The sequence below is a fragment of the Phacochoerus africanus genome, chromosome 8 (genome assembly GCF_016906955.1).
Source record: "Phacochoerus africanus isolate WHEZ1 chromosome 8, ROS_Pafr_v1, whole genome shotgun sequence".
NCBI lineage: Eukaryota > Metazoa > Chordata > Mammalia > Artiodactyla > Suidae > Phacochoerus > Phacochoerus africanus.
Window position 1 is genome coordinate 34,626,766 of NC_062551.1, and position 71,689 is coordinate 34,698,454.

The following is a 71,689-nucleotide window of genomic DNA, read 5'->3' on the forward strand; positions in this document are numbered from 1 at the left end:
AGTGGGTCAATGATTCATGCTGACTTATTCTTTTTTAGGCCTTCCTTTTAGTTTCCACCTAAGAACGTCTGATTCCACACCTAGGACCTATGCCTTGGGGCGGCCAAAAAAAGAAAAGGAAAAAAAAAAAGAGCTCAAAACCTGTATTAAGCATGAATAAGCCTTGATGGCTGCCAACGACATGAATGCATCTAATGTTAAGGAAAAGAGAGGTGGTTACAGAAAGAGATGAGACGGTCTCGACGGAACCCGATTGCCTTGAATCAGCAAGGAGGGGCGGCAGTCGGGTTTGAGGCCAGATGGTTGCGCCAGGGTCTTGGGGCTTCCAGAATATATAGGGGTTGTTTAGAAGGCCTGTTTTTTGTCAAGGTTGTTTTTATCAGTTACCGTTTAGGGAGGATGGTCAGTTGACCTGGGAGGGATTGTGTGTCCGGCGCCGTCAGGAACTGTTCGAGCCTGGAGTCAGCAGAAGTTAGTTTTGGTATTTCTTCCTGGGCAACCCGGGCTTCCCTTCACCTAATGCCACTGAATTATGCCCTTAAAAACAGCAAATATGGTAAAATTTGGAGTTCCTGTTGTGGCGCAGCGGAAAGGAATCCAACTAGTATCCGTGAATGATAAAGACCTTCCCGGAATCCCGGTTCTTGTTCAGGGAGCCTTAGAAGGAACAGGGAGAATTATAGGGGAAGAGAAAAATTAGAACAATGAGATGGTTGGGGTAGGAGTCTGAAGAGCAGAGAAGTGCAGCAACAGGAATTCCTGTAGTTAATCTTTATACGTGGGTTTTTTTTTTCTTTTTTCTTTTTAGGGCTGCTGTGCCACAGCAGGAACTCCAAGAACTCTTTTTCTTTCTCTCTCTCTCTCTCTCTCTTTTTTTTTTTTTTGGTCTTTTTGGGGCTGAACTCGCAACATATGGAGGTTTCCAGGCTAGGGGTTGAATCAGAGCTATAGTTGCTGGCCCACACCACAGCCACAGCAACAGCAAATCCGAGGTGTGTCTGGAACCTACACTACAACCCACCACAATGCTGTGATCCTTAATCCACTGATCAAGGCCAGGGATCGAACCCACAACTTCATGGTTACTAGTAGGATTTGTTTCCTCTGCACCACGAAGGGGAACTCCATATAGGCGGTTAATCTTCACAGGCAGTTGTTTTTGGTGGACCCATTGTCTCTTGCTGTCCAGCTTGGAAGGGCCACTTTCCTAGGGCACGGGGCTTCTTTCATTCTCCTGGGAACCTATCAGTGTTATGTTTATTTTACAATAAATAATGAATACTGATGCATTTTTTGATAATGCGTATTTGATGCATCATCAAATATTGCATATTTGATAACTTTCCTAGCTACAACAACAACAAAAAAACCAAAGACAATTGTAAAGTGAGTGCGGAGAAAAAGAGAACAAGCCTGGTGGTCAGGCAAAGAGAAGGAAATTTATTAAAGGGAGACTAGAGGGAGACTGACCCTTGAGAAGAGCCAGCCCCCTGCCCTTCTGGCGGGCTTTTTACACCCCTTAGCCAGAAAATAGGATACCCTGGGTCGGGGGGTGGGGTGGAGGTGGGGGTGGGGGGGTTAGTTTATCTTTAGCCTGCAGCTGGACTCTGGTGCTCACATCCTCTTGGGAAAGCCGGAGGTGTCCCACTGCAGGGTGGTCTTGGGAGAGGAGGCGCCAGGATGTCGCTTGAGCAATGCGGTCCGTCTCATGGGTCACCGTGACCTCATATTTTGTTTGCCAGGTCAGCACAATGAGCCATTTAAACAATGAGCCCCCACGGAGGCCCCAACACTGCTAAGTCCGGGCATTCCAGGAGGGGTCATCCCCTCCGAGAGGGGGAGGTGGGGCTGGCAGCTTTCTGGGACTCTTTTACATAACACTCCGCCTTTTCACTGCCTCTTATTGGCCTGCAACCACTCTGGGGGAGGGGAGCTGGGGAGGGGGCTGGGAGTCTCCGGGGACCCGCCGCAGGGGCCGAAAACCTTCGAGAAGAATTTTGCATCTTTCACGTAGCGCTTAAGGAGCGTCCGCCGCCGACCGAGCTCCACACACTGGTTTTTGTCACCCGTCCATGGACAGTGTCTGCAGCTGATGCATCTTCGGTAAGTTACCTGCCCTGCCTGTGCTTCCCTGTAAATGGGACCAGGAAGAGAAGGTCTCGTTCAGTGTGAGGACTCTGCTTACAAAGGTACCCCTCCCCGCCGCATAGTAAGTGCTATCTACCTGCTAGCTTTGGCGTTCTCGTTGGGGCTCTGCGGTTAACGAACCCGATTAGCATCCATGAGGACGCGGGTTCGCTCCCTGGCCTCGCTCAGTGGGTTAAGGATCTGGCATTGCCGTGAACTGTGGTGTAGCTTGCAGACACGACTCGGATCGTGGGTTGCTGTGGCTGTGGTGTAGGCCGGCAGCTGCAGCTCCGCTTGGACTCCTGGCCGGGGAACCTCCATATGCGGCGGGTGCGGCCCTAAAGAGACAAAAAGACCAAAAAAAGTTAGTTTTTATTATTGATGTTTTTATTATCCATCCAGTTATTTCAGCTAAAAATTGAGGAGTTCTGAATGCCCTTCCTCCCCTTCCTTCCCATTTTCATTCTCCAAAATGTATCTTTTTTTTGGGGGGGGGCTATTTCTTGGTCCGCTCCCGCGGCATATGGAGGTTCCCAGGCTAGGGGTTGAATCGGAGCTGCAGCCACCAGCCGACGCCAGAACCACAGCAACGCGGGATCCGAGCCGGGTCTGCAACCTACATCACAGCTTACGGCAACGCCGGATCGTTAACCCACTGAGCAAGGGCAGGGACCGAACCCACAACCTCATGGTTCCTAGTCGGATTCGTTAACCACTGCGCCACGACGGGAACTCCAGGAGTTGACATCTTTATGATATCATCTATCCCATCAGTAGCATTGTGTAGCTCTCCTTTAAAAATAATTGAGACATAACTGAATATAACATTGTCTTAATGTTTGATGCTAACAATTTGATATATGTAATACTGTGAAATGATTAACACAATAAGTTCTGTTAACAGCCATCACCCAGTATAGTTACCAAACTTCTTGTGATGAGAGCTTGTTAAGATTTACTCTCTTAGTAACTTTCAAATATATTGTCGACTGTAAAATTGCACAACTCCAAAGTTGAGAATTATGTTTTTATTCAGCAGATTTTTTCAGCGCTCTTAAGCCCAGAAAACAGCCCCTCAGAGGGACTGCTAGCACATATAGGAGTTTTTGCCACAAAAACCAGGTAGTTGGGGGAGTTCCCATTGGGGCTCAATGGTTAACGAACCTGACTAGTATCCGTGAGGACTTGTGTTAGACCCCTGGTCTTGCTCAGTGGGTTAAGGATTCAGGGTTGCTGTGAGGTGTGGTGTAGGTGGATTATGTGGCTGGGCTCCCGTTTAATAGGCAGCCAGTTTGTATTCATCCTGAGTTCCTTCAGGACAGCTGGGGTGGGTCCTGGCTGCAACATCTTTTGTTTACTTGTGTGGCAGGTGACAATTTTCATCCACAGCAATATAATATTCCTTTTTTTTTTTTTTTAAATAAATGGCTGCACCCAAGGCATAGGGAAGTTCCCAGGCTAGGGGTCACATTGGAGCTGCAGCTGCTGGCTTACGCCACAGCACCGCTCTGAGCCGCATCTGTGTCGTACACTGCAGCTTGTGGCAATGCAGGATCCTGAACCCACTGAGCAAGACCAGGGATTGAACCCAAATCCTCACTGTTATTACGTTGGGTTCTTAACCTGCTGAGCCACAGTGGGAACTCTTTCTTCCCATTTTTCAAATCAGATTTGTGGTGGTGGTTGTTATCGACTTGTATGAGTTCTTTATATATTTTAGATGTTAGTCCCTTATCAGATATGATTTGCAAAAGTTTCCTCCCATTCCTTAAGGTGCCTTTTCATTTTGCTAATGGTTTCCTTTGCTGTGCACAAGACTTTAAGTTTGACATCTTCCACTTGCTTATTTATATGTTTGTTCCCTTTGCTTTTGGTGGCAAATCCAAAAAAATCATTGGCCAACTGATGTCAAGGAGCTTATTACCGTTTATTTTTCTTTGTTTTTAGGGCCGCACCTGTGGCTCAGATTCCGTGTTCCTGTGGCTGTGGTGTAGGCCAGCCTCCATATGCCATGGGTGTGGCCCTAAAAAGACAAAAAAAAAAAAATCATGAATAGAATCAAGTGAAATGCTTTCTACATTTGTTTTTCTATTGCTATTTTTTTCTTTTTTGTCTTTTGAGGGCCACAGTGGTATATGGAGTTTCCCAGGCTCTAGGGGTCTAACTGGAGCTGTAGCCACTGGCCTACGCCAGAGCCACAGCAACACCGGATCCGAGCCGCATCTTCGACCTACACTATAGCTCATGGCAACGCCGGCTCCTTAACCCAATGAGTGAGGCCCGGGATCAAACCCGAAACCTCATGGTTCCTAGTTGGATTCGTTTCTGCTGCGTCATGGTGGGAACTCCCAGACTCTTTTAAAGAGTGTCTGGGAGTGAGATAGGGCCTGGTTGAGCCTGGCCTAAGGGCAAGTCACTTTGAATATAAGTTTCTCCAAACCTCTGATTTTTCTTGCCTCAGGGTCTTTGCAACTGCCACATAGGAACCTGGAATTCACACTTCTCCCCAGAAGACTCTGCTTAGTTACTCTTCTACCCCCTTTCACCTTCCTCCCTTCCTCCCTCTCCCACCATCAACTTTTCCTCTTTATACTCTTAAAATATCCTGCTCTCCTTCATAGTCAGTTATTTCTGTGTGAAGTTGTAGGTTCCCCTCTGGCCCCTGGGGCACTGGGCCTGCAGTTACTTCCTGGCACATAGTAACCCTGTCCAGCCTCAGAGCCTTTGTACTTACCATTCTCTTTGCCTGGCAACCTCTCATCCAAAACTTAGCTTAGGAGTTTCCTGGTGGCTCAGCGGGTTAAGGATCTGGCGTTGTCACTGCTGTGCTACAGGTTCTGTCCTTGGGCCAGGAATTTCCACATGCCATAGGAGCAGCCAAAAATTAAAAACATGGCGCAGCGGAAATGAATCCAACTAAACCATGAGGTTGCGGGTTCGACCCCTGACCTCTCTCAGTGGGTTAAGGAGCCGGCATTGCTGTGAGCTATGGTGTAGGTCGCAGACAGGACTCGAATCTAGTGTTGCTATGGGTGTGGTGTAGGCTGGCAGCGGTAGCGCCCATTAGACTCCTAGCCTGGGAACCTCCATATGTTTCGGGTGCGGCCCTAAAAGGACAGAAGACAAAAACAAAAACAAAAAAACAACTAAGCTTGAATGTTACCTCCTCGGAAAGGTCTTCCTGGCCATCTATCTAAAATAGTTCCACCTTCCAATCCCTTTCTTGTATTCATTTCCTAGATCTGCTGGAACAAATTGTCACAGACTTGAGGGACTTAAAACAACCACAATTCATTCTTTCCTGGTTCTGGAGCCAGAAGAATGAGATCATGGTGTCAGCAGGGTTGGCTCCTGCAGGAGATTCTGAGGGATTGTCTGTCCCCAGCTGCTCCTGGCTTCTGGTGGCTGTTGCTATGCTTGGCTTAAGGATACAAGTTCCAGCAGTCACCTCTGTCTCATTTCACCTTCTCTATGTCTTCTCCTCAATGTGTTAAGGATATTTGTCATTGGGTTTAGGCCTCACCCGGGTAATCTAGGATGATCTTATCTTGAGATCCTTAACTTTTTAAAAAATTCTTTTATTTGCTTTTGAGGGCCACACCCACAGGACATATAAGTTTCCAGGTGAGAGGTCCAACAGGAGCTACAGCTGTTGGCCTACACCACAGGCACAGTAACTCAGGATCTCAGCTGTGTCTGCGACCTACACCACAGCTCAGAGCAACGCCAGATCCTTAACCCACTGAGCGAGGCCAGGGATTGAACCCACAGCCTCATGGATACTAGTCAGTCTCGCTACCACTAAGCCACAAAGGGAACTTCCTCAAGTCTTTTTTCACAGCTGCACCTGTGGCATATGGATGTTCTCAGCTAAGAGTCGAATTGGAATTGCCACAGTCCCGGCAACACTGGATCCCATTGGCATCTGTGACCTACACTGAAGCATGCGACAATACCAGATCCTTAACCCACTGAGCAAGTCCAGGGATTGAACTCACATTCTCACAGAGATTACATTGGGTCTTTAACCTACTAGGGGTCAAATTGGAGCTGCAGCCGCTTGGCCTACGCCACAGCCACAGCAACTCAGGATCTGAGCCGTGTCTTCGACCTACACCACAGCTCACGGCAACGCCGGATCCTTAACCCATGGAGCGAGGCCAGGGATCGAACCTGCAACCTCATGGTTGGTTCCTAGTCGGATTCCTTAACCACTGAGCCACGACGGGAGCACCCAGAAATGATCTAGTTTATTAATGTTTTTTAACAGCCGCTTATGACCCATTGGAAGGCTTGGACTAGCCCTCAAAAATTTGAAGAGGGAGTTCCCGTCATGGCGCAGTGGTTAACGAATCCGACTAGGAACCATGAGGTTGCGGGTTCGGTCCCTGCCCTTGCTCAGTGGGTTAACGATCCGGCGTTGCCGTGAGCTGTGGTGTAGGTTGCAGACGCGGCTCGGATCCCACGTTGCTGAGGCTCTGGCGTAGGCTGGTGGCTACAGCTCTGATTCGACCTGTAGCCTGGGAACCTTCATATGCTGTGGGAGCGGCCCAAGAAATAGCAAAAAGACAAAAAAAAAATTTTTTTTGAAGAGAAAATTTTCAGTGTTGCTATATAAACAACACACACACAAGATAGATAATATCGGAGTCTATCACCTAGAATAAGGATGAGAGCTGAGACCAGCTATATCCATATGGGTTGGATATCGAGATTGAGAACAGAGGCCACATGCCTCATTTGTTCCAGAGTAATCTTGTCTGGGAAGATAAGACTGTAACCCAATAAACGACTTGGCTGTTTGCTTGAAGAAATTCCATAAACCCATTGGTCCGTCCAGACAGTTTGTTCATAGAGCTGCTCATCTACCAATGTTGAAACATGGCTTCCTTCAAAATCCTCACCCTGTGTGGTGACCGATTCTAAACCTTAATGTTTTGATGTTTGTCTAGTCCTAACCAGCGAACTCCCCTTGAAAGTCTCACCTTGGAGTCACCTTTGTGGCTCAGCGGTTAACAATCCCCATTAGGATCCATGAGGATGTGAGTTCAATCTCCGGCCTCCCTCAGTGGGTGAAGGATTCGGTGTTGCTGTGAGCTGTGGTGTAGGTCACAGACCAGGATCACACCCTGCATTGCTGTGGCTCTGGCATAGGCTGGCAGATGCAGCTCCAATTCGACCCCTAGCCTGGCAATTTCCATATGCTGTAGGTATGGCCCTAAAAGGCAAAAGAAAAAAAAAGTCTCACCTTGAACCCATTGATGTCTCATCTCAATGCCTATACATTTCTTTTTTTCTTTTTTTTTTTTGTCTCTTCTAGGGCCACCTGCAGCACTTGGAAATTCCCAGGCTAGGGATCTAATCGGAGCCGTAGCTACCAGCCTACGCCAGAGCCACAGCAACACGGGATCCGAGGTGCGTCTGCAACCCACACCACAGCTCACGGCAACACCAGATCCTTAACCCACTGAGCAAGGCCAGGGATCGAACCCACAGCCTCATGGTTCCTAGTTGGATTCGTTAACCACTGAGCCATGACAGGAACTCTATACCTACACATTTCTCCTGCCCTCTCCCTTCGGAGGCAGCACGGAGAGTGTGAAGGTGGTTTCACTGCTCACTGGGGCAGTTATAATACATTCAGTTGTGTGTGGTTACAGGGTTTCTGCTGTTTTTTTCAGGAGTTGACATTCCACCAGGATCCATTTGAGACTCCCCTCGCTGATAATCTTAGATTCTCAACAGGTAAGTCCTCTGGAACCTCCTGCCCAGGAGTTTCTGCAACCTTGACAGTCTGTGTGTCTCACAATGGAGCTGATCTCTTATTGTTGAGCCCCTAAATGTTTTTGTCTTTTTGCTATTTCTTTGGGCCGCTCCCTCGGCATATGGAGGTTCCCAGGCTAGGGGTCGAATCGGAGCTGTAGCTACCAGCCTACACCAGAGCCACAGCAACGCGGGATCTGAGCCGCGTCTGCAACCTACACCACAGCTCACGGCAACGCCGGATCGTTAACCCACTGAGCAAGGGCAGGGACCGAACCCACAACCTCATGGTTCCTAGTTGGGTTTGTTAACCACTGCGCCACGACGGGAACTCCGAGCCCCTAAATGTTGAGCTTTCTTTGACTCCTAGGAATAATGTTTTAGGCATCTTTGATGATCTGATCAGATTTGAAACCTTCTGTCCTTTGCAGAATACTTCCTGTTATTAACGTGTTACTGTGTTGGCGTTCCTGTTGTGGCTCAGTGGTTAACTACCCTGACTAGCATCCATGAGGACACAGGTTTGATCCCTGCCTTGCTCAGTGGGTTAAGCATCTGGTATTGATGTGAGCTGTGGTGTAGGTAGTGGCTCAGATCCTGGGTTGATGTGGCTGTGGTGGAAGCTGGCAGCTGAAGTTCCAATTTGACCCCTAGCCCGGGAACCTCCATATGCCGTAGGTGCGGCCCTAAAAAGCAAAAACAAGACAAAACAAAACAAAAAACTAACTAAACAAAAGAAAAAGGGAGGAAATTCTGACACGTACTACAACCTGGATGAATCTTGAGGACATACTAAATGAAAGAAGACGGTCACCAAAGGGTAAACATATGATTTCACGTCTATGAAGTACCTGGAGTAGTTAAAATCATAGAGACAGAAAGTAGAAAGAATTGGAGTTCCTGTTGTGGCCAAGTGGTTAATGAACCTGACTAGCATCCATGAGGACGCGGGTTCGATCCCTGGCCTCGCTCAGTTAAGGATCCAGCATTGCTGTGAGCTGTGGTGTAGGTCGCAGAAGTGGCTTGGGTCGTATGTTATGGTGGCTGTGGTGTAGACCGGTGGCTACAGCTCTGATTGGACCCCTAGCCTGGGAACCTCCATATGCCAAGGGGTAGGCCTGAAAAAAAAACAACAAAAAAAAAGAAAGAAAGTAGAAAGAATTATGGAGGTGGATGCATAACAATATGAATATATTTCGTACCACAAAACTGTGTACTTTAAAAATATTTAAGGTAAATTTTATGCATGCGTGTTTTACCAGAATTTAATGCATGCGTGTTTTGAATTAAAATTTAAAAGCCCTTATTGAAAGCATGTAGACTCTCTTGTATTCAGAGTGCTGAAGAAATACAAAGTTAAAATTATAAAAAGAAAAAATATCTTTCGGATGAATATAGGAGTTCCCTTGTGGTGGAGGAGGAGCCGGCGTTGTCACTGCTGCAGCTTGGGTTGCTGCTGTGGCATGTGTTTGATCCCTGGCCCGGGAACTTCCACATGCTGTAGGCGTGGCCAAAAGTAAAAAATTTAAATAAAAAAAAATCTTATAGATAAATGTAATTTTTTTTGGGGGGGGGGTGTCTTTTTGCCTTTAGGGACGTTCCTGAGGCATATGGAGGTTCCCAGGCTAGGAGTTGAATCAGCTATAGCCGCCGGCCTACGCCTGAGCCACAGCAATGCGGGATCCCAACCCCATCAGTGACCTACACTACAGCTCACGGCAACGCTGGATCCTTAATCCTCTGAGCGAGGCCAGGGAATGAACCTGCAACCTCATGGTTCCTAGTTGGATTTGTTTCTGCTGCCCCATGATGGGAACTCTTTTTTTCTTTAAGTAAACCTCCAGGAGTTCCCGTCATGGCCCAGTGGTTAACAAATCCGACTAAGAACCATGAGGTTGTGGATTCGATCCCTGGCCTCGCTCAGTGGTTTAAGGATCAGGCTTGCTGTGAGGTGTGGTGTAGGTTGCAGATGCGGCTCGGATCCCGAGTTGCTGTGGCTGTGGCATAGGCTTGGCAGCTACAGCTCTGATTAGACCCCTAGCCTGGGAACCTCTATATGCCGAGGCTGTGGCCCTAGAAAAAGCAAAAAGACAAAAAAAAAAGCAAACCTCCATAAACCAGTACTAGAGTCATTTTTGTGACACTGAAAAGATGTCCTTTGCCTATTTTCAGTCATTAATTATTCCATCCCGGGCAACCAATGATCTGGTTTCAGTTTCTATGAAGTTATGATTTCTCGGTAGTTCATATAAATGAAATCATCATATAAAATGTAGTCCTTTGTGACTGGCTTTCATTTTAGCATAAACTTTTGAAGTTTATGCTACATGATAGTATGTATCAGTAATTCCTTTTTATTCCTGAGTAGCATTTCATTGTATGGCCTTACTGCACGTTTGTCTTTTTATCCATTTACCAATTGATAGACATTTGAATTGTTTCCGTATTTTGGCTATTGTGAATTATGCGCCTATGAACATTCACGTGTGAGTTTTGATATGGACATAGATTTCATTTCTCTCTGGTTGATGGGTTGAATTGCTGGATCATGTGATGAATTTATGTTTTTCAACTGCCATGCTGCTTTCCGCAGTGTCTGCACCATTTTAAACTCCCACCAGCTTTATGGGAAGGTTCCAGTTTCTTTAAGTCTTAACCAACACTTCTCCTTTGATTTATGTCCCTCAAGTAGGTGTGAAGCAGTAACGCATGATGGTTTTTAAGAAACTATAGTTAAGGGACTTCCCATTGTGCACTGGAAACAAGTCCAGCTAACATCCATGAGGATGCTGGTTCCATCCCTGGCCTTGCTCAGCGGGTTAAGGACCTGGCATTGCTGTGAGCTGTGAGCTGTGGTGTAGGCTTCATTCTGGCTAGGGGTCGAATCACAGCTATTGCTGTCGGCCTACCCCAGAGCCCCAGCAACACAGGATCCGAGCCGTGTCTGCGACCTACACCACAGCTCACGGCAACACCAGATCCTTAACCCACTGAGCGAGGCCAGGGATCGAACCTGCATCTTCATGGTTCCTAGTCGGATTCGTTAACCACTGCGCCATGATGGGAACTCAACGTTGGATCCTTAATCCACTGAGTGAGGCCAGGGATCAAACCTGTGTTCTCATGGATACTAGTCATTCATTTCTGCCGAGCCTCACTGGGATGACTTTATTTTTAATCCAACGAAATTGGTAGCATCTGTCCCCATGAAGAAGTTTCCATCACTGTGTTCTTCTAAGGTGGGTGACACTTGGAGCCATGCTGGGAATTGGGTGGAATAAGATTCTGTTTCCTCAGTATCTCTTGCTGGAAGTCTTTGCTTTGTTGTGCCGTCCCCACTTTGTTCATCTTGCTCTGGAGGATTTTTCACATGGAGTAAAGATTGGAGTAACGTTCAGTCTTCGGGGTGTTGCAAGGTGGGTCTTCCTTTTGTACAGTGGGATGGGGCAATTTTGCAGGAAGGAGTGCGTGAAGGCAATCACAGGCCTTTTCTCAGTCTGGTAGATCAGGTCCTTTGGGAAAGCGCACATATGGAATTGGAGGGCCTGAATTTGATTGTTTTCAAAGTATTCATGCTCATGAACTCCACAGAAGGGCTTTCTGGATCAGATTCACGGGCCCAATTTGAAGACTGCTCTTTATGGGTCAACTCAAAGTGTCATATTTTCCAGGAAGCACGCTTTTTTTTTTTTTTTTTGGTCTTTTTGACTTTTCTAGGGCTGCTTCCCTCGGCATATGGAGGTTCCCAGGCTAGGGGTCTAATCAGAGTTGTTGCTGCCAGCTTACGCCACAACCACAGCAACATCAGATCTGAGCCTCGTCTGTGACCTATATACACTACAGCTCATGGCAATGCCGGATCGTTAACCCACTGATCAAGGCCAGGGATCGAACCCGCAACCTCATGGTTCCTGGTCGGATTTGTTAACCACTGCGCCACGACAAGAACTCCATCCAGGAAGCATCCTAATTTCCCTCAGTTATGTTGTGTTCCTTCTTTTCTCCTGAAAAGATCCTTGCATGCACATGACCCTTTGTTTTCCTTCCTTAAAGTATATTTGTTTCAACAAATATTATATTACGTACCTGCTGTGTGCCAGGTGCTGTGTTTGGCTCTAAAGTTAATATGGTGAATAAAGAAATAGGCATGTCCTTCCCACCATGGAACATTCAGTCCAGTGGGAGAGACGATGCCAGTGAAATAGCCACACAAATAAATGCTAAATGACAAGTGTGGTAAGTACAGGGGGAGAGACACGTGACACTTGGTATGGTTCCAGGGGAGGACTTGTTAGGGAGGCCAAGAAAGCTGCTCCGAGGAGAAGAGAAGTAGTTGAGGAGTTCCCATCGTGGCGCAGTGGAAATGAATCTGACCAGCATCTATGAGGATGCAGGTTCGACCCCTGGTCTTGCTCATTGGGTTAAGGATCTGGTGTTGCTGTGAGTTGTGGTGTAGGTCGCAGACTTGGTTCAGATCCAGAGTTGCTGTGGCTGTGATGTAGACCAGCAGCTCCAGGTCCCTAAAAAGCAAAAAAAAAAAACACCAAACTTTTTTTTTAAGGCCTGCACCTGGGAATATGCAGGTTCCCAGGCTAGGGGTCAAATCAGAGCTGCAGCTGCCAGCCTACACCACAGCCACAGGAACGCAGGATCCGAGCTGCGTCTGCAACCTACACCACAGCTCACGACAATGACGGGTTCTTAACCCACTGAGGGAGGCCAGGGATCGAACCTGTGTCTTCATTCAGGCACTGCTGAGCCATGATGGGAATTCCCCCCCCAAAAAAAGAATTCTATCAACAAAGTGCAAAGCAACCGCAGAATGGAAAACGTATTTGCAAGTCATACATCTGCAATGGGTCTAATATCCAGAATATGTAGAGAACTCTCAACACACAACCACAAAAAGACAAATAATATAATTGAACAATGGACAACGCATTACAATGACTTTTCTTCAAAAAAAAAAAAATTGCAGATGGCCAATAAGCACATGACATGAAAAGATACTCAACATCATTAGGCAGACAGTAGGGAAAAAATAGATATCAAGACCACACTGAGAGGAGTTCCTGTCGTGGTGCAGTGGTTAACGAATCTGACTAGGAACCATGAAGTTGTGGATTTGATCCCCACCTTGCTTAGTGGGTTAAGGATCTGGCATTGCCGTGAGCTGTGGTGTAGGTTGCAGACGCAGCTCGGATCCTCTGTTGCTGTGCCTCTGGCATAGGCTTGGCAGCTACAGCACCAATTAGACCCCTAGCCTGGGAACCTTCAAATGCCGAGGGAGCCGCCCTAGAAAAGGCAAAACGAAAAAAAAAAAAAAAAAGCAAAGACTGCCCTGAGATACCTCTTCACACCTCCTAGGATGGTGGTGATGATGATCCAACTTATAATAACAGGTATTGGCACGGACGTGGATAAATTGAAACCCTTAAATGTTGCTGACTGAAATGGAAAATAACACAGCAGATGTGGCAACCTGGCAGTGCCTCAGCAAGTTAAACATGCAGTTAGCAGGTAGATCCAGCCATTCCAGAGCACATTCGCAAGAGAATTGAAAACATTTTCACGTAAAAATGTGTACACAGCTGTTCATAGCAGCATTATTCCTACTAGCCAAAAAGTGGAACCAACCCAGATGATCATCAGGTGGTGAACAGATGGAAAAAAATGTGTTGTGTCCAAGCAATGGAATATTATTCAGTCATGAAGAGGAGTGAAGTCCTGATACATCCCACCGTATGATTGGCTGTTGAAAACATGCTAAGTGGAAATGTCACAGAGAAAGGAGGACATTCCATTTATATGAAATGACAGAATACACAAATGTGTAGATTGAACGTACCTTAGTGGTTGCCCGGAGCTGGGAGGAGGGCAGAATTAAGAGCGATTATTACTGGATTTTTTTTGGAGTTGGTGCAAATGTTCAGGAATTACGGAAGTGGTAATGTTTGAACGACGTTGTGAATGTACTAAAAAACACATACCATAAAATTTACCTTAAAAAGGGTGATTTTTATGGTGTGTGAATTACACTGGTGAAAAGATGGAGTGGTTTCTTAAATTGGGTGTTTCTTTTAGCTCATTTTGACACTTTATTGCTTCTGCCTCTTAGTCTTAGATATCTCAGCATCTTTTAGGAGATGGGGAATACAGAAAGCAATTCATCAAAGAAAAAAAAGATCCTGCTGGCCCCACATCTGGCCCCGGACAGTGAATTTTGTGGTGGTTTGGCTTAGCCATGGTGCCTTATCAAGCTGAATATGATTTTGAAGGAAGACATAGGACACCAAGCTGGAACTGATATCAGTGAAATAAAATTCATGTTTATTTCCTTTTTTAAGCCCATGCCTGTGGCATCTGGAGGTTCCCAGGCGAAGGGTTGAATCAGAGCTGCAGCTGTGGGCCTGTGCCACAGCCAGAGCAACACTGGATCTGAGCCGCATCAGTAGTCTAGGCCGAAGCTTGTGGCAAAGCTGGATTCTTAACCCACTGAGCAAGGCCAGGGATCGAACCTGAGCCACAGTGGGAAGTGACATTAATTATGCATTTCCAGTGTGGTCCTTAGTTCCTCTTTTCCCTTTCTCCAAAATCTGGGACTTTCTGCCACTGCTCCCTGCATCTTCCCTAGATGTTTTATTGACATAAACTTTTTTGCTTTTAGGGCCACACCCAGGGCATATGCAAGTTCCCAGACTAGGGGTCCAATCAGAGGTACAGCTGCTGGCCATAGCCACAGCCACAGGGACACAGGATCCAAGCCACGTCTGCCACTTAAACCACAGCTCGTGGCAACTCTGGATCCTTAACCCACTGAGCGAAGCCAGGAATCGAATCCGCAACCTCATGGTTCCTAGTTGAGTTGGTTTCCGCTGCAACACAACGGGAACTCCGATAAACTCTTTCTTGAGTAGAGAAATAGAATTAGGAGAGTATTTGTGGGTAGTGATTAGCTGGCCCTCACAGTGGTGTTTATTTGAATATTAGTATAATGGGGTTTGGGGGGGGCAAGCCTTTCTACTTAAGTTTCTTGGTGCTATCGATAGTGTGAAAATGAGTTTCTAATTTCATCCTAAAAAGAAAGCAATTTATTTTTCTAGGATTTAAGATGTCTTCGTTGGTCAAACTTCATAGAAGACGAAAAAGAAAACCTTCAGTAGCTATAAGGTAAAGTGAGATATTCTTTAAATTTGTGTCTTGGGTTTTTGTTGACACCAGGGTAAAATAGCAGAAAACGAGGACATAAATACAGATATCAAGATTTAATTTTTTTGCTGATTTCCCTTCAGTTTTAGTTTATATTTAAAAACTGTGTCTTTTGGAATTCCCATCATGGCTCAGCAGTTAATGCATCTGACTACCATCCATGGGGACGCAGGTTCAATCCCTGGCCTTGCTTATGCTGTTTCTGAGGTCTAGGTTCCAGGGAGCTCGTTGAAATAAGCAGCTCAGCCAACTCTGCACTCGGTGTTGGAACCACTTTAGGAATCCTGACCCCGGTGGAAGCGAGTCCAACTAGTATTCATGAGGATGTGGGTTTGATCCCTGCCCTTGCTCAGTGGGTCAGGGATCCGGCATTGCCATGAACTGTGGTGTAGGTCGAAGTTAAAGTTTGTTGCTGTGGCTGTCACGGTGGCCGGCAGCTGTAGCTCTGATTTGACCCCTAGCCTGGGAACGTCTGTAGATCACAGGTGCAGCTCAAAAAGCAAAAAAAAAAAAAAAAATGAATCTTGCCCCCCAGTAAATTGCTGGTACCACTCATTTAGGAAACTCTGCTAAACAGCTACTCCTAGCATGTGACGCATGGCCAATTGCTAATGTTGGAGTGGAGGTGCTTGCATTTTTTTGTTTGTCTTTTTTTAGGTCCCAACCTGTGGCTTGTGGAGTTTCCCAGGCTAGGGGTCTAATTGGAGCTGTAGCTGCCGGCCTACATCAAAGCCACAGCAATGAAGGACCTGAGCCGTGTCTACCCCCTGCACCACAGCTCATGGCAACACCGGGTCCTCAACCCACTGAGGGATCGAACCTGCATCCTCATGGATGCTAATGGGGCTCATTAACCGCCGAGCCATGACGAGAATTCCAAGGTGCTTGTAAATAAAGCCAGCGTGGGAACTGCTATAGATCTGAGTGTTAGCCTGCATCACAGCACCTCGGCCTGCCGTCCTGCCTGCCTGGTACGGAGTAGGCACTCCTTGGATATATGCTAGTTGGCATTGAGTGAATGAATGAATGTTTATTTGCTTTCTCCTCCCATAGCCCATTTGAAATGTTAAATAAGCAGCAGTTGTATAGCAAAGGAAAGTAGGGAAAAATTGTAAAAGGCAGACAGAAACATTCAAAATTTCAGCTGTTTTGAATCATAGTTTTCCATATCAAATTATCCCATATTTAGCCGTTTAAAAGAACACGCATTTATTATAATTACAGCTTTGTGGGTCAGAAGTGCAATGTGGGTCTCACCGGGCTAAAAAATCAGGGTGCCAGCAGGCTGTGTTCCTTTCTCAAGAGGCTGTAAGCTTCCTTATTCATTGAGAATATTGGTAGAGGTGTTCCTGTTGTGGCTCAAGGGTTTGAGAACCTGATACAGTGTCCATGGGGATGCGGGTTTGATCCCTGGGCTTCCTCCGTGGGTTAAGGATCAAGCGTTGCCGCAAGCTGTAGCGTATGTCACAGATGCAGCTCTGTAAATTCAACCCCTAGTCCAGGAAACTTTTGCATATGTTGCAGGTTCATCCGTTAAAACAAAAACATACACACAGGCAAACCAGAATATTGGTAGAATTCAGTTTCTTGTTATAGGACTGAAGTCGACATTTCTGGCCATCAGCTGAGGGCCATTTGCATCTTCTAGAGGCCCATTCCTTGGCCCGAGACCCCCTTCCTCCGTCTTAAAAGCCTGCAACATCATGTTTCAAATCTTTCCTCCTTCTCCAACACCCCTCTCTGGTTCCAGCCTGGAAAGGATCTCTACTCATGTGATTAGATTTTGAACCAGGTAAAGTACAGTGCACCCATCTCAAGGTCTGTATCCTTAATCGCATCTCTGAAGCCCCTCTTGCCCTGTAACGGAGCACAGCCACAGGCTTCAGTAATTTTGCCGTGAATGTCTTTGTAGGCCATTCTTCTGCTTGCCTTTAGGGCTCATGGCCTCAGTGGCCCTTGAGAGCATTGCTCCACGAGGGGCCAGCACAGCTCTTCTCTTTGATTCTAAGATACCATTAATTTATTGCAGATTTTTTTAGGATCCCACCAGTGGCATAGGGACGTTCCCAGGCTAGGGGTTGAATCAGAGCTGCAGCTGCCGGTCTACACCACAGCCACAGCAATGCAGGATCGGAGCCATATCTTCGACCCACACCACAGCTCACGGCAACACCAGATCCCCACCCTACTGAGCGAGGCCAGGGATCAAAACCTCATCCTCATAGATACTAGTCGAATTCGTTTCTGCGGCGCCACAATGGGAACTTATTAGAGAAATTTTTCAGATAAAAACTGAAGTAGAGAAACAATGTGGTATACCGCTGTGTATCCATCCTTTTATTCTAGTAAATACTGACTTGGCAAATTGCATGTCATCTATCCCCGTCCCACCCCAGTTTGAAATTATTTCCAGTCAATCTCAGAACATATTTTTACCTGTGTATTTATTTTAATATGTATTTCTGGAAGATGTCAGAGTTTACTAATGCAACTCTCCTAAATCGATGGGTTTTTTTTTTGTCTTTTTGCCTTTTCTAGGGCCGCTTCCCACAGCATATGGAGGTTCCCAGGGTAGGGGTCTAATCGGAGCTGTAGCCACCGGCCTACGCCAGAGCCACAGCAACGCCAGATCCCAGCTGCATTTCCGACCTATACCACAGCTCATGGCAACGCCAGATCCTAAACCCACTGAGCGAGGCCAGGGATCGAACCTGCAGCCTCATGGCTCCTAGTCGTATTCTTTAACCACTGTGCCGTAACGGGAACTCCCCTAAATCACTGGTTTAATATCACCAAATATCTAGAAACTGTTTATATTTCTTGATTGTCTTATAGAAGTACTTACAGTTTACATATTTTATATTTTTTTTTCCAAGGCTGCAGGTGTGGCACATGAAAGTTCCCAGGCTAGGGGTTGAATCAGAACTACCGCTGATAGTTGTAGCAATACCAGTTCCGAGTTGTGTCTTCAAACTACATCACAGCTTGAGGTAATGTTGGGTCCTTAACCCACTGAGCATAACCAGGGATCAAACCAGCGTCCTCATGGATACTGGTTAGGTTGGTTTCGTCTGAGCCTCAACAGGAACCTGCTTTCAGTTTGTTTTAATTGAGATCTAACATGTGCATATTACACTAGGTTGATGTCTGTCTTTCTTTTTTTGCGTAAGATGGACATAACACAAAATTACCATTTTGACGGTACATTTTTTCCTTTTGGTTGTGCCTGTGTCATGTAGAAGTTTGCCAGCTAGAATCGAACCTGAGCTACAGAGGAAACCTGAGCCACAGTAGTGACAATCTTCTCGGTCACCAGGCAACTCCCTTGACTGTACATTTAACTGTGTGGTTTCGTGGCGTTAAGTACCTTCAGCCTTGTGTAACCTTCGTCATCATTCATCTCCAGAACGTCATCATTGTTCCATGCTGAATCTTTTTGCCTGTTAAATAACTCCCCATTCCCCTCTCCCATATCAGAATTTCCGTCTTGGAGTTCCCGTCGTGGCGCAGTGGTTAATGAATCTGATTAGGAACCATGAGGTTGCGGGTTTGATCCCTGGCCTTGCTCGGTGGGTTGGGGGTCTGATGTTGCCATGAGCTGTGGTGTAGGTTGAAGAAGTGGCTCCGATTCTGAGTTGCTGTGGTTGTGTCATAGGCCTGCAGCTTTGCCTCTAATTAGACCCCTAGCCTGGGAACCTCCAAATGCCATGGGTGCGGCCCTAAAAAATCAAAAAGACCAAAAAAAAAACCTTACACTATATTTAAGTTTTCTTCTATATGTGGTTTCACACAAGTCCTTTTTTTTTCGTCTTTTTGCCTTTTCTAGGGCCAATCCCTCGGCATATGGAGGATCCATAGGCCAGGGGTCCAATCGGAGCTGCAGCCGCCGGCCCACGCCAGAGCCACAGCAACGCCAGATCTGAGCTGTGTCTGCGACCTACACCACAGCTCACGGCAACAGCAGATCCCTAACCCACTGAGCAAGGCCAGGGATCGAACCCACAACCTCATGGTTCCTAGTCGGATTTGTTAACCACTGCGCCACAACGGGAATTCCATACTTTAGTCCTTTTGTGCCTGGTTTATTTCATTTAACATAATGTCCTCAAGATTCATCCACGTCGTGGCCTGTGGCAGGATTTCCTTCCTTTGCAGATTTCCTTCCGTTGGATGTGTGATATGGCAGCTTGACTGGACGATGCTGTGCCCAGGTATTTGATCAAAAAAAAATTTTTTTTTTTTGGTCTTTTTGCCTTTTCTGGGGTCGCACTCACATCATATGGAGGTTCCCAAGGTAGGGGTCTAATCGGAGCTGTTGCTGCCGGCCTACGCCACAGCCACAGCAACTCCAGATCCGAGCCATGTCTGCGACCTACACCACAGCTCACGGCAACGCTGGATCCTTAACCCACTGAGCAAGGCTAGGGATCGAACCCGCAACCTCATGGTTCCTAGTCGGATTCGTTAACCACTGTGCCAGAACGGGAACTCCTGGTCAAACATTTTTATGGGTGTATCTGTGAGGGTGTTTTTTTGTTTGTTTTTTTTGGCTGTGCCCACTGCACATAAAAGCTCCTACACTAGGGATCAAACCCTTGCCACTCCAGCAACCCAAGCACGGCAGTGACAGTGCGGATCCTTCACCCACTGCGTCAGAAGGGAACTCCTCTGCGAGGGTGATGAACAATTAAGGGAGTTCCCATTGTGGCTCAGCAGATAAGAATCTGACTGGCGTCCATGAAGATGAAGGTTCGATCCCTGGCCTTGCTCAGTGGATTAAGGATTCAGTGTTGCCGTGAGCTGTGGTGTAGGTTGCAGATGAGACTTGGATCCCATGTTGCCCTGGCTGTGGCTGTGTCAAGGCCGGTGGCTACAGCTCCAGTTTGACCCCTAGCCTGGGAATTTCCATATGCTGCAGGTGCGGCCCTAAAAAAGACAAGGAAAAAAAAAAAAGATTGACTTGTTTTGTGGTGTAATATAGTCTAACCTTGAGTCTCTTCAATATGTACTTGAAAAACGTGTATTCTGCTGCTGTTGGGTGGAATATTTCATAGTGATTGATATTTCTTAAGCCTTTTTTTTTTTGGTCCCACATCCATGGCATGCAGAAGTGCTCGAGCCAGGGATTGAACCCTTGCCACAATCATAACCCAAGTCGCTTCAGTGACAACACTGGATCCTTAACCTTCTGAACCACAAGAGAACTCTTTATCTCCTAAACCTTTTTAATTCCATAGATTCCTCATCTTTTTAAAAAAAAAAGTCTTTTGTTACTTTTGAAGCAGATTTTCTAGAGTTTCCTGCAGGCTAGATTGTGTCAATTTGCATCCTCTGGTTTTTCTTTTCTTTTGCTTTTTAGGGCTGCACCTGTGGCATATGGAGGTTCCCAGGCTAGGGGTCTAATTGGAGCAACAGCTGCCAGCCTACCTAGTATCTTCAACCTACATCCCAGCTCACAGCAACGCCGGATCCTTAACCCACTGAGTGAGGCCAGGCATCGAACCCACAACCTCATGGTTCCTAATTGGACTCCTTTCCGCTGTGCCATGACGGGAACTCCTATTTGTATCCTTTGATGTCGTTTAGCCTATTCTTCTGCCTCTTGTATTTCCTGTATGTTCTACGCAGGTTTTGACGTGTTTGTGATTCAGGTGGTTTTTGGTAGTATAATTCCATAGGCGATGTTCACTTTTGTTGACAAGTACCTAATGCCTAATTATCTTTCTGTTTATATTGTTAACAACTATTGATCTTTGTCTAGGTCCATTAATTCGCTGGGGGTTGTGAACTGTTGATAACCAATTATTCTATTATTCTCTCATTATTTATTGACTGTTCTCTTTCTGTGATACCACCTTTCTTAGGTGGAACCCTTCACCCTTTGGAACAAGATAGCGTCAAAAGACATAAATAAGAATTGCATAAATCTATCTGTTGGACATGCTTGAGGTTTATAAATTATCTCAGAATACAGGTTGGGCAGAGAACACTTCTGTGTATCTCAAGAGTGTTGGCTTTTCAGTATCTGGTGTTTTGTTCTTGCTTTTGGTCATATTCTTTCTTTGGTCATTTCACTAGAATGCATTAATTTCCTAGCCCTTGGGGAGGTTAAAGGTATAAATTGTTTCTTGCTGTGGGATTGATTGGTGATCATTAAGCCCCAGCATCTCTGTGGAATTGCTTGACCGTGTTTTTCTTCTTGCTGACGGTATTGTTAGATTTCCCTGGGATCATAGGCGGATACCCAGGCAGTAACTGAGGGAATGGGCCATGTTATGGTTTTATGTGGCGTAGGCTGCATATCAATTCGTAATCCCCAATAACGGAGGGTTTTCATGTACTTGTATTGACCGGTGTGATCCCACATGGCAGAAATGGCAGCAAAACAACGGACAGTTACTTTCCTGTGAAGTAAGGGGGCAGCAGAGTCCTAACAGGCTGTACTGGAGTGTGAAGCTAAGGAGATAACCTGACATGCTGACAGTATGGCATGCAAAGTTTGGAATGTGTTGCTGTTGAAACCCACTATCCAGAGAGCGGTACAGCATCTTCCAAGGGTAAGGTCAGCTATATGTTTGGGTTATTGGTAATAACAGCAGTGTATTGGGGTTTTCATGAAATAGAAAAATGGAAGCACTAGGTGTTGAAGTTATCCTTTATATAGCAATTTTTTTTTCTTTCTGCTTTGTAGGGCTGTACCCGAGGCATATGGAAGATCCTAGGCCTATGGCACAGCCGCAGCACCACCAGATCCAAGCCACATCTGTGACCTACACCACAGCTCATGGCAACACGGGATCCTTAACCCCCTGTGCAAGGCCGGGGATTGAACCTGTGTCCTCGTGGTTATTAATTAGATTCATTTCAGCATTGGTATTTTCTTTCTTCTGTTTTTTCACTTATGTTTATAAAATATTAAGGGCAAATACAATAAAATACTCAACTTTTTACCCCAAATAAATACCACTACACAGCAAAAGCTGTTGAAGTTGCTAAGAAGGAGTATCAGCTCCCCAGTTCCCCTTTTGGGGAAACCTGAGGTGTTGGCAGTGGTGGTTTGGGGGTCCTGGTATATGGCAGTGTGTGAGTTTTTTGAATGAGGTAGTTGAAAAAGGTCAAGAAGTTTCTAGTTCTGGTTCCAGTAATTGTTTTCATGTGCTAAATGGGCTCCAGAAAACCTAAAGTTTTATTGAGTTAAAAAAAAATTCACAGAGTTCCCTTGTGGTGTGGCGGGTTAAGGATCTGGCTTTGTCACTGCAGTGGCTCTGGCTGCTGCTGTGTTAAGAGTTCTCCCCTTGGCTGGGAAACTTCTGCATGCCAAGGGTGTGGCCAAAAGTAATGTTAAAAATGTAAAAAATGTTAAAAAACCGTAGATATTAGCCATTGTGGCTCAGTGGTTAATGAATCCAACTAGGAACCATGAGGTTTCGGGTTCGATCCCTGGCCTTGCTCAGTGGGTTAAGGCATTGCCATGAGCTGTGGTGTGGGTCACATACACAGTTCGGATCTGGCGTTGCTGTGGCTATGGTGTGGGCTGGCAGCCACAGCTCTGATTGGACCCCTAGCCTGGGAACCTCCATATGCCGTGGGAGTGGCCCAAGAAATGGCAAAAAGACAAAAAACCCAAAAAACAAAAAACCTTAGATAACTTCTAAATTGTCATTTTAACTTTTTTTTTTTCTTTTTCTTTTTGCTTTTGAGTGCTTCACCCACGGCATGTGGAAGTTCCCATGCTACGGGTTGAATCAGAGCTATAGCTGCCAGCCTATGTCACAGCCATAGCAACTTGGGGTCCGAGCCACAGCTGTTTGGATCCTACAATGCTGGATCCTCTACCCACCGAGCGCGGCCAGAGATCAAACCCTCAACCTTGTGGTTACTAGTTGGATTTGTTTCCACTACACCACAACGGGAACTCATAAACTGTTATTTTCGTAGAAATCATATAGGGAGTTCCTATTGTGACTCAGCAAGTTAGGGACCGATGCAGGTGAGGATGTGAGTTCGATTCTTGGCCTCCCTGTTCAGTGGGTTAAGGATCTTGCATTGTCGCTGCAGTGGCTTGGGTCGCTGCTGTGATATGGGTTCAACCCCTGGCCTGGGAACGTCTACATGCCGTTTGGCCCAAAACAAAAAGCGTTCACTTTAGTACATTCGTTCCTTCTTTGTTTACGCATCGAACACCTGTCATGTGGCAAGCACTCTTCCAAGTGCTGGAGTTGAAACAGTGCATGGGACAGACCAAAACTCCCTGCCTTCTGGGAGCTTCCCTTCCTTCTCGGGATTAGATCACACATGTGCATTAGTAAAAATCCGTAGTATGTGGCTGGTGCTCCTCAACACTGTCAGCAAAGCCAAGAAAAGTTTGAGAAACTGCTGCAGCCAAGACATGTGGACTGTATGTAAGGTGGTATCTGGAATGGAATCCTAGACCAGAAAAACATGCATTAAGTAGAAATTGAACAAATCAGAACAAAGTATGGGCTTTACTTAACCATAGCCGTTCGTCTTATTGTGACTTATGTGCCATGCTAGTGGGAGATGCTAATAATAGGAGAGATTAGGTATGGGTTCTCTTGGAGCCCCCCCTTTTTTTTGCGTTTTAGGGCTGCACCTGCGGCATATGGAGATTCCCAGTCTAGGGGTTGAATCGGATCTGCAGCTGCTGGCCTACACCACAGCCACAGCAACACCGGATCCTTAACCCACTGAGTGAGGCCAGGGATGGAACCCAAAACCTCATGATTACTAGTCGGATTCGTTTCTGTTGTGCCATAATGGGGACTCTGGATCTATGTTATATACGTACCATCTTTTTACAGTTTTTCTAAAAATCTAAAACAATTTCTTTTTTTTTTTTTTTGGTCTTTTTAGGGCCACACCCACGGCATATGGAAGTTCCCAGGCTAGGGGTCAAATCAGAGCTACAGCTGCCAGCCTACACCACAGCCACAGCAACATGAGATCCAAGCTGCATCTGCAACCTACACCACAGCTCACGGGAACACTGGATCCTCAACCCACTGAGCAAGGCCAGGGATTGAACCTACAACCTCATGGCTCCTCGTCGGATTCGTTTCCACTGTACCATGAAGGGAACTCCCTGAAACTATTCTTAAAAATTAAGTGTGTTGTAAAAAACATGTGTGTGAGAGAGAGAGAGATCGAGAGAAGAAGAGAGCAGATCACATGAAGAAAAATGAGCCAGGTTGGAGGGGGAGGGGGCACAGGTTGGGGGGAAGGCGAGGGAGGGCCCTACAGAGAGAAGATGACAGTTGGGCAGAGCCCCGGCTGGGAAGCGAGGGAGCTGCCCACCTGGGTACCTGGGTGTGGGGCGAGGGGGAGAAGTGTGTGTTCAAGACAGGGAACGGCAAGGGGCAGGGCGCTGCGGGGGCGAACAACCCGGAGGCCCGCTGGTTGCCTTGGGGGAGCTGTGGGAGGTGAGGAGGGAATGAGGTCTGCCAGGTGGGGAGGGGGCTGGGCATCGGGAACCTTTTAAGCCCTGGTCAAGATTTTGGCATTGACTCTGGGCCAGATGCAGATGAAGCCGTGGCTCTGGCCTCCTTCCCTGTGGCACGGATCCCACCTCCCCATGGCCCACCTTTCATAGGCTTTGAACAATCCCGTTGGAGGGCAGCATTAGGCTTTAGAGCAGGGGTCGGACCACGCCAGCCTCGGGGTCACATCCTGTCCCACCTGTTTTTGTACAGAGCCATGTGCAAAGTTGAGCCTTGCCTTTTCCCTTCCTGCCTGCAGCGAGGTTGTTTCATACATTCAGAGTCTGTTTTGTAATGGATTTTCACATTCTGTATTCCATCCCGGGGTCCTCTTGACTTCCTAAATTAGTGTTAAGATTTATATACGTTAAGGTTCATTTTATGCTGTATTTAGTGGGTTTTGACGACTGCCTGTGTGTTGTGTCTCCACCATTACTGCATCATCCAGAATAATGCCCCTGCTTGGAAAAAAAAAAACCCTGTGCTTCACCTCTGCAACTCCTTCCTGGCAGACCCTTGCCCACCACCAGTCCTTTCCTCATCTCGTTAGTTTTGCCTTTCCCAGAATGTCGTATAATTGGAAGCACACACGATGTAGCCTATCGAGACTGGCTTCTTTGACTTAGCAATATGCATTCAAAGATTTATCCACGTCTTTTTTGGGAGGGCGAGCTGCAGGTGGGTCACATCGGAGCTGCAGTTGCTGTACCACAGTCCTAGCGACGCAAGATCTGAGCCTCGTCTGTGACCTGCACTGCAGCCCGTGGCATTGCCAGATCCCCAACCCACTGAGCGAGACCAGGGTTTGAACCCTCATTCCTCACGGTTGCTAGTGGGATACCAACCTGCTCAGACACAATGGGAACACCACTTATTTCTTTGAATTGCTCAAAAATATTTCTACGGATGTACTGTAATTTGTTTATTCGCCTATGGAAGGGTATCTTGGTTGCATACAGTTTTTGGCAGTTGTGAATAAAGCTGCGTAGGCTTTTGTGTGGATGCTTTTGTGTGGACACACATTTTCTGATCAGGTGTGATTGCTGACTGACCTGATAACACTGTATTCAGCTGTGTACTGACCCCTGCTCTTTAAAGTACTGTGGAAGGAACCCGTGTCTTTTTTGTTGTGTCCTTTTAACAGTGCCATGTCACTACTCTTTTCCTACTTCTGGAGACTTGACTGAAATTTCTCTAGAGGAGTGTTAAAATTCAAATTGTTTTCAGTGAAATTCGAAATGATGATGGAACTTCTAAGAGTAGATTCTTAAAAATCTTTTTAATTTTAAAATTTATTCCCGGTGGGTCCTATCCTGAGAACTTAATAGATCAGCGGTCTAATAAGTTGAGTAATTGAGATACACCAGTAAAAAGTTAAAAATAGTTGTACTAGCATTCCTCGAGGCGTTGGAGTGACATGTACATTTAATTTGAAATTGGAAGGAATGTGTTTCGACGGACTTTCTCCATAGGTACATAAGGTTCTCTCCCGATAAAGACATCAGACCGAAATAAAAGGAGTTCCCGTTGTGGCTCAGCGGTAATGAATCCGACTAGTATCCAGCAGGACACGGCCCTGCTCAGTGGGTTAAGGATCTGCCGTTGCCTTGAGCTGTGCTGTAGGTCGCAGACGTGGCTTGGATCTGGTTCGGCTGTGGCTGTGGCGGAGGTTGGCAGCTACAGTTCCAATTTGACCCCAGCCAGGGAACTTCTAAGTGCGACGGGTGCAGCCATTAAAAATACAGGTCACATTCACAGAGTTTTTATTACAGTATATTCTAATTATTTTATTATTATTGTTCATATCTTCTGTATCTAATTTATAAATTACACATAGATTGGTATGTGAATGAAAAACTTGATATAAATAGGGTTTGGTGCTGTCTGAGGTTTCAGGTATCCACTGAGGGTTTTGGAATGTGTCCCCTTTAGATAAAGGGGACTACTCTGTATATTTTTGTGGAGGGGAAGTTTCTGGTTTCATTTGGCATAATTCTCTTTTTTTTTAATGATTTTTATTTTTTTCCATTACAGTTGATTTACAGTGTTCTGTCAATTTCTACTGACATATATATACTGATATACATATTCTTTTTATATTCCTTTTTTTTTTTTGAGGGCCCCACCTTAGGCATGTGGAAGTTCCCAGGCTAGGGGTCAAGTTGAAGCTATAGATGCCAGCCTACAGCACAGCCTACACAATGCCAGATCCGAGCTGCATCTGTGACCTACACCACAGCTCATGGCATTGCCAAAACCTTAACCCCCTGAGTGAGGCGAGGGATTGAACCTGCGTTCTCATGGACACTAGTCAGATTCATTTCTGCTGAGCCATGATGGGAACTCCTATATATTCATTTTTCACATTCTCCTCCATCATGTTCCATCACTAGTGACTAGATACAGTTCCCTGTTTTGTTTTTTTAGTGGCTGCACCTGTGGCGTATGGAAGTTCCCAGGCTCTAGGGGTCAAATCAGAGCTCTAGCTGCCGGCCTACACCAGAGCCAGATCCGAGCTGCATCTTTGACCTACACCACAGCTCAAGGCAATGCCGGGTCCTTAACCCAACAAGTGGGACCAGGGGTCGAACCCGTGTCTTCAGGTTTACTAGTTGGATTTGTTGCTGATGAGCCAAGATGCGAACTCCCCAGCATAATTATTTTGAGATTCATCTGTGTTGGGTGGATTAAGTACATCATGTCTTAATTTTTTTAATTTTTTTGCTATTTCTTGAGCTGCTTCTACGGCATATGGAGATTCCCAGGCTAGGGGTCTAATCGGAGCCGTAGCCACCAGCCTACGCCAGAGCCACAGCAACGCGGGATCCGAGCTGCATCTGCAACCTACACCACAGCTCACGGCAACGCCGGATCCTTAACCCACTGAGCAAGGGCAGGGACCGAACCCACAGCCTCATGGTTCCTAGTCGGATTCGTTAACCACCGCGCCACGACGCCACGACGGGAACTCCCATCGTGTCTTTATTGCAGAGCAGTTTTGCATTTTACGGGGCTATGGCCTGTGTCCCACTGTAGTTTATGTGTTGAAGCCTTTATTTGGAGACAGGGCTTTTAGTAGGCGAATAATATAAAATGAGGTTGAAAGGGTGGGGTCCTAAGCCAATAGGATTGGTGGCCTTATAATAAGAGGAAGAGAGATCTCTTTCCATGTGGATGCACAAAGGCCATGCGATGACACAGCAAGAAGGTGGCCGTCTGCAAGCCAGGAAGCGAGCTCTCATCACAGCTCAACCATGCTGACAGTCCTGATCCAGGACTTCCGCTTCCGGAACTCTTACACATTTCTGTCATTTTGGCTGTCCAGTCAGTGGTATTTTGGTGTGCACCGAGCAGGCTTAGATGTATGGATGTACTTACAGTTTATATTTTTCATTCACACCGATATTTGAAGGATATTTGCAGTTGGGGCTATTGGCAAATAAAGCTACTGCATACATTCGTGTACAAGTCTTTGTGGCGGCATATGCTTTCATTTTTATTGGGCAGATGTCTGGATGTGGAATGGCCTAGTGATGTGTTTTCCTTTTCCAAAGCTGCCAAATAGGGAGTTCCCATTGTGACGCAGTGGTTAACGAATCCGACTAGGAACCATGAGGTTGTGGGTTCCATCCCTGGCCTTGCTCAGTGGGTTAACGATCCGGCGTTGCCGTGAGCTGTGGTGTAGGTCGCAGACGCGGCTCGGATCCCACGTTGCTGTGGCTCTGGCGTAGGCCGGCGGCTACAGCTCCGATTCGACCCCTGGCCTGGGAACCTCCATGTGCCGTGGGAGCGGCCCTAGAAAAGGCAAAAAGACAAAAAAAAAAAAAGCTGCCAAATAATTTTCTCAGGAGATGGTAACATTTTCCATTCCCACCAGCAGCCGATGAGGCTTCTGGTTCCTCTGCCTCCATCTTGACGTTTGAATTTTGAATCGCTTTTAGATGGTCCACCCAGAAGTGTGGGGAAAGACACTTCCCCTGATGCGGCATGGCCAGGAGAGGCTTCCCAGGTAGTGTGGATCTCTCCCTCATGCTCCCTATGTTCTCAAATGACCTTTTTTTTTTCTTTTGCCTATATGAATTTACTTTCCACAAAAATATAGCTTGACCAATTTTTTTTTTGCTTTTTTTTAGGGCCGCACCCATGGCATATGGAGATTCCCAGGGTAGGGGTCCAATTGGAGCTACAGCTGCTGGCCTACAGCACAGGCTCAGCAACATCAGATCTGAGCTGCATCTGTGACCTACACCACAGCTCACGGCAATGCCGGATCATTAACCCCCTGAGCAAGGCCAGGGATCGAACCCGCAACCTCGTGGTTCCTAGTCGGATTCGTGCGTAGCCACGACAGGCACTCCAGCAACTCTGGATCCTTAATCCACTGAGTGAGGCCAGCAATTGAACCCACATCCTCACGGAGACTATGTCCGATTCTTAACCCACAGAGCCACAATAGGACCTCCACCTCATGTTAAAAAGTGTGTGTGGGGAGGTTGACGTGACCCAGCTCGCATGGTTTTTCCAAGGCTTAAATATAATGCATTGAAAACATCTTCAGTGAACATCTGGGAAACTGGTCATTTCCTGGGATGTATTTGTAATTATAAGTTCCATTTTTCTACTTGACAGTGAGTGGTTCACCTGCTATTCCCGAAGTGAGTAGGAGAGGAACTGAAGTTGAATGGGTGCCTCTGGTTAGAGGGAGGTCGCAAAGCATGTGGCAAAATACCGTGGCCTCCCCAGGGCTCCTGGTGACCTTGCAACATTTAATAATGTCCAAGCTTTCCTCTGGACGTTTGTGTTGTAATGGGCATGTCCTTCCCGTGCATATTTGCAGACACCCACAAAGGTAATTCCTCATGGAAGAAGCATCTTCTGTGCTTGAAGAAGGATGTTGCTCAGGCCTCTGGGCTCCTAGCTGGTGTGGGTGCCAGCCTACCTCAGTATTTGGGCTGCCGTGCCCGAGCACGGGTCTTTTGGCCTGTGAAATCCTTTGTCCAGCTGGCCGAGGTGCATTCTGAGTGCACGGGGCCTTGCCTCCTGTGGAGGAGTGGAAGTTATTCTTTGATGGCTGGGCCAGACTTCTCATCCGATGTTACTGGCGTTGGAAAGGCGGTTCAGAAAGGAGATTCAAGGAGTCGTGTAATTGACATTAGCCTGGCCAGGTAGGCTGCAGCGGGAACATACATCCAGGGAAGTGGGAGGATCCTGTGAGGGGGGGAGGTCCCGGTTCTGGATTTATTTTGCCAGGTGGGGGTGTCTGGAGGCCTTCTCTCCCCTGCCTGACCGCTGGGTTCCAAGAATCCTGCAGCGTTTCTCCTTAGAGCCGGCTGGCTTTCTTGGCATCGTTCAGCCTAGTTGCTAGGAAGCCGAATAAAGCCAATGCAACTTCCTTTTGACTTACTCACATTGAACCATCTGCTTATTCCTTCTCATGGCCTTCAAACTTGGCGAGAATCATCGAGAAGAGGGTCGAGCAGAGCATCTGTGCTCCTTATCCTTCTTGGGGATGGAAATCTTTCTAATAACTCTTTAACCCTCGCACTCCAAATGTATAAATAGTTCGTCTTGTTCAGCCCCCTTGTTTCTTCCAGCTAACCATTCGGAGCAGGCCTTTTCTTCGTAGGTTGTGCCCTTTTCTTGGTTTTAGATCAGCTCTATGTTATTTGTCATCCACAGACCTTTTGAATGAGAAGGAAGGCCTCACTGTATGTCAGAATGCATTTGGTGTGTGTGTGTTGTTTTTAACAGTGGTCTTTTTTTTTTATTTGTCTTTTTGCCTGTTCTTGAGCCACTCCTGCGGCATATGGAGGTTCCCAGGCTAGGGGTCCAATCGGAGCTGTAGCTGCCGGCCTACGCCAGAGCCACAGCAACACGGGATCCGAGCCGTGTCTGCGACCCACACCACAGCTCATGGCAACGCCGGATCGTTAACCCACTGAGCAAGGGCAGGGATCGAACCCGCAACCTCATGGTTCAGATTCGTTAACCACTGCGCCATGGTGGGAACTCCTTTAACAGTGGTCTTAATCGAGGATTAATACTTGCAATTGATGCGAATCATTTAGGAATTTTTCTCTCATAAGCTCCATTGTGGAGTCATGGTCAGATACATGGAAGGTGGCAGATCATCCACAAAAATTTATGGTGATACTGATGGAGCATCTATCTGGCAAAGGGAAGCTTTAAAATACAATAGTGATTTATTGGTATTATCATTTTTCCTAATTCCCAAACACCACCAGCATTGCATCCTTCACTTTCAGGTTTAGTTCAGCTAAGGTGGGAAGTCAGCTTCATGCAGTTGAAGTTCCTTGAGTCTGTAGTCAATGAGTTTATAGTGGTCCTTTCTTGGTGACACAGCTGTGCCTTCTGTTGTCAACTCTCCCAAAGCAGTGAGCAAACCAACCAGACAAAAATAGAAGTAGGCATTACAAACTCAAATAAGGGTTCTTGGAGAGAACGTCTGGAGAAGAGCCATTGTTCGAGTTTTTAAAACCCAGTTGAACAGAAGACTCAGTCCCCTTTGAGTGTATCAGACCCGTGGAAAGCGATGGCAGGACTGTGGGAAATAATTTCTTCTTAAGTGTAATTTGCTCTTTGTTGGTTTTTTTTAGCAGTAACCCACATAAACCTTTTACACCGACTTCTTATTCTCCCCAAGAGGGCCATTTAAAGGAGAGCGAAGATAGGCTAAGGTAAAATTTTATTGTTGTGGCTCCATTTGCTAAAAGCTTTGGTAATAATTTAGATGTGGTCTTATGGTGCAGACGTATGTGTTTGTTAAAAATGATGTTATTAATATTTGCTTTCTGGAAAGTCCCTCAGGTCAACTTGATCATATTTTGCCATTCTGCTTCAACCTCCACCTTTTGGGAGGCCTTTAGACCCTAGGAAGTAAAATAGACCTGCAGCCCGAAGGGACTCAACCCCCTTTGTGGGTTTCTCCGTCAGCTCCGCCTGGGTGACTCACCTGGTGGGTTATCTGTAGCAGGCCCTCGATGTCTTTCTTTTTTTCTTTTTTTGGCCACACCTGCAGTATATGGAAGTTCCTGGGCCACATATTGAGCCCACGCCACAGCAGTGACCTGAGCCAGATCCTTAACCATTAAGCCACTGGGGAATCACCTAGACTTCCTTGTTTTAGAATCTTTTCAGGGCTGCACCCACAAGATATGGAGGTTCCCAGGCTAGGGGCTGAATCAGAGCTGCAGCTGCCAGCCTACACCACAGCCACAGCAATGCCAGATCCAAACCACATCTGCGACCTACACCACCGCTCACGGCAATGCCGGATCCTTAACCCGCTGAGCGAGGCCAGGGATCGAACCTGCATCCTCATGGATACGAGTCAGGTTCATAACCTACTGTCACAGCAGGAACTCCTACCCTTCATTTTTCAGCTCCCTTCTTGCATGCCTCCATACCTTTTCTCTGCTACCATCTAACCATTGGTATGTGCTCAAAAAATGCAAATTTGGAGTTCCCGTCGTGGTGCAATGGTTAACGAATCCGACTAGGAACCATGAGGTTTCAGGTTCGATCCCTGGCCTTGCTCAGTGGGTTAAGGATCTGGCGTTGCCATGAGCTGTGGTGCAGGTCGCAGATGTGGCTCAGATCCCACGTTGCTGTGGCTCTGGCGTAGGCCGGTGGCTACAGCTCTGATTCGACCCCTAGCCTCGGAACCTCCATATGCTGCGGGAGCGGCTCAAGCAAACGCAAAAAGACAAAAAAAATAAAAGCAAATTTATTTTATTATGAAATGGACCAATACTCCAGAGCACTTAAATATAAAAAAGGTCACTTAGGAGTTCCCATCGTGGCGCAGTGGTTCATGAATCCAACTAGGAACCATGAGGTTGCGGGTTCTATCCCTGGCCTCCCTCAGTGGGTTAAGGATCTGGTGTTGCCATGGGCTGCGGTGTTGGTCGCAGACGTGGCTTGGATCCTGAGTTGCTGTGGCTTTGGCGTAGGCTGGTGGCTGTAGCTCCAATTAGACCCCTAGCCTGGGAACCTCCATGTGCGGTGGGAAGCAGCCCTAGAAAAGGCAAAAAGACAAAACAAAACAAATAAAAAAAAAGTCACTTAAATATTTTTTGAACCCAAGAAATGGATAAATAGATGTAAAAGTGTCTGGTCAGAAAAAGTGAAAATCCCTCTTCGGAGCTCTCCGCATTTTTCCCCCTCCCTGCTAATAACGGAAACGGCTCCCGCTGGTGTACAGTTCTGGAACTCACGTCTTTCACTAATGTTATGTCCCGAGGGTTATTCCTCATTGTTTTTGAGCATTGGGCAGTGTGCTAAAGGCAGCCAACTGGTTTTGAAGGTTATCTTGTGTAGTTTCCTCTGCCGTCTACCTTCGGCAGCGGGGTTCTGAGACCCCAAAGAGGTAAATCACCGTGGCAGTTCAAGCTTCTTGCCTCGGATCTACCTCTGTCGTTTGGGTAAAAGCAGCTTTCCTTGAACTGTATTTGAATTGATTTTTGTATGTATGAACCTTGACAGGGCCTCTCTCTTGCCTGCATGAATGTTGAGCTTTGTGTCAGATTAGATTAATAATTCAGCATTGAAAAATGCTTTCTTCAACTGCGGAAGCACTTAAAAGGAGAGAATTCAGGAGTGACTATTAATGGGGGTTAGCGTCTCGCAGGTAGCATTTCCTGAAAAAGAGACTTAGCTCCTTGCACTGTTTGGTGATTTTCCTGAACTCGGGATTCGCTTAGCCTTGGGCCTGAAGCTTTTTAAAGTGAAGGAGGATGATAGAGCTTTCATCCGTTGGTACCTGTATCAGGCACTCGTTTACGGGATTTACCTGACGAGCTCCTCGAATCCTCATAGCACCTCTTAGAGGCAGGGTCTCCCAATAGCCCCACTTTACAGGTGAGAAAACTGAGGCATAAGGAGGTTCCGGCTTACCTGGTTAGTAAGTGGCGGAGCGGAGATGCACATCCAGGCAGTGGCAATTTTAACATTATACAGCCTCTCCTGGACGAACTGGTCCTTGCTTCTGCCCCACCCCCGACCCCCTCTAATTTCTTAGGCTGGTGGTGGGGCGTTTCCATACCACTTTATGAGAAGAAAGCAAGTGTGTGAAGTTGGCGGTTTGTGCCTGCCAGGGCCCAGTGTGTAGCAGAAGCTGAAGCAGGCAGGTAGCCTGAACAATGCATGGCCTCTGGAGTGCATGACGGAGAGAAAGCCTGCCTGGGGGAGGGAGGCGTTCTTGGGTAGCTCAGGATTCTCAGGGCAGTAGGGCGGCATGGACTCAGGCAGAAGCTCAACATCTGGAAGTCTGGAGCTGCAAGTCTGCTCTGCTGGGAGGGTGAATGTGGACACGATCCTGAGTGAAAATTGTACAGGGGGAGTTCCTGATGTGGCACAATGGAAACGAATCTGACTAGGAATCATGAGGTTGTGGGTTCAATCCCTGGCCTTGCTCAGTGGCTGAGGGATCTGGCATTGCTGTGAGCTGTGGTGTAGGTCGCAGACATGCCTCAGATCTGGCGTTGCTGTGGCTGCGGCGTAGACCGGTGGTTACAGCTTGGATTAGACCCCTAGTCTGGGAACCTCCATATGCTGTGGGTGCATGCGGCCCTAAAAAAAAAGACAAAAAGAAAAATTATATAGGGGAAGAGCAAAGGGAGCTAAGCTTGCACACAGCTTGTTGAGTAGTTATGAGGTGTTTATTTGTTTTGCCTTTTTAGGGCCGCACCCGTGGCACATGGAGGTTTTCAGGCTAGGAGTCCAATCGGATCTGCAGCCACTGGCCTATACCACAGCTGATAGCAACGCCAGATCCTTTACCCACTGAGCGAGGCCAGGGATCAAACCCACATCCTCATGGATGCTAGTTGGGTTCGTTAACTGCTGAGTCACGATGGGAACTCGAGTCATGGTTTGACTAAGGTGTTCTGTGGCCGCTTTGCCATGCAGTGTGATGCCTCTAGTGAGAAAAGAGCTAATTGCTGTCTGCCCAGGTGGTTCTCTCCCTGGCAGGACATTCCTTGTGCCAGAAAGCATTGGTGTCTGGATGCTGGGGGCCCGAAGTAAAAACACCTGATTTAGGGTACATGGTGCATCAAATGCCCCCCTTTCTTTTTAAATCACAGCAAAGGGGACTACTTTAGATGGCAGATAGATTACCTAGCATCTGTGCATCTTTTGCAGGCCATTAGCAAGGGAAAAGAGCTTGCTCATAGGAGCTGTGGCGTGTTGAGAAGTAAAGTGAGCAGATCTTGTTGATTCATTTTGTACCCATATCCAAGGAAAACCATCAGAGATAAGTGCCCCTTCTTTACAAGATGAACTCTACAGATGAAATTATCTCATATCCTTTAGAATTAATGCCTTAAAGTATGAATCTCACTCTGTATCGGAGTCTTAGGTGACGAAGAACCATGGCTCCATGTAGTCCGTTTTGTTATAACAGACAAGAGGAAATGAATGGGAAAGGGTAGATTCCCAGATACTGGGAGTTCCCATCATGGCTGGGTGGTTAACGAATCTGACTAGAAACCATGAGGTTGTGGGTTCGATCCCTGGCCTTGCTCAGTGGGTCAAGGTCTGGTGTTGCCATGAACTGTGGTGTAGGTCACAGACATGGCTCGGATCTGGCATTGCTGTGGCTGTGGGGTAGGCTGGAGGCTACAGCTCTGATTTGGCCCCTAGCCTAGGAACCTCCATATGCCACGGTTGCAGCCCTAAAAAGACCAAAAAAAAAAAAAAAAATTCCCAGGTACTAAAAATATTCTAAAAGAAGAACAGATTATTGAGCATGATTTTACCGCTAAGTAGACACTGCCTTTATTTAGGGCCTTATATATTGTGCTAGTGATCTTGTATTTATTTTTTTGGCTTTTGGGGACATAACATTTGGAGGGAAACTGTATTTGCACAAACACTTCTATTTTCCCTCATCCAGCAGCCCTGAGGAATTGCAGCAGAAGGCGGCTGATTATTCAAAAGAGACTGAGGATGCCCCCGCCCAATGCCAGGACTGTCACTTCGGTAAGAGTCTTGTTAAGAATCCATTATGCTTTCCGCTCTCCTCTATCCCTTGCAGAGGTGTCGTCTTTCACTTATACTTTTTGTAACAAACCCCGAAAACCTTTCTTGGGATGAGCTTTTGCTCACCGGTGCTCTGCTCTTGGCCTTGCAAAAAGCATGAATACATCAATATTTTTCAGATGATGCCAGGGACGCTCGGGAAGAGAGGCTTTTCCAGTACTTTTATCAAGTGATTCAGAAAGAGCGTGATCAAGAGAGGCCTTCAGATTGCATTATCGTTTTTATCAACAAAGAACAGAGGTAGATGCATTTCTCTTCGGCGTTTCATATAGGTTTTGTAAAACAAATTGTCACTGAGCATTGAAACGCAAAGCGATTTGCTCCAACACTGCTTTAAGAGTTACAAGAATTATGCTGTTGGGTTGATCAGAGTGGTGGTAGAGGCATCCTGTGGGTGGAGAGATGCCTGAAGATTCCTGTCTAATTCAGCTTTTCTTTTTCTTTCTTTTTTTTTTTCTTTGTCTTTTTAGGGCTGTACCCAAGGCACTCGGAAGTTCCCAGGCTATGAGTCGAATCGGAGCTGTAACTGCCTACACCACAGCCACAGCAATGCAGGATCCCAGCTGCATCTGCGACCTACACCACAGCTCACGGCAATGTCGGATCCTTAACCCACTGAGCAAGGCCAGGGATTGAAACTGTGTCCTCATGGATGCCAGTCAGATTCGTTTCCTCTGAGCCACAGTGGAACTCCTTATTCAGCTTTTTTGTGTTGCCCGAGTTTACTACAGTGAGCATCTATAAATTTTTTTTTTTTTGCTTCTTAGGGCTGGACCCATGGCATGTGGAGGTTCCTAGGCTAGGGGTCGAATCAGAGCTGTAGCCACCAACCTACACCATAGCCAAAGCAACGCCTGATCTGAGCTGTGTCTGCAACCTACACCACAGCTCATGGCAATATAAATTTTTTTTTTTTGCCCACCCCTCTTCGGCTTATGGAGTTCCCGAGCCAGGGATCAGATCCGAGCCACAGTCTCAACCTCCGTCACAGCTACAGCAATGCTGCATCCTCGACCTATTGTGCCAAGCTGGGGATCCAACCTGTGTCCCAGTGCTTCTAAGATGCTGCCACTCTTGCTGCTCCACAGCAGAAATTCCTGCTAATTTTATCAGTCAAAGGAAAAAACCGAAGCTATTTTCTGGGTTGGGTTCCCTGTGCCAGCCCTGATCTAGTGTAATGTGCCAGAAAGGTCGTTCTTAACTCATCTTTCAGAGAAGGGTCCTCCCATTTCATAGCTGTGTGTTGAACCCCTCCCAGCCTTTGTGCTGTTTTTGCTTCGATCTGCAATGCCCATTCCCTCTTCTCCTCCGGCCCAGCTCGCACAGGCTGTGTAAGCATAATTGCCTCTTGGTCTGTCTCCAGCTGGTACGTTGGGCCCAAGTCATGCCCTGATCTCCCACACCACTGCCTGGCACTTGATGGCAGACAGGAACTTCACATTTGAGGGTAACTGTGTCTCTGGATTTTGTCGGGTTTTATAGTGCTTGGCAGAGAGCCTGGCCTGTAGGCGATTGGTCGGATGGCATTATACACAGTTACTCCAGGCCAGGCCCTGAGTGTGTTATACGAAGACCCAGACCTGATGAGGACTAATAATTCCTGAACAGAAGGCCAGGCACACACAAAACACAACCCAGCATTAAGGTAGCATTGGTTTTCGGCACATATTTATGTGAAAATAAACAGTTTAAAACTGACTCAGGGTTCCTGTTGTGTCTCAGCAGAAACGAATCTGACTAGCATCCATAAGCACGCGGGTTCAATCCTTGGCCTTGCTCAGTGGGTTAAGGATCTGGTGTTGCCATGAGCTGCAGTGTAGGCTGCAGACATGGCTCAAATCCTGCGCTGGCGTGCCTGTGGCGTCAGCCGGCAGCTGCAGCTCTGTTTTGACCCCTAGCCTGAGAACCTCCAGTGCCATGGGTGCAGCCCTAAAAAGACCAGAGGGAAAAAAAAAATGACTCAATTTTTATTCTATGATGTCTTCTTTTCAGAGAGCTACTTTATTTGTAGGTAGCATCTCTGAGTTTGTAAAGCCACATCATAGCTCCATCTCGTTTGGAGGGGTATGTGGGTTGGACCTTGGGAGACAGCATCCTAGAAGAAATGAGGTCAGTCGTAGCGTGGGGAGGGTGAGAGAGGGCAGTTCATTTTACATTAGAAAATGATGGGATTTCCCTTTAATAATTGAAAGACAACCAGCCATGCCCCGGATTAATTTGATCATGTAGCAATTTAAACTGATTTTGAACCCAGAGGCGGTCAGGACGCAGCATGCATAGGAGCCTTGTTTTCCCTCAACATTTGGCAAGCCTGCTCCCATCCCCTGCATCGGCCCTGGAAGCTACGTTAATCTTCCGACTAGATGAGCTTTCTCAAAACTTGTAGCAAGCATCCCCCCCCACTGACTTGTAGCCTGTTGCTCTTCCTTTTGGATCGTGACTGATTCCAGCGGCCATTGGACTTCAACAACCCTGATGTTCTTGCCAGGGCCAGGCTGGCTGGTGTGAATTTGAGTGCAGAGCTTTGTGGCGGAGAGGGCTGGTCTCCCCGGTCACCCTGGAGTGGTGGTCACTCCACTGCCTGGCGCTCTGTGGGTCTGGCATCTAGCCATGGATCAGAATCCTGGTGGATGCAATTTAGGAACTCTGCCGTGTGGGCTCTGCATCTGACAGAGATGGCACACACTAGGCGGTGTCTCTGGCTCTCTTGTCTCTTGAATGTCGGAAAGATTTGGAGGGATCAGTTAGTGGGCTAATTCATCCCTTTATATTCCAAAACAGGAATTAATTTTCAAATCATGTCATCCATTTTTGGGGGGGGTCATTTTAGGGCCACACCTGTAGCATATGGAGGTTCCCTAGGCTAGGGGTCGAATCGGACCTCAGGCTAGCCTGCATTGCAGCACAGCAATGCCAGGTCCGAGCCGTGTCTGCGACCTAAACCACAGCTCACGGCAAGAGGGGTCCTTAACCCACTGAGCGAGGCCAGGGATCGAACGTGTATCCTCATGGGTACTAGTCAGATTCGTTTCTGCTGAGCCATGTCAGGGGACTCCTCAAACCATGTCATCTCGTGAACTATTTTGTGATAGTTTTCACTCATGGGCTGTCACTTTGCAAATAGGAAGTGTCATGTGTTTGTTTTCCTCTTGAATTTATTTTCTGAAATCGTTCCTACTTTCCTAAACCAGCTTCTAGAAAAGCTTTTTTTCTGCCATCATTAATTTTTCATTCACAAAATATACCTTTTGCGCACTGTTACATGTCAAGCTCTGTGCTGGGCACAGACAGAAACATAAAGATAATGAAGTAACAATTCCTATTTGGACCACGCAGAGTCTAATAAGATGCCACATGCGTAAATAACAAATGGAAGGTGGACTATGCTAAGGGTTGTTGCTGCTCTTTAGTCGCGTATACACACAAGGAAGAAACGGTTACCGTTGTGGGGGCCAATGAGATGAATCAAGGAGGATTCAGGGAATAGTATCATTTGAGCTGGGCCTTTTTGGGGGGCATCCTCATTTCATGACAGTTCATATTTGCAGAGTGAAAATTATCACAAAGTCGTTCACATGAGATGTCATGATTTGAATTAGTCGGGTTCATTACCACGGAGTCACAACAGAATCGCCTAATGCAGGTTTCTCAGCCGATATGAGACAGGAATGGAAGCCAAAGGAGTAGCAGAGGAGCGATTCTTAAGGGCTGAGGCCAAAAAAACAGGGATGAGATGACTGGGTTTTGATCCAAGGTCCTTTATGGGGTGGTTGGTGTTGATTGGATGCTTAACTCCAGTGTTAACCATTTACCCTTCGGCAAGGAATTGTCTCAGTGGTAATAACCTCAACAAGGACTGGTCTCTTCCAGGAACTAATTATCAGGAGCATTTGCTTGGTTTTTCTGAAGATACAGCCCCTCTGTTCTTTAATATAGTTGAAAATTTTCATTGTGGTCTTTACATTGAATTCATGTCAGTGGATAACACTTGAATCATTCCATTTTGAAAAACATGGGCCAGGAGTTCCCGTCGTGGCTCAGTGGTTAACGAATCCAACTAAGAACCATGAGGTTGTGGGTTCGATCCCTGGCCTTGCTTAGTGGGTTAAGGATCTGGCGTTGCCGTGAGCTGTGGTGTAGGTTGCAGACTCGGCTTGGATCCTGTGTTGCTGTGGCTGTGGTGTAGGCCGTCAGCTACAGCTCTGATTGGACCCCTAGCCTGGGAACCTCCATATGCCACGGGAATGGCCCATCCCGTGGCCCAAGAAATGGCAAAAAGGCAAAAAGAAAAAAGAAAAACACGGGCCATATTCATGGTGCTCAGACCCAGCGTATCATGCCACACAGAAACACGACTTTGACCAACTCTGCTTTCTTTATAAAATTATGTACATAATCAACCAAAGGAGGATGCTAAGTTTTCAACAAAAAAAGTTTTCCTTTTGGGGAGAGTTGCCTCCAGTTCTCTTAACTGATTCCATCAGATGGCTACACACCCTGGAGTGTTTTCAACATGTCTAAGGATGAAGAGAAGTTGCAGGACATGTGTGATTTTTGGGAAAATGTGGCATCTCCTCACTTAATACAGTAAAAATATGGTATCTTGCAGCTCACTTGCTTAAATTGGTGGCATGTCAAAGTGCCTGTGGAGCAGCTCCCTTCGGGGCTCAGCAGTCAACGAATCTGACTAGTAACCATGAGGAAATGGGTTCGATCCCTGTCCTTGCTCAGTGGGTTAAGGATCCAGTGTTGCCGTGAGCTGTGGGGTAGGACGTGGACAGGGCTCTGATCCCATGTGGCTGTGGCTGTGGCTGTGCAGTCGAAGCTCCAACTTGACACCTAGTCTGGGAACACCCATATGCCCCAGGTGCAGCCCAAAAAGCAGTAATAATAATAATAATAATAATAATAATAATAATATATCTTGGAACAATTGCTTTGTGACATAGTTTTTTTGGTTTGTTTAATTGAAAGTAACCCACCTTTTTCATGTGTATGTTTGTGTGTGTTTTAAAGGGAATATGCAACAGACATAGGTCATCAGTTACAGGATCATGGCCTGGTGGTGGAAATGATATTCCTTGCCTCTGAATCAGACGTCACTCGAGCACTCCAGGAAGTTAAGGATGATGGGTCCCCGTTTTGTATTCTTGTTGAACAGTCTAACGTAGAACTTTGCTCTTGTACCGTAATTTTGCTTCATAAGTCTACCAAAGGTAAGTTGAGCGCAATCTAGAACAGTCACTCAAAACAGATCCTGCTTTCAGGAGTTCCCGTCGTGGCGCAGTGGTTAACGAATCCGACTAGGAACCATGAGGTTGCGGGTTCGGTCCCTGCCCTTGCTCAGTGGGTTAAGGATCCGGCGTTGCCGTGAGCTGTGGTGTAGGTTGCAGACGCGGCTCGGATCCCGCGTTGCTGTGGCTCTGGCGTAGGCCGGTGGCTACAGCTCCGATTCAACCCCTAGCCTGGGAACCTCCATATGCCGCGGGAGCGGCCCAAGAAATAGCAACAACCACAGCAACAACAATAACAACAACAACAAAAGACAAAAAGAAAAAACAAATAGATCCTGCTTTCAAAATGTAATAGTTTTTTGTTTGCGGGCTGGTACATTTTAAAGGTTTACATTTGTCAGTAACTAAATTGAATCCAGTTAAGATAAAATGATTTGAATCGGTATCACAGAGTACTCATGGGTGTATTAGAGACTATTAAAGCTTAAATCGTCTTAAGTGCTTCTGCCTTAAGAATCCAAAATATTAGGTAACCAGAATTCCTATAATGGTGCAGCGTGTTAACAATCTGGCTGCAGTGGCTTGGGTCTCTGCAGAGGTTGGATCCCCAGTTTAGCTCAGTGGGCTAAAGGATCTGGCGTTTTCGCAACTATGGTGTAGGCCACAGCTGAGGATGGGATTCAGTCCCTGGCCTGGGAACTTCCATATGGTATGGATGGAGCCATAAAATTAAAAAAAAAAAAGCAACCAATCCAAAGCAAAAAACAAAAGAAATTGGGCTTTTTCTTTTTCTCAAAGAAAATATCTAATTTATTTTAAAGACATAATAAGCCTTAAGTCATATTTATGTCATTCGTAAGTACTGAAAATGTAAAAGAAAATGCATATTTTCTTATTTATTTTTAAGGGCTGAACCTGTGGCATCTGGAGGTTCCCAGGTTAGGGGTTCAAATCAGAGCTGTAGCTGCGGGTCTGCGCCACAGCCACAGCAGTGCCTCTTCTGCGACCTACCCCACAGCTCATGGCAATGCTGGATCCTTAACCCACTGAGCGAGGCCACAGATTGAACCTGCATCCTCATGGATCCTAGTTGGATTTGTTCCAGCTGAGCCACAACAGGAACTCCAAAAATGCATATTTTCAAAAATGGCAAGTCCCAATATCCTGGGCTGAGGCTGGGGAACAGTATAGTATGAACAGGTAGTGCAAATGTCTAATAACCACATCTGGTTACTTAAGTGTTAATATTCATGCAAGATCGTTTAGGAAATTACCACTCAAGTAAGTAGATTGAATAATTTGTCGAATACTAAAATGCTTTTAAAAACACGCAGCACTTTTTGGAAAAAAGTGCTATCTGTTTTTAACAGGTTACAAATTCAAAAGATAGTATCTTTTTCTCATCTCCGGGATATGGTATATAGGTAAATGTTTAATGTTTCATCCATGAATTTCATTATTGATCTCAGATCATAATTAAAAAGAACTTCTCCTATAAGGTACATCTATTTCATTTTATTTGTTGGTTTTTGCTTTTTAGGGCTTCACCCACAGCATATGGAGGTTCCTTAACCCACTGAGCAAGGCCAGGGATTGAACTTGCAACCTCATGGTTCCTAGTCAGATTCGTTTCCACTGCTCCATGACAGGTACTCCAGCAAGGTTAGTCCTAGGCTCACCTTCACAGTGCTTTATAGTCCATGGTTGGCTTCATACTTGAGTGCAGCCATTATTCACAAGTGTGTGGACCTACTTCTCTGCCAAAGCAAATATTTAAAATACTCAATGAAACTTTAGCACCTGATGGCAGACATATATATATTCATGTTTCTTCCTAAATGTAACCTTTTTTTTGTTGTTGTTGTTATTTCTAGGGCTGCTCCCTCGACATATGGAAGTTCCCAGGCTAGGGGTTGAATCAGAGCTGTAGCCGCCGGCCTACACCAGAGCCACAGCAACACGGGATCCGAGCTGCGTCTTCGACCTACACCACAGCTCACAGCTCAAGGCTCAGCTGGATCCTTCACCCACTGAGCGAGGCCAGGGATCGAACCCACAACCTCATGGTTCCCAGTCAGATTTGTTTCGACTGAGCTCCTAAAATTAAACTTTTATTAAGTTTTATTAAGTCTTATTCTCAGTGGATACACTTAGGAGCGATCAGAAGTTACCTGGCATTGACTACAGCCATTATGTAATGTAAAACCTGCTCTTGGTATCTAGAGTTTACTGATTGATTGATTGATTGATTGATTGTCTTTTTGCCATTTCTTGGGCTGCTCCTGTGGCATATGGAGGTTCCCAGGCTAGGGGTCTAATCAGAGCTGTAGCTGCCAGCCTATGCCAGAGCCACAGCAACTCAGGATCTGAGCTGCGTCTGCAACGTACACCATAGCTCAGGCAACGCCGGATCCTTAACCCACTGAGCAAGGCCAGGGACCGAACCCGCAACCTCATGGTTTATAGTCGGATTCGTTAACCGCTGCACCACAACGGGAACTCCTAGAATTAATTTTTTTAAATGTATTAATTAGGGTTCAGAGCACTCCAAACCTGACCGGGAAAGGCTTTTTTTTTGTTTGTTTTGTCTTTTTATGGCCACACCACAGCATATGGAAGTTCCCAGGCTAGGGGTTGAATCAGAGCTGCAACCGCCAGCCTGCACCACAGCCACAGCAACATGGGATCCTGGCCGCACCTGCGACCTACACCACTGCTCATGGCAAGGCCAGATTCCCCGACCCAGTGTGCAAAGCCAGGGATCAAACCCACATCCTCATCGATACTAGTCGGATTCATTTCCGATGCATCACAATGGAAACTCCTGGAAAGGCTTTTTTTTTTTTTGTCTCTTTAGGGCTGCACCTGCAGCACATGGAAGTTCCCAGGCTATGGGTGGAATTGTAGCTGTAGCTGCTGGCCTACACCAATGGATCTGATCCGCGTCTGCGACCTACACTGCAGCTCACAGCAATTCTGGATCCTTTACCCACTGAGCGAGGCCAGGGACCGAATCCACGTTGTTATGGATACCAGTCGGGTTTATTACCACTGTGCCAAAACGGGACTTCTGGAAAGGCTTTTGAATCGCTTTAAGATCCTGTAGACCTGTGCCAAGGACTGGGGAGCCACGTAGATGGCTGTTATTCCATGTGCAACAGTGACAGAGCCTGGAAGCCCCTACCACGGGTCTGTCTGTTGTCACCCTCAGTGTATGCATTGCATATACAGAGTTAAAAGATAAACACTAAAAGGCACATGATGAGAAACGGCCATACCTGCTTCACTCTTTTCTCATCCCTTCTTGCTGTGTAAAAGCTGCTCGTCTCAGTTCCTGGTTGTTTCTTCTCTGAATCACACTCAAGTCACACACCCTGATTGCTGGAAGCAAATGAAAACCTTCGCCTTTGGGGGACAGGGTGTGTGTGTGGTGTGTGTGTGTGTGTGTGTGTGTGTGTGTTTCCATTTTTCAAGTAGCCAGTAATGGTTGAAGTTGGATCTGTTTTGTGTGTTTTTTGTTTGTTTGATTTTTAGGGCCGCACCTGCAGCCTTCTGCAGTTCCCAGGCGAGGGGTCTAGTCAGGGCCACAGCTGCCAGCCTACACCACAGCTCACGGCAACACTGGATCCTTAACTCACAGAGTGAGGCCAGGGATCGAACTCTCAACCTCATGGTTCCTAGTCAGATTCGTTTCTGCGGAGCCACGACAGGAACTCCGCATCTGCTTTTTTTTTTTTCAGGCCAGATTTGTTTAGTTGTAAGAATTCCCATAGACACACATGCGGCATATTTCTCCTCTCTCTCTATAGTCAACTTCGCATGAAGCCATCCAATGGTGAAATAAGGGATTGTGTGGAAACGGCAAACCAAGCTGCCACATGTTATAATTTTGAAGCAGAATGTAATGTTTGATTTCTGAAATCTGACAGGGCACCTGCTGTTGAGAGTCTCTTGAATCAGTCGATAGTCACATCTGTACTGAAAGCTGAGACCGTTTAAACAACGTGTCGTTTCATTAACTGTGTTCTTTGCTGATTGCCTTAACTCTTTTCTTTTTGTGCATGTGTTTTAAAAGCCATCAGGGCACCCATTTGATGTAAAGCAAGGTTTCTCTTGTCCCTAGTCCTTCGTCATATTCCCCTGGAGAATGCCCTGGCGCTGGTGGCGCAAGAACATAGGAGATTATTTGCTAAACGGGAGCAGCGGGAACGTCCTGGCATTTCTCTGCGGGCTGGAGATCTGGTGGATGACTTCCTGGCCCGAGACAGCCTCACCAGCTACTCCGTCCCTTCGTGCATCCGGCATCTTCTCTTCCTGTTGGATGAGGGCAAGCATCTGTACAAGAATGAGCTGGACCTGCTCATCGACTACCTCCACACCAGGAAAGGACAACTGGAAGGTGTTTGCAATAGTCCCTTTTCCTTGCGAATATTCTTCTTTTTTTTTTTTCCCCCTAGGGCACTTGTGGCACATGGAAATTCCCAGGCAGGGGGTCGAATTGGAGCTATAGCTGCCTGCCTGACCGCAGCCACGCTAGATCTGAGCTGGGTCAGCGATCTGAGCCACAGCTGTGGCAACGCCGGATCCCTTACCCACTGAGCGAGTTCTGGTTCCCTATCAGTTTATTTATGTTTTTCTGATTTTTTCATTTTTTTTTGTCTTTTTGCTATTTCTTGGGCCGCTCCCGTGGCATATGGAGGTTCCCAGGCTAGGGGTTGAATTGGAACTGTAGCCGCCGGCCTACGCCAGAGCCACAGCAACGCGGGATCCGAGCCGCGTCTGCAACCTACACCACAGCTCACGGCAACGCCGGATCGTTAACCCACTGAGCAAGGGCAGGGACCAAACCCGCAACCTCATGGTTCCTAGTCGGATTCGTTAACCACTGCGCCACGACGGGAACTCCTCAGTTTGTTTTTTAATTGACACATTTTCAAGAGGACTTTGAAGTGAATGGTAAACATGAAGAAGCAGTTCCTAATCTCCCTGATTTTAAAGAGCCCTTCAGGTGGTTATAAGCCTTCAAGGAGTCACTTTTCAGATTGTTTGTTTTGCGTTAAGTAGGTGAGAAGAAAATAATAGTCCATTGTAGGGAAGAGTAGCTGAGGTTGTAAAACCCATGTGAAAGCTTTAGAGAAATTGTTATTATCAATTACTGTTTATTTTTGTACACTTTTATTGAACTTACTTTCTCAGGCTGGGGAGGGAACCCATAAGCCTAAAATATAACAGTTTTGGTTTTTTTTTTTTTTTCCCGAATGCTTACTTGATTTATTTTTAAATTTATTTGTATTGAGATATATTAGTTTTGGTGTACAACATAATGACTCAATATTTGTATGTATTGTGTAGTTTTCATCACAGTCAATCTAGCTAACATACGGATGCTCTTTTGTTTGTTTGTTTGTTTTGAAGTGTAGTTGATTTGCAAAGTTGTGTTAGGTTTGGGTGTACAGCTGATCCTGTTGTCTTTTTTTTTTTTTTTTTCTGGGCCCCACCCACAGCATATGCAAGTTCCCAGCCTAAAGGTTGAATCAGAACTGTAGTTTCTGGCCTTTGTTACATCCAAGCCATGTCTGTGACCTAAACCATGCCTCATGGCAACTGAGCAGGGTCAGGGGTCAAACCTGTGTCCTCATGGGTGCTAGCCGGGTTCATTCCTGCTGAGCTACAACAACAGGAACTCCTGATGCTGTTGCTTTTTTTTTTTTTTTTTTTTTTTTGCTTTTTAGGGCTGCACTCACAGCATGTGGAAGTTCCCAGGCTAGGGGTCGAATCAAAGCAACAGCTGCCTGGCTGCACCATAGCCACAGCAGTTTAGGATCCGAGCCATGTCTCTGACCTACACCCCAGGTCAGGGCAACACCGGATCCTTAACCCACTGAGGGAGGCCAGGGTTCCAACCTGCATCCTCATGGAGCCCAGTCAGTACCTGCTGAGCCTTGAAGGGAACTCTGATCCTGTGGCTTTTTGATTAGAGACACCTCTAAGTCCGAAGAAGGGAAGGTCTTCCTGGAATTGTTACTTGTTGTTTGTGCAGCAACCTGACCTCTGCAGCAGGCTTCTGCTGACCATTTGTTTTCTTCATTTTTCTAGGTGGTGAGACACCAAATCCTTCGGCCAGCAGTGATCCTCCCTCATTTCAAGGCAGTAACACCCCCATCGTGGGCACTCGACCTCCGCTCCTTCCAACCCCGGGAAAGAACTGCTTCCTAGGCCCTCCTCCCGCAGTTTCAGCTAAGACCCCCTTGCTAGGGGACAGGCCAGTCGGGCTCCTTCCACGTCCAGGTGGTCTTCTTCCACTGCCAGGTCAGTGTGTCCCTCCAGGAATCCGATGCAGGGAGGCTCCCCTGCTTCTATGAGATGCTTCTGAGGAAGCAGGACCTGACATCTTAGAGCAATTGCAGTGTCTCTTGTCATGTTTTTAATGCATATTTAGATTTCCAAAGACCAGGAGAGATGCATTGAGGTTCAGTGTGTTCTTGCACTTGATTGAGTTGCCTTAAGTTTTGATACTGGGAGAAGTTTATAGAAGCTCTTCAACCAAGATTGATGGCCACGATTTGAGGGACTTAACAGTTGTCGTAATAAGCCCTCTGAATTCAGTAGTGTGTTTGAGGTTTCTTTTCTGAGTAGTTGGTGTCAAATTGTATCTGCCACCTGCCCAGAATGAGCTTGTACTACTGGGAACTCCCATTTCCAGGGTCATGGAACCCACGTCGAGGTCGATTAAAACAAGGAGACTTGGGAGTTCCCGTCGTGGCTCAGTGGTTAATGAATCCGACTAGGAACCATAAGGTTTCAGGTTTGATCCCTGACCTTGCTCGGTGGGTTAAGGATCCAGCATTGCAGTGACCTGTGATGTAGGTCACAGACGTGGCTTCGATCCCCCCGCGGCTGTTGCTGAAGGGGTAGGTTGGCAGCTACAGCTCCAGTTTGACCCCTCGCCTGGGACCCTCCATATGCCATGGGGGCGGCCCTAAAAAAGCAACAAAAATTCAGATGCCTAGGATGCAGCTTCTTCCACCTTTTCCCTCTGTTCCTTATCTTCCAAATATTTGTTCCTACAGTCTGTCTCCCCTCCTCTCCTCCTGTGTGTCGACAGCAGGAGCGGAGAAGAAACTGGCTGCGGGCGCTTTCAGTCCTTTGTGTTCACGAGGAAGAGTTGCTAGGGAAGTCCTCATAGGCTTTTCGCCTGGGCCTTAGATAAAATGGGAGAGTCAGACGCTGCTTTGGCCTCTTTTGTGAGCAGGGGTTATTTAATTAATTAATTAATTAATTTTTTTGTCTTTTGTTTTTTTAGGGGCGAGCCCACGGCATATGGAGGTTCCCAGGCTAGGGGTCGAATCAGACCTGTTGCTGCTGGCCTACACCACAGCCATAGCAACAGTGGATCTGAGCCGCGTCTGCCACCTACACCATAGCTCACAGCAATACTGGATCCTTAACCCACTGAGGGAGGCCAGGGATCGAACCCACAACCTCATGGTTCCTAGTCGGATTTGTTTCCATTGCACCACAATGGGAACTCCTGAACAGGGTGAAATAACCCCTGTTATTTTAGTGCTCTGGGACTGTAGTGTCTGTGTCTTTGATCACGGGGTCTGTGTATTGAGCATTTCTGTGTCTCCTCCCTTTGTGACCTGTTGACCTTCAGGATGAGCAAGAGTGTATCAGTTTGGCATCTTCTCCCAGCCCATCCTAGTCTGTATTTTCTTGCTGCCATGTCCTTGTTCTTTCCCTCCCTCTGCTGTGCTCTCATGCTCCCCTGCACTGCAGCCACAGGCCTGTCTTTACCACATGCTCTTTCCTGTGGGAAGTGAGTGAAGACAAGGGTGGAGGGCTCAGGAAGAAATCTTCTTGCCCCGGAGTTCCCGTCGTGGCGAAGTGGAAACGAATCCAACTAGGAACCATGAGGTTGCGGGTTCGATGCCTGGCCTCACGCAGTGGGTTAAGGATCTGGTATTGCCGTGAGCTGTGGTATAGGTCACAGACGTGGCAGATCTTTTTTTTTTTTTGTCTTTTCTAGGGCCAAATCCGAGGCATATGGAGGTTCCCAGGCTAGGGGTCTAATTGGAGCTGGAGCGGCGTCTCCAACCCAATCCTGCGGCGTCTGCAACCTACACCACAGCTCATTACAATGCCGGATCCTTAACCCACTGAGCAAGGCCAGAGATTGAACCCACAACCTTATGGTTCCTCGTCGGATTCGTTTGCATTGCGCCATGACCGGCACTCCCCAAAATGTAACTATTTAAAAAGTGAGAAAACCATTCTAGCTTGCAAGCCATACCAATATAGATAGCAGATTGCATGCAGACCCCAGACTTCAGTTTGTTGAGCTCCAGATGCCCACTTGGCCAGTTTGGGCCCAGAGGCCTTGGCAGAACTCTTAGGAGCTGAGGTTGGGCCTGGCGTGCGCGGCAGGTGCTCCCAGCTCAGCCCCCTGCCGTTTTTTTGAGAGTTACATTCTATTTAGGGTGAGATTAGGACTTAAGCCCCCGAGACAGCATCTCTGGCCGCCCTGAGAAACTCCTCCGAGGAGGAGAGGGGGGAAGCTAGGATGTACATGTTTCTGCAACAAAGAGAAGGTAGTAGGAACAAAAGGTTTGTAGATAACCAGATTTACAGAAAACCCTTTCTATGGGAAGGTCGGGGCTTCCTGGAATCACTCCTTTGATCTGCTTTCCTGAGTTCCCTCAGTGCCCATTGGCCCACCCTTAGGAGTGGCTGTTCTCACAGATGACATCTTTTGTTTTGCCCACTAGCTTTTGCTTAGCGCACTCACTGCAGCCCAGGAGGCAGTGTTGCAGAGCTTTCTGAAATACTGAGCAAAGGCGGGGATATCAAGATCCAAGTCGTAACAGGGAAGGGGGCAGTGCCTGCAGCCAGGCACACCCGTGTACAGAAGTTTGCTGCTGGTCTTTGCTGCTTTTTTCGGCTGCACCCGCAGCATGTGGAAGTTCCCAGGCTAGGGGTCCACTCGGAGCTACAGCTGCCGGCCCATCCCACAGGCACAGCAGTGCGGGCTCTGAGCCTCATCTGTGATCTACACCACAGCTCATGGCAATGCTGGATCCCCAACCCCACCAAGCGAGGCCAGGGACCCAACCCGCATTCTTATGGATATGAGTCAGATTGGTTTTTGCTGTGCCGCAGCGGGAATTCCCATCTTGAGGATTGTCGTGTTTTTCTACATCAGCCCCTTTTTAGATCAGGGAAGATCCCTTTGGGGCAAAAGCAGCTGGAACAGGGTCCTTTACATTTTCGTGCTTATGTTTTGAGTTTTGTTCTCGGCAGGACTGGTCTACCCCAATGGTCTGTTTCCCCCTCCTCTTCCCCCGGCAGCCCCCTCCGCCCCCTCCAAGAGGCCTGCTCCTTTGCGAAGACCTCCTTCCAAGCCTGCCAAGCGTTCATTACTTGGAGAGAAACCAGGCCTTCTACCACCACCGCCAGGTGAGTAGCCAGGTGAGCGGGGAGCGGCATTCTAGGCTCGTGCTGACCAGTAGAACTTTCTGTAGTGGGAGAAATGAGTTGTCCGTTGCGGTAGCCGTCAGCCACACGTGGCTATGGAATGCTTGAAATGTGGCTGGTACTACTGAATAACTGAATTTTTAATTTTAATCAATTTGCATGACTCTGATCACATAGTAAAATTACATCCTAGTCCTAAGTGGCTGGTGGCTTTTGGGCTGTTGAAGTTATCAATCATTTCTGTCTTTTTTTTTTGGCTTTTTTTTGCTATTTCTTGGGCTGGATCCCGCGGCATATGGAGGTTCCCAGGCTAATTGGAGCTGCAGCCACTGGCCTACGCCAGAGCCACAGCAACGCAGGATCCGAGCCGCGTCTGCAACCTACACCACAGCTCATGGCAACGCTGGATTGTTAACCCACTGAGCAAGGGCAGGGACCGAACCCGCAACCTCATGGTTCCTAGTCGGATTCGTTAACCACTGCGCCACAACGGGAACTCCCTTTTTTTTTTTTTTATTTCTGTCTTTTTTTTTTTTTTTTTTTTTCCACACCTGGGGCATGTGGACGTTCCCAGGACAGGGACTGAACCGGCACTGCAGTTGCAGCCTGTGCCACAGGCTGCTGTGGCAACACCACATCCTTAACCATTGCCCCACAAGGGAACTTCCTTTGTCTCCTCTTTTTTTTTTTTTTGCTTTGCTTTTTAGGGCCGTATCTGCAACATCTGGAAGTTCCCAGGCTAGGGGTTAAATTGGAACTGCAGCTGCCCACCTATGCCACAGCAACGTGGGATCTAAGTTGCATCTGTGACCTACACCACAGCTCACAGAAGCGCCAGATCTTGAACCCACTGAGCGAGGCCAGGGATGAACCCACATCTTCATGGATCCTAGTCGGGTCCGTTAACCACTGAGCCACAAAGGGAACTCTGGAAACTCCTTCTTTTCTTTTTTTCCTGTCTCATTCTGAAGATCCTCTGACTACGTTTTTATTTTATTTTATGTTTTTTTTTTTTGGCTTTTTATGGCTGTACCTGTGGCATAGGGAAATTCCTGGGCAAGGGTTGGAATTGAGCTGCAGCCACCAGCCCACGCCACAGCCACAGCAAGCCCAGATCCAAGCCTTGTATGCAACCTATACCGCAGCTCAGGGCAATGCTGTGTTCTTAACCCACCAAGCGAGGCCAGGGATGGGACCTCACGGATACTAGTCGGGTTCATTACTGCTGCACCATGACGGGAACTCCGCAGAGAAAGCTTTTTTAAAAGACAAAAATGAAAATAAGATCCATACCTGTACAGGGTCTACCAGTAATTGTTGCTATGTATTGAGTTCTCGTTAGGTGCCAGGCATTGAGATAATTTCATTTAGTCCTCAAACAACCCTGCGAGCCAGGTACTGTGATTGTCATCTCCGTTTGCTCCATGAGTCGCCTACATCTCTGAGGGTGGTGAGCTAGCCCGGGGCCCCTGGTGGAGCCGAGACTGCACACCTGCCGTGTGATCCCTCGCTCCGTGCTCTTAACCAGCACACAATCCCAGCAGCACGTCAACGGTTTCAAATTGGTATTGCTTTCAAGAAATCATAGATTTTTTGCTTGAATTTCAGCCACATTCTTCCATCCATAGCCCCTGTTGAGAAAAGGCCAAAAGCAAACTCACATCCCTTGCCTGTTCTGATACATCCCAGGGTAAGACCTGTAGAAATTCAGAGGGAAGGCGTAATTGTGGTTCCTGTGGGTCTCAGGTGAAGCCCCAGATGCCTAAGGAGGAAGTGGTCTTGGAGGAAGGCAAATAGTTGGGCGCCTGGTGGGGAGAGGCGCCAGGACCTCCTATTAGAGAAAGACTTTCAGGTGAAAAGTGTTTGTGACTCCAGGATGCTGGGGTGAGATGTCCCTATTTCTCTTTTTTTTTTTGTCTTTTTGCCATTTCTTGGACCACTCCAGCGGCGTATGGAGATTCCCAGGCCAGGGGTTGAATAGGAGCCATAGCTGCCAGCCTACACCAGAGCCACAGCAACGCAGGATCTGAGCCGTGTCTGCAACCTACACCACAGCTCACGGCAATGCCGGATCCTTAACCCACTGAGCAGAGCCAGGGATGGAACCCGCAACCTCATGGTTCGTAGTTGGATTTGTTAACCACTGTGCCACGACAGGAACTCCCCTATTTCTCTTTTTGCAACATGAGGGCTATCACCAGGATTAAATGAGATAATATGATGGCAATCTTTTATTTCATTTCATTTTATTTTTAAACTAGATCTTACCCATGTTTTATTTCTTTATTTATGTATTGTTTTTAGGGCCCCACCTGTGGCATATGGAGGTTCTCAGGCTAGGGGTCAAATCAGAGCTCCTGCTGCCAGCCTACACCACAGCCACAGTCATGCTGAATCTGAGGCAAGTTTGTGACCTACACCACAGCTCCAGGCCACGCCGGATCCTTAACCTGCTGAGCAAGGCCAGGGATCAAACCTGTGTCCTCTTGGATGCTAGTCAGATTTGCTTCCGCCGAGCCACCCAGGGAACTCCTGTGATGGGAATCTTTTAGACACTACAGGGGTTGCACGGATGTCTGCTGATGCTGCAGCTTGGTTCATCTTGGCCTGCAAACGTGGATGTGTCTGGAGGAGTCTGGCCAAGCTGGGAGCTCTGCAGATCAGGGAAGGGACATAGACTGACGCTGCTGGGTTCCTCCTCTTTCCAGTTCTCTTGCCCTTGGTGCTGCCCAAGCAGCCAGCTCAGCCTGTGTCTTTGCTGAATGAAGGAAATCACTCAGCCAGGAGAACAAGGTATCTGTGCTTAGCCAGGAGCTCACTCCCCTCTGAGGAATCGAGGCCCCATCTGGCCTGCAACTTCCTTCTGTCCAGTACATGGTCCTGTCAGACGCTTTTTGCATGCTTGGAGTCTTTTTGCACCCAACTAGATATTGGTGGGAAGTCATTGTTTTAGACATGGGATCTTGCAGTTGTTCAATGATAGGCATGTTAAAAACTGGTGACAATGTCTTGGCTTTTATAACTCGTTGCTCCCTTTTAAAAAGAAGGTTTATTTTGGAAGAATTTTAGGTTTACAGAAAATTTGCAAAGAGAGCGAAGGGAGTTCCCCTTTATCCAGCTTCCCCTGAACATCTTTTATAACCAAGGCAGATTTACTAGGAAATGAGCATTAGTACAGTAATACTAACTGTGCTATAGACGTTACTTATATTTTACCAGCTTTTCTGCTAAGGTTTTTTTTTTTTTGTTGGTTTGTTTCAAGAAGCTGTTCTAAGGTACCTCATTGCATTTAGGCCTTTTAAACTTTATTATGTTCCAGTTTTTTATGAAACTTTAAAAATATCTAGAAAATTTGAATGAAGAGGATAATAAGCTCTCATGTATTCTGTATCTAGATTCAATAATTGTTACCACTGTCAATTTTTTAAACTTATATGTATGCTATAGAAATAATTTTTTTTTCTCAACCACAAAAGTAAATTGCAGAGTTCATGACATTGACCTTGGTGGGTTTTTTTTTTTTTTGTCTTTTTGCGTTTTCTAGGTCCGCTCCCCCGCCACGTGGAGGTTCCCAGGCTACGTCTCGAATTGGAGCTGTAGCTGCCAGCCTACGCCAGAGCCACAGCAACGCCAGATCCAAGCCACGTCTGCGACCTACACCACAGCTCACGGGAACGCCGGATCCTTAACCCACTGAGTGAGGCCAGGGACCGAACCTGCAACCTCATGGTTCCTAGTCAGATTTGTTAACCACTGCACCACGACAGGAATGCCTCAGGACATTGACCTTTAAGAACTTCAGCATGCCTCTCCTAAGAATAAAACATGCTCTTGTATAATGATTATACTGCTATTGCATGTTAAAAATTAATAGTAATTCTATAATATCTAATATCTTGTTCTCATATTCGAATTTCCCGATTGTCCTAGAATGCTTTTGCTTTATATATCTTGGTGCTCCTGTGTTGGATGCTTTTACGTTTTGTGTGTGTGTGGTATGAGGGGAGCTTGTTTGGTTGTGCCCACAGCATTTAAAAGTCCCATTGACCCTACACTACAGCTGTAACCTGAGCCACAGCAGTGACAACACCAGATCTTTAACCCCCTGAGCCACCAGGGAACTCCTGGGTGTATTTACATGTATGAATGTTGTATCTTCTTACTGGACTGACCTCTGTATTATATAAAGCTCTTCTTTGTCTTTTATTTCTATCTTTGTTTATAGTCTGTTTTGTCTGATAGGCGTATAATTGCTTTAGCTGTCTTGTCCCAAGGATGCTTTTATGGTCTTTTTTAAAAAACAAGATTTAATCAAGGTTTATGCACAAATCTGAAGACACATTTGGTTTTTATGTGTCTTTATAGAGCAATCCTTCTACTTTTTTTTTTTTTTTTTGCCCCCAGTGATACTGCCTTAGAGTCCAAGCCAGTTTTTGTAGACTGTCCTATATTCTAGATTTGTCTGATTGTTTCCTCATGGTGTCACTTAATTGTTCTTCTATACCCTCTATTTTCTGAATTCTGGAAGTTTGGTTTAGAAGCTTGACTAGGCTCAGGTCCCACATTTTTTGGCAAGGAGGTTTTGTGGTTTTTACTTTTTAGGGCCATACCTGTGGCATTCGGAGGTTCCTAGGCTAGGGGTGGAATTGGAGCTACAGTTGCTGGCCTATGGCACAGCCACAGCAACACAGGATCCGAGCTGCATCTGCAACCTACACCACAGCTTGTGCTAATGCCAGATTCTTGACCTCCTGAGCAAGGCCAGGGATGGAACCTGTATCCTTGTGGATACTAGTCGGATTCGTTTCCACTGCGCCACAGTGGGAACTCCTGGCAAGGATATTTCATAGGTGGCATGGCTTCATATTGCATTATATCAGAAGGCACATTAGGGTCTCCCACTGGGAGTGCTAGTCTGGTTGGTCACCTGGGTAAGGTGTGGTGAGTGCCGTGGAACAGGTAGGTTTTGTTCCCTGAGACATTGAGCAAGTATCTGCTTCCCCAATAACTCTTTTAATGTCCATTGATGATTTTATGCCTCACTCAGGTTTTGTCAGATGCTCCCCGCTTTTAGTTGCACTATAACATCTTTTTTTTTAAGATAACTTTTTTTTTATATGTAGAATTTTTTTTATTTTATTTTTTTTATTTTTTTGGTATTTCTTGGGCCGCTCCTGCGGCATATGGAGGTTCCCGGGCTAGGGGTCCAATCGGAGCTGCAGCCACCATCCTACACCAGAGCCACAGCAACGCGGGATCCGAGCCGCGTCTGCAACCTCCACCACAGCTCACGGCAACGCCGGATCCTTAACCCACTGAGCAAGGGCAGGGACCGAACCCACAACCTCATGGTTCCTAGTCGGATTCGTTAACCACTGCGCCACGACGGGAACTCCTATAACATCTTAATTGTTGAGTTTACTGAATCTTGAACATGGTACATGCCCATGTAACCTGCACTCAAAACAAGGTATAGACATGCCAGGAACTTCCCTGTCCCTCCCCTGGCCCCTTCTGAATTCTATTACCTTAGTTTTGTTTGTTCTTTTACAAACAAACAAAAAAAAAATGGATTCATGCAATATATGGTTTCTTGAGACCAGCTGCTAGTCTAGAATGCTTTTGCGTTTCATCCGCATGAACCCCTCGGTCTCTTGTTGCTGAGCGGGAGGTCACTGTATGGATGTGCCATCGTCTCCTCCTGATGATGGACTTGGGGGCCGTTCCCACTTTGTAGCTGTTCTTAGATTGATATGAGTGTTCTTGTCCATGTCCTTTGTGGATACATTTTCATGTCTCTTGGGTGGATACCTAGGAGTGGAATTGCGGGACTAGATGGGCGTGTTTAATGGATACGACTTGGCCTGACCGGCTCTACCTTTCGACCCGGCCACTGCAGTGTCTGAGGGCTCTGGCTGCTCCATCCCCTCACTCAATTTTGAGGTTGTCAGTCCTTTTGATGTCAGCCTCTCTGTGGCTACGAAATGTGTTTTAGTTTGCGTTTCTCTGATGACTAAGGATGTGGAGCACCTTTTTCATCGTTTTATCTGTTTAGGGAATGGGTTAATCAAGTTACGGAAATACTTTTTGATCCGTGTACTCGTGTTTTTAGGGCTGCTGTAAAAAAGTAACTGCAAATTGGGTGGCTTAAAACAAATAAACTGTCTCGGAGTTCCCGTCGTGGCTCAGCGGTTAACGAATCCGACTAGGAACCATGAGGTTGTGGGTTCGATCCCTGGCCTTGCTCAGTGGGTTAAGGATCTGGCGTTGTCGTGAGCTGTAGTGTAGGTTGCAGACGCGGCTCGGATCCCGCGTTGCCGTGGCTCTGGTGTAGGCTGGTGGCTCCAGCTCTGATTGGACCCCTAGCCTGGGAACCTCCATATGCTGCAGGAGCGGCCCAAGAAATGGCAAAAAGACAAAACAAACAAACAAACTGTCTCACCGTTCCGGAGGCCAGAGATCTGGAGTCAAGGTGCCGCAGGGTTGTGCTCCCTCCGAAACCTATCGGGAGGCTCCGTCCTTGCCCCTGGCTCTGGGGTTTGCCCGCCGTCTTTGTAGATGCTTCGCTGCCGTCTGCCTCCATCATCACGCAGCTGTCCTCCCTCGTGTATCTTCGTGACATCCGTCTCCTGTGTGTGAGTGATGTCTTCCCACAACTTAAAAAAAACACCTTTTTTTTTTTTCCCTTGGTCTCCAGGTAACTCCTTAGAGTGAATGAACCCGAAGGTCTTCTCCGGCATCGTGTGAAGTCTTGCATCTGGCCATGAGCTCTGGCTTGCTCTGTTGACCTTCAGTGTTCTGTCCTGCAAAATGCGTGACGTGCAGCCAGGGGGCAGCCCTACTCAGGGGCCACATCCCAGGCTGCCAAGTCCTCGTTGTCGGAGGTGGGGGTGGTGGGGAGGTGGGAGAGGGTGGGAGCGGGGTCTTGAGGAGCCCCTGCCTCCATCCTGCGGGCTGACCTCAGGGGCTGGTATGGGCTAAACATCAGGAGTTCTTCTGTCTTAGAACCCCCGCACCCCCCCCCCCCCGCCGCCCCCGAGGGCGCTGGATCCCTCCTTGCACAGAAATACACGTAAACTTTCTAGAGACCTTCAGAGTTGTTGGATGAATCACTGGCATCTGCAGGGAAAAGACTTTTTCTTTTCTTATCGTGATCTAAATTATTTAGTAGAACAAGATTAGAACCGTAACTTGTGTGCAGGTTTAGATGACAGTTTGTATATTTTTCAAAAGCATAGATTTTTCTGATCTTGGCTTATGTCCTCTTTGAAAAATTAGTGGTTTTAAAAAGATAATAGATACATCGGTATAAAATTTGAAGGAAACGTTAAACAATAAAAGTAGTTCTCCCTCTTGTTTTTCTTGGCTTGACAATTTCTTGTTAAGAATGAGCATATGCAAGTGTGTAGAAATTTACCTACAAGTGGTAAACACGATGTAAACATGATTCTAGCTTTTTGATTTTTTTTCCATTGTGCCTTGGAAATTATTGTATAAGAAGTAACAAAATTGGGCCTGATACAGGATATTGGACAGGAATACAAAGAAAACTCATGCTGATTTTTTTTTTTTTTTGGTCCACACCAGTGGCATATGGACGTTCCCAGGCCAGGAATTAAATCCATGCCACAACTGTGACAGCACTAGATCCTTAACCCATTGCCCCAAAGCTGGAACTCCTCATGTTATGATTTTTTTTCCCTTTTTTGTCTTTTTAGGGATGTACCTGTGGCATATGGAGATTCCCACCAGGCTCGGGGTCGAATCAGAGCTATGGCCGTCGGCCACACCAGATCCGAGCTGAATCTGGGAACTACACTGCCGCTTGCACTTGCGACAAGGCTGGGTACTCAACCCATTTAACTCACTGAGTGAGGCCAGGGGTCAAACTGCCATCCTCTGGGACAGTATGGGTCCTCAACCCACTGAGCCACAGTGGGAACTCCCAGCCTGTCTTACTGGCCCTCAGGCCTGCATCACTGTTCGCCTGGATCCCTTCACTTACCCCTTCCCTGGTGTCCTCACTCCAGGGCCTTCTGACTCCTGTCACCATCATTTTTCCGTAATACTGACTCAGCGTCCTGGAAACGGGATAAATCTAATACGGTCACCCTTGTGCTCTCCCCAACCCTGAATATAGACTTAAGACCTTTCAGTGCTTACAGGAGTGTTTTTTAAATTGGGACACAGCCCCCTTGGGGTCTTCAAAATTGTATCAGGGTGACTGCGAGTTCTACAAGGACCTTTTTTTTTTTTTTTGGAGGACAAATTTAGATTTTTTTTTTTAAATTACTCAATGAATTTATTACTTTTGTACTTGTACAATGATCCTCACAATCCAATTTTATAGGATTTCCATCCCACAACCCCAGCGCATCCCCCCACCCCCCAAAGTGTCTTGTTTGGAAACCATACATTTTTCAAAGTCTGTGAGTCAGAATCTGTTCTGCAAAGAGGTTCATTGTGTCCTTTTTTCAGATTCCAAAAAGATTTTGATCTTGTGTTTCAGTTTTAATGAAGGTTACTTCAAGACCTTCTTTTTTTTTTTTTTTGCTCTTTTTAGGACCGCTCCCACAGCATATGGAGGTTCCCAGGCTAGGGGTCGAATCCGAGCTGTAGCCACCGACCTACACCACAGCCACAGCAATGTTGGATCTGAGCCACATCTGAGATCTGCACCACAGCTCATGGCAACCCAGGATCCTTAACCCACTGAGCGAGGCCAGGGATCGCACTTGTATCCTCATGGATACTAGTCAGATTTGTTTCTGCTGAGCCACGACGGGAATTCCATCAGTGCCTCCATTTTTGCTTGGTTTGCTTTGGTGGCAGAACAACCAAAGTGTGATGGGGTTTTAACTATTCTTGCGGGGAGATTTGCTGCTCTGAATAATTGAGGGCATCCTGCCGTGTGTATACTAGGTGCTTGATTCACCTTTCTCTGCTCAAAATTAAGATTGAGGGTAATTTTCTTCCCTTATAGGTGAGTGTTTTGTAAAAGAAAAAAATGAGAACTATCAAGATTCCAAAGGCATGGAATTCCCTATCGCTAAATGGGTTATTTCTGTGAGCATGTGGGCTAGATCCATGGCCTCACTCAGTGGGTTAAGTTCCAACATTGCCGTGAGCTATGGTGTAGGTCTCAAATGTGGCTTTTTTTTTTTGTCTTTTTGCCTTTTTCTAGGGCGGCTCCCGCGGCATATAGAGGTACCCAGGCTAGGGGTCTAATTGGAGCTGTAGCTGCCAGCCTATGCCAGATCCGAGCTGCGTCTGTGACCTACACCCCGGCTCATGGCAATACTACACCCTTAATCCACAGAGTGAGGCCAGGGATCAAACTTGTGTCTAGTGTACTAGTCGGGTTTGTTAGCGCTGAGCCATGATGGGAACGCCCTGAAATTTTTTTTTTTTTTTTAAAGATCCTGAAGAAGCATTGGTGGCCTAATATTTTGAAGTTTTCCTTAAATTCTGCCTCACTTGGCTTAGTATGGAATGTTTGTTGAATTACATTGCAAGTGTTGTTTTTGGACTCTTCTGGACACATTGAAATTGTCCTTGAATTCTTTTTGGAGTTAAAGGCTCATCGGAAACAAATCTGACTAGTATCCATGAGGACGCAAGTTCGATCCCTAGCCTTACTCAGTGGGTTAGGGATCCGGCATTGCTGTGAGCTGTGGTGTAGGTCGCAGACGAGGCTCGGACCCCGCGTTGCTGTGGCTGTGGTGTAGGCTGGCAGCTGTAGCTCTGATTCGACCCTTAGCCTGAGAACCTCCATATGTCACAGGTGTAGCCCTAAAAAGACAAAGAACAAAAAAGCAATTGTCCTTGAATTTCTTTTGTCAGGAACTTTCATATGCCACACCTGCAACCCTGAAAAGTAAAAATAAAAAAAATTTTTAAGTAAAATTTTTTTCCTTTTACGACTGCACCCGCATATGGAAGTTCCAGTAGTGCAGGCTGACTTGGCCTCCGAACCATCTCTGTTGTGTCTCTGGTTATACCTACGCCACAGTGCTTTTCACAGCCAAACCCTCGAAGCCTGAGTGTCTTGCCAGCCTGCGTTTTGCCTGCTTAGGGAGCTGCGCCCACGGCCTCTGTGGCGGACTCACACTGAACGGTGCTTGCGTTCCCTGGGGCCGCTGGGCAAACGAATTGGCTTGACCTTGAACCCCCGTCCCTCTCCTGTGCTTGTTTGTGTATGATAAACTTTCCGAAGATGTTTGAAAAGCAAATGTTTGAATTACGCATCCTTATTGGATTGACCTTTTGCGCTCCCCCCACTGTCTGTTGGGTTAGAGAGGGGCTGCCTGGCTGGCTTGCCGGCGGCAGGAGAGACCCGAAGCTACTCCCTTAAGAAGGCACCTGAGCAGCTCTCTGCATCTTGACCATTTCCTAATACTCCTCTGGCAGAGGCTGGCTGCTGGGTAGAAATTAATTTAATGGGAGTGTTTTTGCTGGTAGAACCCTCACCATCTCTCCTGAGAATCACGATGGAGGGCACGGCAACCCCCAGGGATTCTGTTGTCTCCAATCTGATACCTGAGCAAGGGAAGAGTGACAACCCGTTTATAAAAATAACATTTTTTGCTAGTATAGGAGTCATAGACACTCGAGGCGGAGAAGTTGGAAGATTCAGAAATATAACGAGTATCAAAGGCACGGTTTCAACAGCCTGAGGTGGCTGACGGCGTCTTATGTTTCTATCCACACTTTCCCTCTGCACATTTATGGCTTTATTTTACAAATGTAGCTTACCGCTTCTTTCACTCCTCAATAGAGCATAAACACCTCACCAGGTCAATATTTATTCCTTTACCGTAAGCAGATAGCACATTTTACTTGATGCTGGTTGGACGTTGGTTTGGTTTTAATTTTCCGTTATTATAATTATCCTGTGATAAACATCTCTATTCATGCATCTTTGTTGGTGTCTCTTTTATAATTTCCCGAGGATAAATTCTGGGAAATATAATTCATGAATCCTAGAGGATGTACATTGGTAAACACCAAAATAAGAATAGATATAAGACAACTTACAGAATGGGAGAAAATAGTTTCAAATGATGCAACCGACAAGGGCTTAATCTCTAGAATATATAAACAACTTATACAACCCAACAGCAAAAAAGCCAATCAATCAATGGAAAAATGGGCAAAAGACCTGAATAGACATTTCTCCAAAGAAGATATACAGATGGCCAACAAACACATGAAAAAATGCTCAACATCGCTGATTATACGAGAAATGCAAATCAAAACTACCATGAGATACCACCTCACACCAGTCAGAATGGCCATCATTAATAAATCCACAAATAAGTGCTGGAGGGGCTGTGGAGAAAAGGGAACCCTCCTGCACTGTTGGTGGGAATGTTAGCTGGTACAGCCACTATGGAGAACAGTTTGGAGATACCTTAGAAATCTGTACATAGAACTTCCATATGACCCCGCAGTCCCACTCTTGGGCATCTATCCGGACAAAACTCTATTTAAAAGAGACACATGCACCCGCATGTTCATTGCAGCACTATTCACAATAGCCAGGACATGGAAACAACCCAAATGTCCATCGACAGATGATTGGATTCGGAAGATGGTATATATACACAATGGAATACTACGCAGCCATAAAAAAGAATGACATAATGCCATTTGCAGCAACGTGGATGGAACTAGAGAATCTCATACTGAGTGAAATGAGCCAGAAAGACAAAGACAAATACCATATGATATCACTTATAACTGGAATCTAATATCCAGCACAAATGAACATCTCAGAAAAGAAAATCATGGACTTGGAGAAAAGACTTGTGGCTGCCTGATGGGAGGGGGAGGGAGTGGGAGGGATTGGGAGCTTGGGCTTATCAGACACAACTTAGAATAGATATACAAGGAGATCCTGCTGAATAGCATTGAGAACTTTGTTTAGATACTCATGTTGCAACAGAAGAAAGGCTGGGGGAAAAAATGTAATTGTAATGTATACATGTAAGGATAACCTGACCCCCTTGCTGTACAGTGGGAAAATAAAAAAAATTTAAAAAAAAAAAGAATAGATAGACTTAGGAGTGCCTTATGTGGCTCAGTGGAAATGAATCTGACTAGTATCCATGAGGATGCAGGTTCGTTTGCTGGCCTCACTCAGTGGGTTTAGGACCCGGCGTTGCCATGAGCTGTGGTGTAGCTCGTAGAGGAGGCTTGGATCCTGGGTTGCTGTGGCTGTGGCGTAGGCCAGCGGCTACAGCTCTGGTTCAACCTCTAGCCTGGGAACCTCCATAGGTCATACATGAGCTCCCCCGACCCCCCCAAAAAGACAGACTAGATAGATTTAGCAAGTATCATTCTTGGAGAATATTATAGGTTAATCTGCAATCTCAGGATCAATGGGAATAGCTGAGTGACTTAAAATTCCTTTCCACTTTGCTGTGGATGACATCATGTCATGCACACTGGGAAGCTGTATAAGAACAACAACTTGGGAGTTCCCATTGTGGCTCAGGGGTAATGAACTTGACTAGTATCCATGAGGATGTGGGTTTGATCCCTGGCCCTACTCAGTGGGTTAAGGATCTGACATTGCCTTGAGGGGCAGTGAAGATGGCAGATGTAGCTCTGCTCCTGTGTTGCGTGGCTGTGGTGTAGGCTGGCAGCTGCCGCTCTGATTAGACCCCTAGCCTGAGAATTTCCTTTGCCGCAAGTGTGGCCCTAAAAAGACAAAAAACAAACTAATAAACAAAAAAACGAAACCTGAAAAGACAAAACAGACTTTGGAGCCACATTGCCAGAGTTCTGTGTTCTGTTCCACCACTTGTGACCTTGCCATGTCACTTTAGCTCTCCTTGCCTCGGTTTTTTTATTTGCGAAATAGGGACAATAGACGTATCTACCTCATAAAGTTATAATTAAAGATGAAATGAATTATTGTGGTGAAGAGCTTAGAATAGCCCCTGGCACATAGAAAGTGCTTGCTGTTATTTCATTTTGTGGTTCTTCATTTAAGTCATTCTGCATGTGAATGAATATGGATCCAGTTCCTGTTTTTAGTGGCTGTGCAGTATTCCATTATAAGAATGTGTGTTAGGAGATACCACTTGGCTCAGTGGTATCTGAGTAGTACCCATGAGGACGTGGGTTTGGTCCCTGGCCTCGCTCAGTGGGTTAAGGATCAGACATTGCTGTGGCTAGGCCGGCAGTTGCAGCTCTGATTGGACCCTTAGCCTGGGAACCTCCATATGCTGCAGGTGCAGCCTTAGCACAGCTGATATTCAATGGTGGAAAGCTGAGAGCCTTCCTGCTATAATCTGGAACAAGGGTGTCCAGTCTCACCACATCTCTCTAACATAGTATTGGGAATCCTAGCCACAGCAATCAGAAAAGAAAAGGAAATAAAATATATTCACGTCAGTAGGGAAGAGGTAAAATTGTCACATATAGATGACAGGATACCATGTGCATACAAAACCCTGAAGACTCCACACAAAAAAGACTAGAACTGATAAGTAAGGTAGCAGGATATAGGATTAAAATATAGAAATCAGTTGCATTTCTTTATACTAACAAGACAGAAAGGGCATGTAAACAATCCCTTTTTTAAAAACACGCAGGAATAAATCTTGCCAAGGAGGTGAAAGACATATGCTGAGAACTACAAAACATTATAAAGGAAATTGAAGGTACTCTAAAGAAATTGAAAATTATCCCATTCTCTTGATTTGAAAGAATTAATATTGTCAAAATTGCCATTCTACCCAATCGACAAAGCTAATGTGATCCCTAGCTAATTATCCATGACATTTTTCACATACATAAAACAAATAACCCTAAAGTTTATATGAAACCATGAAAGACCCAAAATTGCCAAAACAATCCTGAGATAAAAGAAGAAAGCAGGAGGCATCACCCTCCCAGACTTCAGACAATACTACAAAGCTACAGTAATCAAAAGAGCATGCTATTGGAACAAAAACAGATGGATCTATTGAACAGAATAGAGAGCCTAGAAATAAACTCACATACCTGTCGACAATTAATCTTTGCAAGAGGCAAGAATATACAATGGGGAAAAGACAGTCTCTTTAGTTATGTGGTGCTGGGAAAACTGGACAGCTGCACGTAAATCAATGAAATTAGAACTCACTCTCACCCCATGCACAAAAATAAACTCAAAGTGCCTTAAAGTCTTAAACATATGACAAGACACCATAAAACTAGAAGAGACCATAGGCAAAACACTGACATAAATCGTACCGACGTTTTCTTAGATCAGTCTCCCAAGGTAATTGAAATAAAAGCAAAAATAAACAAATGGTACCTAATCAAACTCACAAGCTTTTGCACAGCGAAGGAAGCCATAAACGAAAAGACACCCTACGAACCTGGAGCGAATATATGCCAATGATACGAATGACAATGGCTTAATTTTCAAAATAAACAGCACATAGATTCAATAACAAAAAACAAATAACCCAATTAAAAAATGAGCAAAAGACCTAAATAGACATCTCTCCAAAGAAGACACCAGATGGCCAATGGGCACATGAGGAGATGCTCAACTTTGCTAAATATTAGAGAAATGAAAATCAAGACTGCAATGAGAAAACCACCTCACACCAGTTAGAATGGCCATCATTAAAAAGTCTACACATAGGAGTTCCCGTCGTGGCGCAGTGGTTAACGAATCCGACTAGGAACCATGAGGTTGCAGGTTCGGTCCCTGCCCTTGCTCAGTGGGTTAAGGATCCGGCGTTGCCGTGAGCTGTGGTGTAGGTTGCAGACGCGGCTCGGATCCCGCGTTGCTGTGGCTCTGGCGTAGGCCGGTGGGTACAGCTCCTCCGATTCGACCCCTAGCCTGGGAACCTCCATATGCCATGGGAGCGGCCCAAGAAATAGCAAAAAGACAAAAAATAAAAAATAAATAAAGGGGGGAAATAACATTAAAAAAAAAAAAGTCTACACATAACAAATACTGGAAAGGGTGTAGGGAAAAGGGAACCTTCTTACACTATTGATAGGAATGTAAATTGGTGCAGCCACTATGGAAATCTTTGCGGATGTTCCTCAGCTAACTAAAATTATAGTTGCCATGTGATCCAGCAATCCTGCTCCTGGGCATATACCTGAACAAAAGTATAATTTGAAAAGATACACGTACTGCTATGTTCATAGAAGCATTATTTATAATAGCTGAAACATGGAAGCAGACTAAATGTCCATCCACTGATGAATGGATAAAGAAAAGTAGTACATATATACAATGGAATACTGCTTGGTCATAAAGAAGAATGAAATAATTCCATTTGCAGCAACATAGATGGAGCCAAAGATTATTATACTAAGCAAAGTAAGTCAGAGAGAGAAAGGCAAATGCCATATGATATACGATATCATTTATGTGTGGTATCTGAAATACAACACGAATCCACTTATCTACAGAACAGAAACAGACTCATAGAGAACAGACTTGGGGTTACCAGGGGAGAAGCAGGGTTGGTGGAGGGATGGATTGGAAGTTTGGAATTAGCAGAGGCAAACTCTACATATAGGATGGATAAACAAGGTCCTGCTATATAGCGCAGGGAGCTGTACTCACTACCCTGCGGTAACCGCAACGGAAAAGAATATATACGTGTATAACCGCGTCACTTGCTCTACAGCAGAAGGTAACAGCATCATAAATCAACTATACTTCAGCTGTTGTGAGGTGATGCTCCAATGTGCGTGTCAGCAACCAGGAGTCCAAAATGGTTTTGTCACTGTCACCATCTTAGCCTCTTTTTTTTTTTTTTTTTGTCTTTTGCCATTTCCTTGGGCTGCTCCCAAGGCATATGGAGGTTCCCAGGCTAGGGGTCTAAACGAAGCTGTAGCTGCCAGCCTACACCACAGCCACAGCAACTTGGGATCCGAGCCGCGTCTGCAACCTACACCACAGCTCACGGCAACGCCGGATCCTTAACGCACTGAGCAAGGGCAGGGATCGAACCTGCAATCTTATGGTTCCTAGTCGGATTCGTTAACCACAGTGCCACGTCAGCAACTCCTCTTAGGCTCTCTTATAAGACATACAATACAGGGCAATTATCCAAATGCAAAGGAGCATTGGTTCAGTTTATCTCTTTCCATTGTTTTCTTCTCATTTTCCCCACCCTTTGTAATGTTTTAATTGGAAATGTATTTCCTGCAAAAATTTGCAACTGGTGGGGAAAAATAAGGTTTAGAATGAAAAGTAAATCTCTCTTCCTCTTTGAGACCCTAGCCTTCCTCCTAGAGGCAACCAGTGTTACACAGTTTTTGATGTCCTTTTAGAAATATTCTAGTCCCACGCAAATATATAGCTGTGTCCTAATTGTTTTTCTAGAATAATGGTGCACTCAATCATTCTGTGCTTTGTTTGTTTCCCCCACAAAAAAAGCATAAAAGTTTTTCTAGTCTTTTTTTTTTTTTTTTCCTAGGGCCACACATGCAGCATATGGAGGTTCCCAGGCTAGAGGCAGAATAGCAGCTGCAGCTGCCAGCCTACACCACAGCCGCAGGAACTCAGGGTCCGAGCCTCATCTATGGACCTACACCACAGCTCACAGTAACAGTGCCGTGATCCATAATCCACTGAACGAGGCCAGGGATCGCACCCACATTGTCATGGATACTAGCTGGGTTCATTACGGCTGAGCCACAACAGGAACTCTGGTTTTTATCATTCTTGACCTGTCTGAAGGCTATTTGGTGCTAATGCCTTTTAGCGGTGAACAAGCAGGTGACTAAGTGTGAGTGGACTGCTTCCTGTAATGTTTGGGGACCAATTACTCTCTGATCAGCTGCCAATCCCTCTCTCACAAAAGTCCCGTGGAAGTGAAATGAAACAGTTACTTCTGCCCATCACTCAATGCAGACCAGACCTGGAGCAGAACTGGGCAGGACCTGGCATTCCAAGATCAAGTTTGGCAGCTGACTGACTACCTGTGCATCACTGAAGGGACAGTCTCCCTTCTGGGCCCCAGTTTCCTCATTTTCATTTTAGTAATTTTTATTATTATTATTTTTTTACGGCCGCACTTGTGGCTTCCCAGGCTCGGGGTCGAATCAGAGCTACAGCTGCCAGTCTACGCCACAGCCATAGCCACGCCAGATCTGAGCTGCATCTTCGACCTACACCACAGCTCACGGCAACCCTGGATCCTTAACCCACTAAGCGAGGCCAGGGATCGAACCTGCAACCTCATAGTTCCTAGTCAGGTTCATTTCTACCACACCACGACAGGAACTCCAGTTTCTTCATTTTTAAAGTGAAGACTTACACTACAGGATCTCAGGTGAGTGAGCCTCGCAAGGTCAAGGCCTTTGTCTCCCTCCCCACTGTCCCCCCCCCCCCCCCCCCCCCCCCCCCCGCTCCAAGAGCAGCACTGGGCCAGCAGAGGCGTGATGGGCACGTGCCCCCTGCAAGCTCCCACCCCCAGCTTTCTGTGTGTCCATCATATGCAGAGCCCATCAGCGAGGAGACCCGGGCTCTGCCAGGACAATGGCTCCTGACCTTGTGAGTTTATAGTCATGGACAGAGGAGGAGGGCCTTTTCAGAGCCTGTGCTGTAGCAGCAAGCTTTCTGTGTCTCCCATTGTTAGGTTTGTTCACTTGTTTGTTTCTGGTCTTTTTTAGGGCCATACCTGTGGCGTATGGAAGTTCCCAGGCTAGGGGTCGAATCAGAGCTGTAGCTGCTGCCCTACCCCACAGCCACAGTGACGCCAAATGGAGCCTCATCTTCGACCTACACCACAGCTCACGGCAACGCCAGATCCTTACCCCACTAAGCGAGGCCGGGGATCAAACCCGAATCCTCGTGGGTACTAGTTGGGTCATTACCACTGAGCCACAACAGAAACTCCCCCAGGCTTTTTTTAAAAAAATGGGCTGAGAAGCAACAGGTTCATCCTTCTCCTGATTCATGTGGATAGTTCTTTCTTTTCTTTTTTTCTTAAACATGTTTAATTAAATATAGTTGATTTAGAGTGTTGTGTCAGTTTCTGCTGTACAGCAAAGTCATACATATACATACATTCTGTTTCTCATATTATCTTCCATCATGTTCTGTCACCTGTGGGTAGTTCTGATGATCCTGAATCACAATTCAACCTCTCCGAGCATCCTTGCCTTCAAGATGAATTTGGCTGAATGTCTGCTGCATGTAGAATTTCCCTAGGAAAAACGCCTTGCCTGTTGAGAATTCATCTTAGGCTTTGAGTCCAGGGAGAAAAGAATTCTGGGCCACTCCAGAAACTCGAACAAGAGGGTTTTACTAGAGGAGAAATAACCATGCTGGAAGGCTGTAATTTGTCACTGAAGCACAGAGGGACTTGGTGAGTGCTTTCTGGGGACTGTCACTTCCTGGTACCGACCCCGCCTGCTTTCCAAGCCTTCCTTGTCTACCCACAGTCCAGGCATTGCTTCAACACCCACCTGAAAGCGGCCTCCAGGGCCTCCGGGTCCCTCCTCTCCCAGCTCCACGTGTCTGCTTTGCACGGCATCACCTTCATGCTGGGTCGTTGGATATTGAGTTTTTTTGCCAAAGCCTCTTTCGGCAGCAGCGTTCAGCATGGTTGTTTTCCCAACACGCAGGGGGCATGCTGGGAACACAGTGTGGCCTCTCTCCCTACCCGGCAAAGGACGATCGATGGTCATAGACTTCCCATCAGTCCATATTAGCAGCTTAAAAGACATTCTGCTTTGATCCCCAATTTCTACTTTGGGGTCTATCGCTTAAGAAAACGAAGGATTTGCACTGTGGATGAAAATGTATCGTGACAAATCGGTAATAGGACTTAAGATCAGAAACGCAGCTTACACTGAAGCACACAGGAGAATTTATTAGGTCATGCGACCTATGAAGTCAAGGAGTCCAGTGTTAGGTTTAGATGGATCCAGGGGATCACCATGCTGCTGTTTGCTCTTCTCTTGGTGGCAAGATACATACCTGTGGCTCCAGGCTTTCTTCTTCCCCAACCAGGACTCCAGTGGACAGGCCCAGACGGCCTCTCTTCACAGGAGTTCACATCTGTCCCCAAATTGATCCTCTGGCTCTGATTGCACCACACGCTCATCCTGGGCCCAATCAAGGCTGGAGGGATGGAAGAAGCTGATTGGTCGAGCCTTGGTCACGTGCTTTCTCCTAAAGCTGTGGTCCATCTCCACCTGGACCACTTTATGAAGCAGGAGGGGCTCCCTGGGGATACTTGCGGTGCCCCTGCCAAAAGAAGAGTGACTGCTGGGCGGGCAAAGGCTGCTGAAGCCCATGACTTTCTCACAGCATCACGTGAACAAGAAGCAAACACATGCCCAGCTCTGGAAGAATGGCTTAAATTGCAGCTTATTTATTTATTTATTTATTTATTTATTTATTTATTTTTATTTTATTTTATTTATTTATTTATTTTATTTTATTTTCCCACTGTACAGCAAGGGGATCAAGTTATCCTTACATGTATACATTACATTTTTTTTCCCTAACAGCTTATTAACTACAATACTACGCAACCGCTGAAACATATGTTAACATTAAATTTATGGAGAGAATTTAATGATAGGATTTATGCTAGAATGATTTGAAAAAATAGGTTACAACGTACATATGCAGGATGGTTGCAACTGTGTGAAATAATTATGCTTTGAAAAAGGCCAAGAGAAAACACACAGAAATGTTTGTAATACTGATCTCAGAGCGATGTGGGTAAATTTCATTCTGCGATTTTTTTGCTTTTTTCTTTTTATGTTTTAAAGTACTCCTTTTCTGCCTGCCTAAGGAACAAACACCAACTTTTAAAATGTGAGCCTCAAGGCGACTTCCACTTGGCCCGTGTGTGGCTGTGCTGTAGCCAAGTGGGGACAAGAATTGGGGGTGGGGTGGGGACCGGGTGGAGGATGGCACCGAGGGGAGGGGAGGGGATGGGAGGCAGCTCCGTTAAGTCCACAGTTGTAAGCCCTGAAGGAAGCAGCGGGCAGGTTTGGGCCCACCTGGAAGCCACCTGTGAGAGGTGTGGCTGGGAGGGGCAGTGGTTACCTTGATAGGCGGACCGGCTCCACTTTTATTTATTTATTTATTTATTTTATTTTTTATTTTTTTGTCTTTTTGCTATTTCTTTGGGCCGCTCCCGCGGCATATGGAGGTTCCCAGGCTAGGGGTCGAATCGGAGGAGCTGTAGCCACCGGCCTACGCCAGAGCCACAGCAACGCGGGATCCGAGCCGCGTCTGCAACCTACACCACAGCTCACGGCAACGCCGTACCCTTAACCCACCGAGCAAGGGCAGGGACCGAACCCGCAACCTCATGGTTCCTAGTCGGATTCGTTAACCACTGCGCCACGACGGGAACTCCTGGCTCCACTTTTAAAACCGTGTCTCTTTATTTGTCCATCTGTTCAGTCATTCATTCAGCCGATGAGTGCCGCTGTGTACCAGGGGATGTGGAAGGAACAAGGCACATCCTTGTCCCCTGAAGCTGGGCCAGCGTTAGAACATGTGTGCACGCAGATGGCTACCGCAGGCTTGCCATGTATCATGGGCCTGGTGACCTGTCATCATTGGCAGAGGAACTTTTTTTCTTGGCTGCCCCATGGCACATGGAGCTCGGGGTCCAGGGATTGATTTGAGACCTAAGATGCAGGTGCAGTAACGCCACATCCTTACATAACCCATTGTGCCGGGCAAAGGATTGAACCTGTGTCCCAGAGGTCCCAAGATGCCGATGATCCCATTGCACTACTGCAGGAACTCCCAGAGGAGCTTTTTATTTTTTATTTTTTATTTTTTTGTCTTTTGCCTTTGCTAGGGCCGCACCCGCGGCATATGGAGGTTCCCAAGCTAGGGGTTGAATCGGTGCTGTAGCCGCTGGCCTACACCAGAGCCACAGCGATGAGGGATCTGAGATGTGCCTGCGACCTACACCATAGCTCACGGCAACGCCGGATCCACTGAGCAAGGCCAGGGATTGAACCAGAAACCTCGTGGTTCCTATTCGGTTTCGTCAACCACTGAGCCACGACAGGAACTCCATCAGAAGGGCTTTTGAAAGGAAACTGATGCACCATGAGGACGCAGCAGCTGACTCTGAGGGGGGACCATGAGCTGAGGCACAGTACAGGCAAGAGGGGGAGGGAATGTTGGGCCATAAGTAAGCCTGGGTGCTGCCTTCCTGGCTCTGAGCAGGGAACAGAGGGTACCAGGCCCTGGATGAGACTGGACAGGGATGTGGGGGAGCCCAAGAAAGGCTGAAGGGGGCATATGGGTGGGAGACAGCACCAGAGGGTGGCAGAGGGACAAGGAGTCGTGTGGCTGGCTGG

General features: G+C 46.6%; 1 protein-coding gene across 1 annotated transcript; it reads left to right on the forward strand.

Moving 5' to 3' along the window:
* The first annotated feature begins 1,630 nt into the window (after positions 1-1,630).
* Positions 1,631-57,724, forward strand: LOC125133862 (uncharacterized). The gene is made up of 12 exons (XM_047792490.1): positions 1,631-1,742; positions 2,015-2,103; positions 7,809-7,872; positions 14,994-15,060; positions 31,214-31,294; positions 35,515-35,600; positions 35,780-35,900; positions 40,677-40,876; positions 45,018-45,293; positions 46,991-47,203; positions 50,195-50,350; positions 57,066-57,724. Exons 1-12 carry the CDS (start codon positions 1,709-1,711, stop codon positions 57,080-57,082), a joined length of 1,404 nt encoding a protein of 467 aa, XP_047648446.1. The 5' UTR covers positions 1,631-1,708; the 3' UTR covers positions 57,083-57,724.
* Positions 57,725-71,689: the final 13,965 nt, after the last annotated feature.

Excerpts from the sequence above, each read along its gene's own strand:
- LOC125133862 (XM_047792490.1), top strand. The coding sequence starts at position 1,709 with ATGGGTCACCGTGACCTCATATTTTGTTTGCCAG. Across the intron at positions 1,743-2,014 it reads CCTCATATTTTGTTTGCCAG|CGCTTAAGGAGCGTCCGCCG; the intron begins GTCAGCACAATG and ends TCTTTCACGTAG. Across the intron at positions 45,294-46,990 it reads CAGGAAAGGACAACTGGAAG|GTGGTGAGACACCAAATCCT; the intron begins GTGTTTGCAATA and ends TCATTTTTCTAG.